We start from the raw sequence: 72,089 nt of genomic DNA, 5'->3' as shown, positions 1-72,089 counted from the left end.
ATGCCAGATGACAACAGCCTTCCTGGGAGGAAGCCACAGGAGAAATTTGCCTGTTCTTCGTTTCCAGTGTGCCTGAGGCTCACTTTCGGTTACTGGAACGAGCCGCACTTCATCATGTGCAAATGGGCAACCTCGTATGTCCCAGTGCATCCGCGCATCCAGGACAAAATACGTTGAGAGTATAGCAAACATTTGATAAGATCCACCACTGACCTATGGTCTTGCAGATTCTTTTGTGGCCTCATTCGGTAGTCAACCAAACTGCTGATCTCTGGTGAGGTGGCAGGGTGGGGAGGGGGGCGTCTGTCCCCTCAGCTCGCTCTCCATCTAGACCGAGGTGGCCTGAAGGTATAGTAACACTTGCTGAACAGAGGTGCAGGCAAAGCCCCGCAGGTGCTCCTCGGGGTAACCCGATGTCCCACAATGACCACACATCTTCCTGCAGACGCTGGGAACGAAAATAAGGGTCATTCCCACCTGCAAGCTCGCCCGCTGACAGGTGATGTCTCCAGAGGTTGGCCTGCCACCTCGTGTAGTACAATTAAAAGAAATGACAAAAAAAAAAAAAAAAAGTCTTGCCACCACCGCCCCCCGCCTTGAAAACCAGAAACCCAGACAGCATAAATAATGACAAGGAGTGTCTTTCAGGCACCAATGACAAGTAGGGAAGTTGTGCTCCCAACAAAGGAGGCACACAATGGCAGGCTCTCCGATGAATAGGGGTGGCGTCTATCTAACTTTGTGGAGTACGCCACAGACTGCCAAGTACCTGTGGGTGCTTAATAAGTGCCTTTGACGGATGATGAATGCCATCATTATTAAATCTGCCATTATATGTTTTAGTGAATGAACCTTCCTTATCAATCTTTATAACCACCGTTTCAATGGTATTAATTCAGTCGTTTCCTATACCAAGTGCCTTTCTGAATTCTAGTCCTGAAGCCTTGTCAAAAAACAATGCGTTTGATTTTTGCAATGTCACATGCCAGTATCAAAGGAAATTTAACTTATATGCTATCTGCTCAAATGGTTACCGCAGAATGTGGCTCCTGAAGAATATAAAAGAATTATTTTCTGGTTTCTGATCTACAGCAATACTTTCAGTGGAGACTCCTTTCAACATGCGGTTTGATATTAGCAGTACATGATTTTTGAGCACAAAGAGCCATTGTTTCTAGGAGTGGTTGCTCAGAACGTAAATACTTGGATGGTGCTTGTGAGCGGCAAGCATTTATTTCTTCTGAAGCTCCCCGCATCAACCGGGGTGAGCACAAAAGTACAAAACACAGATGCCTTTTCATCGGCACAAAACAGTGACCCCTCCAACTCTACCAGTCACTTGGAGCTCGAGCTTCCTCGTTAGCTTCAGAGTCAGGCTGAGGACCCTTCCCGGTCCAGCCCAAATAATTTCTTTCTCCCCGCAAACTCTACCATCTATTATTTCTAGCACTCATTTCTCTCTCTTTTTTTTTACTTTTTAAATTTAAATTCAATTTGCCAACATATAGCATATCACTCAGTGCTCACCCCATCAAGTGCCACCCCATTGCCTGTCACCCAGTCACCCCAACCCCCTGCCCACCTCCCCTTCCACTACCCCTTGTTCATTTTCCAGAGTTAGGAGTCTCTCATGGTTTGTCACCCTCACTGCTACTTTCACTCATTTTCTCTCCTTTCCCTTTATTCCCTTTCACTAATTTTTATATTCCCCAAATGAATGAGAACATATAATGTTTGTCCTTCTTTGATTGACTTACTTCACTCAGCATAATACCCTCCAGTTCCATCCACGCTGAAGCAAATGGTGGGGATTTATCTCTTCTGATGGCTGAGGAATATTCCATTGTGTACATAGACCACATCTTCTTTATCCATCCATCTGTCTATGGACATCGAGGCTCCTTCCACAGTGTGGCTACTGTGGACTTTGCCGCTAGAAACACTGGGGTGCAGGGGTCCCGGCGTTTCACTGCATCAGTATCTTTAGGGAAAATACCCAGTAGTGCAACTGCTGGGTCTAACACTCATTTCTCAATGTATGAAAACTCCTCAGTTCCTCTCTCCCTTGCTCCCTCCCTCCTCATCACCTCTTCATGTCTCTCTATGTCCCTACTTTCCTGGGGTTGGGGGGAGGAGGAGGAGGAGGAGGAGGAGGAGGAGGAGGAGGAGACCAACTGGGTAAGCACACTTCAGCCTCAGCATTCAACAATATGAATGGGAATAAGAGTAAATCCTCCCAGCAAAGCGCTCATTAGTGACAAAGTCTAATCCCACAGAAGGAGGCCCAAAGCAGGCTGAGCAGAGTGCCAGGGAATGGGGTGTGGGGAGCCGTTGGTTTGCGGGGGATCTTGAGGAGAAAGGGCATTTGGAAGGAGTGGCAGGAGAGGTGGTGGGGGAAGCCCACGGTGATGGAGAAGAAAGCCCAGTTAACAGTGTGGAGACAAATCAGTGCATGTCTATTCCAGAAAGAGCAAGAGCCCAGCTGGGCTCTGGTGAGCCATGGGACCGAAGGTGGGATCTGCTCAGGTGATGGGTCACATCCCATGCTAAGAGTCTGGCTGTTACTTGGTACAAACTTACACACTGTGTGACTCATAGTAGGTGCTTTGCTTGGAACACAGGCACCCAATGTGTGGCTCGGAGTAGGTAGGTACTCTCTATTCAAGACACTGGGGAGTCATGAGATATGTTTAAGCCCCACAGTGGCACAACAGACATTATGGGACCTGAAGCTTAAAGTAGCTGGTAGGGAGGTCTTTAGGAAAATGAATTTTTTAATTTAATTAATTGATTCATTTTTTTTGAGAGAGAGAGCATGTGAGCAGGGGGGTGGGGAGGGAGGGGCAGAGGGAGCAAGAGAGAGAGAGAGAGAGAGTCTTACAGGTAGACTCCTTGCCCAGTGGGCATGGAGCTGGATGTGGGGCTCGATCTCACTAGCCTGAGACCATGACCAGAGCTGAAATCTTAAGAGTCAGATGCTTAACCCACCGAGCTACCCAGGTGCCCCTAAGAAAATGAGTTTGAAAACATATGACCCCGGGAACATGTGGAAGGAGCCTGTGAGTGCCCCCGTCCCCTGGCTTACACTTCTTTGAGCTTCTTTGGCCCCCAGGAATGGCTAACCCTTCCCTGCTGTAAGAAAAGTCAGAGGAGAGGAGGAGGCACACTAGGACGGGGACCAGGTGGTTTCCCAGCACGTAGTTATTTCTCTCTTGTCCCGGCATGTCATGTGGCACACATGCTGGCTGTCACCCAACTCCGTTGTGAACTGGGCGGAAAGGTCTATACCCTCGTGAATCACTGCAGAGCTCTGCATAAGGGCTGCTCCAAGGAGGTGCCCTTCCAGTGCTGGGCCATGGAGGAGTGATGACAGTGGATATCCGGGATCTCCAGCTGCAAACTGCCCTCTCATTCTTTCTGGAAACAGGGCCTGAGCATGTAACTACGTGCCAAATGCTGGGAATACAGCACAAACTATGGTCAAGGGGATGGGAGGACATACAAAGGCCTCTCTCACTGCCCCTGGAAGCTCAGTGCTCATGAGAAAGACATGAGGCAATGGGGTAGGACTACTGAACATCCTCGATGCCCACTGTCAGCCAAAGTCATTTGAGTAACGTATCTCATTTAATCCCATTGATCCAGGAGTCAGACAATATTATTACCCACCTGGCACAAATGAGGTCACAGAGTTGGGGAGCGAGGGGAGGGTCAAAACATGAAGTCTGATGGCAGAGCCACTATTTGTAACCACGCACACACACACACACACACACACACACACACACACACCAGGCACCCAATATCTACCAGCAATATAAAAATCCAGTTGCAGCCGAGGGCAACAGTACCACAACACAGAGGTATGAGGGCATGCAGGGGGATGCAGCCAACTCTGGGGCGGGGGGTGGCAGGGAGGGCTGCAAAACGGAAGGCTTGAGCTGAGTGTTCAAGAAGCAATAGAAGCTCACCAGGCAGATGAAGAGGAAGGAAAAGCATTCCAGATAGAGGGAACAGCAAGTGCAAAAGGAGAAACCTAGAAACCCACCGCCTGTGGTTTCAGGCTCTGGCCAAGCCACATGTAGAGGTGTCACTTGTACCTGTGAGGGGGCATGCATGCGGGACCTTTGGGGGCCAGTCCCTCAAGGCCACAGTTAATGGGTCCAGCAGGGAGCCTTGGCTGTAAGGAAGTGCATGGGGCGGATGTCTCCTTTGAGCATAATTCTGCAAGAGCCCAAATGAGGCTAACGAAAGAGAAATTAAACACAATGCTGTGTCGTGGCACTTTGACATAAGTGTCAACTTAGAATTTCAAATAAAATTGGAAGATTCTTCTAATAATTATAGAAGATGGCAAATAAAGTCCCGGGGGCAAGCACATGTGGCAAGAAGTAACTAATCATATTTTGCAAAAAAAAAAAAAAGAAACAAGAAAAAGAAAAAGCATCGAGGTCTGACCCTTCTCGGGATAATATTGCGGAGAAGTCAGACCCGAGGAAAGGTTACCAGCGATTAATGTTAAATAGTAATCCATCCGCCACGCACCCGCTGCTCCATATTCATAGACGACCACCCATCCATATTCATAACCGTCCGAAGAGTTTTAAAGTAGCAAATGCAAGCTTGGAAGGTTTCAGCTGTAATAAAAGTGCTTCCGGTGACAAATGCCATAGGATCCCCCCATCCAACACCCTCAAATTGAAAATAAACTAATAAAGGATGATAGCAGGTGGTAGGGCTGGGACATGCCCAACCTTCCTTCAAACAGCAACCAGGGCCTCCTGCCACTGGGTACTGGCTGGGTGCCAGGCACCCCGCCCAAGGGCTTCCAAGTGTGGGCTCTAGGCTCAGAGGGCCTGGGTTGGAAATCCAGCTCCGCGGCTTAACTCAGAGGGCAAGCTATACCCACTCACCCTGACTCAGTTTCTCCTAACTCAAATGGCCATAAAAGGACGTACCTCAGAGGAGACCATCCACACAGCCACACCTTTGGTCCTGTGCCTGGAAGAGTGGCAGGGTGCTCCTGGGGGTTCTTGTCTGGTGCTTCCCACACATGATACAGGTGTCCTCGGCCCTGCTGTTGAGACCAGAAGAGGCACAGTAAGCTGCACGAAGTGGCTCAGCTGGCCAACAGCGGCAGGGGGGTCTTGCTCCTCCCGAGGGGCACCACGCTGGTCAGGCTGAGGCTTCGGAAGTTCTTGGGGAGCTGAGATAGGGGGACGTGCACCCCATTCCACCCTTGGGTGTCAGGAAAGCTTCCAAGGCCTCAGACTTCCTTGTAGAAACAGCTTCTGGGAAACACAGAACGGGGTTAAAACTGGTCCAAGAATAGAGTTGACTTTGAACATCCCCTCTGCTGGGGGTACAGTGGGGTTTGGGCTTTTCATTTTTGACCTAATTTTAGCTATTCAGTGATATCCCTTCGTTCTTGGACATTTATTGCACACCTACATATTCCTAATAGCTATCCCTCCCTGTGTCTCGTAACACCGGGTGATTTCCAGGTTTTCAAAATTCTCCCAGATGCATGAGGTCTGATGGCCTCACGACAACCCGGCAGCCAAGGTAAGGGTGTGGTGTTGTGGTGGTGGTGGTGGTGGTGGTTGTATTTTAATTTCACAGAAAAGGAAAGAGAGACAAGAAAAGTTAAGGAATTTGCTTAAAAAGTCACAGTGCAGTGAGAGAATATGGGTCCAGGATTTCTGACCTGAGGAAAGGTGAGACCCTCAATTCTGCTTGGGAGCCTGGCAGGGCATTCGGAGAAGATCCTCTGGAGAGACTGGTTGTGCTAGTGCCGGTCAAGCTGGAGTTGGGACACCTGGGTGGCTCAGTGGATGAGCATCTGCCTTCAGCCCAGGGCATGATCCTGGGGTCCTGGGATCGAGTCCCACATCGGGGTCCCCGCGTGGAGCCTGCTTCTCCCTCTGCCTGTGTCTCTGCCTCTCTGTGTCTCTCATGATTAAATTTAAAAAAGAGGTTGATCTAGAATAGATAACCTTAAAACTCTTTCTGTGTTACATTCTCTCAGGATCCCAAGGACCCACTGTGGGTTTGGCTCTGAGGCTTGACCTTGTGGACAAGTGGGAGGTGGTAGGGATAGAGGGATGGGCTCCTTGCTGGAACCACCGCAGGCTTCCTGCAACTGTAGAGCTCAGCGCAGGAAGGGGGGCTTGGTGGCACCCGCCTGGGTGGAGGTTGGAGGGCTGGAAATAAATACATACCAAAGACCTCAGAAGCAAAGACAGGGCTAGGATTCGTAGGAGGGCAGACTGAGGACCCAGGACACTGACCTTTCCCTCCAACTGGTGTTTGCCAGGGTGAAGAAGGTCCTGGCCCATCACTGGCTTCCATCCCCACCCACATCTCCCAGATTCAGACAAACAAGGGAGGATTTTATGCACTTCCCCCTAAAAACGAAACCCACCCCACTGCAGAGAGTGGGTGGAAAGGCAGGAAGCTGCGATGGCCCCTGAGATAAAGCAGAGGCGGTGCTGCTGGCAGATCTTGATCTGGAGACACTTGTCCCTTGCTGAAGAGCGCTCACCTGCGTCTGGGGCGGAAGGGCGGGCTCAGAAAGGAAGCCGGGAGAGGTGACAAGTTGTATTGAATTCAGCTCAGCGCGCGGGAGAATGAAAACACACCTTGCTCAGAAACAAAAACAAAACAAAACAAAACAAAAAAACAAAAACAAAAACAAAAGAAAAACAAAACAAAAAAAAAAAAGGAAAAGTGCTGTCCGGAGTCTCGGGTCACAGGGCGCCCCCGCCAGGTGCACAGGCCTGTAGTTCCAGGACAGCCTTGGGGTCCCCGCCTCCCCGCCCCACCTCAGGGACCCCAGGGCCCACCTGCAGGAGCCCCATCCCCATCCCCCACCCCCAGCAACTCCGGGGCTGGGATCAGGGAGGAGAAAGGATCCGGTCAAAATAGCCTGCTCTTTAGACAGAGAGGGCGCGCGAGAGAGCCAGCCATTCCCTGCTGGCAAGTTCTCCAATCCCCGCGGCTTGCAAGCCGCTCACCTGCGCTTCCCGGGCAGGTGCCTTCCATCCGGGCTGTGGGCGCAGGTCCCCGCGCGGCCCCTCGGATGTCTTCCCCCCGCCCCGCGACCCACAGGGTGCCCCAGGGTTTGCAAACCCCAGCGGGGGGTAGGGGGAGCTGCCCCTTGTCCGGGGGACCAGGCCCCTCTGGGGGCTCAGGCGCAGCCCCTGCAGGAGAGGCCGGGCTGGCAAGCAGGACAGCCTCGGGCTGTGGGCCCCGGGAATCCGGCGTTATTGCTCTCCCAGCCCACCCAGGGGGTCCCCGCGCTGCAAGGTGGACCTGGGTGAGCGCGCTTGTCCCCTCCGTCTCACCTGGCCCACAATCCTTCAGTTTTGTGCATTTGTTTATTATTATTATTATTATTATTATTATTATTATTCCTTAATGTATTGTTCTTGCGTGGTTAAGTTGCGCACAGCCACGAAATGAGATGAACACTCCTCCGCTCCAGGGTGGCTGCCCCTTGGGGCCCTTCGCCACACTAGCCCTCCCCCGGCTCCCTAGGAGCCCAGGAAACCATCGCAGCCTCTTTCCCTGGGCTTCTGGCTTTCGCCCAGTCTTCCTTTCTCTCCTCCGCTTCAAGGCTGCAAAGGCAGGGACTGTCCCTTCCCGCAGCATCAACAGCAACAGGTGGCTGGAAGCATGAGCTCCGAAAGCGGGTATCCACCCCGTCCCTATTCTCAGGTGCCACACTACCCTACCCTCCCAGGCACAAGGGTGGGGATGACCTCCTGGCTGTCACTGTGCACTGCTGGGCGTGCCCTGTGTCCTGGGGCGGGCGCCGGCTCCAGCAGACCAGGGCCAAGGCTTTCCAGCTTCCCTGAGCATTACCTTTAGAAGGGGTATGAGCCAGCGGGGGTCGCTGACATGACATAAACAGGCCACCTTGATGTGGTGCCTGGCTGGCTCAGTCAGTGGAGCACCCCACTCTTTATCTCGGGGTCCTGTGTTCAAGCCCCACCTTATTTATAGAGCTTGCTTTAAAAAAAAAGAAAAGCAGAAGACCACTTTGCTTTGCAAATAGATTCACAAAACTGTAAGAGCTTGAGGGTTGTGTTTTTTTTTTTTTTGAAAGTCTTAGGAATTATTTTTTAAAATTTGTGAGTGCTAAACAGGTACTTCCAATAATAAAGTCACCTTCTACACAAATAGTGCAATGGGATGAGATGGTCCGGCTGCCAAAGTCATTAAAAGATTTATAATAGGTTAATATCCATGGTGTATTTCAGGCAAATGACTACATATTGAGCTATAATATACCACGTGACCAGCAGTGCCTTTTCATCTTGACAGTGACAGTGGATCCTCATTGGGTGAGATCATCAAGTCTACTTTGAGACCTTCATTAATAAATATGAGGCCTGGAAGGACTGGCCCCTTCCTGATTTCCCAGGTCTCCTCCACCAGGCCTGGGGAAAGTGCTAGAAGCCAAAGTTTAAAATGGGTAAACCGAGGCCCAGAGAGGTATACAGTCAGTCTTGCCCAGGGCCGTTGAAGTGGGGTGTAACCCAGACAGACTTGACGGTTCTCTGGTTACACTCAGGAGTGCAGCATGGAAAGCACAGTACCCTACCTGTGAGGCAGTTCGATTCTCAGTCCCATTCTACAGATGAGAAAACTGAGAAGCAGGAAGCAGATGAGAAAACTGAGAAGCACCTGCACTACAGGTGCAGCTGCCTCTCTTTTGCCCCAGCTGCAGATCTGAGACATTCCCTCAGTTCTTCTCATCATCAGACAAGGGTGGGTTCAAGTTTGCTGTGACTCTGCCCAAACCTCCACCACTGTGGGATTTAGAGGTGGATTTTCTCAAACTTTAATGAAATGCCATGGGTGTTTTTTTTTTTTTTTCTTGTGGCTACCTCATCTCCATAAGTGCAAAACAGCTGCAGAAAAAGGCTCCTAGGAGATAGGAGTAAAGCAGGCAGGTATAGGGGTCCTGGCATCGAGCACACAGACACAGTCCTGGATCTGCTGAGTTTTATTATTTTAAGAGGTAGAAGTTCACAGCTTCTTGCATGGAAGCCTCTTCATTTTCTTGGAGCCAAGCATAAATGCCTCTAAAAACTTGGCCTGCCATTATCCTGTAGCTGTTAATTAAGCTTTGAAACTTTACATTATGTTTACAGTGCACTGTGTGAATTGCAAAATAAATTAGAACCCGCAGCAAAGAAATTGGAGTTTTCAATAAATGCAACAAAAATTAGGGAAGAGTCTCTTCTTAGCTAATACATTCACTCTGCTACTTCTTCTAAGGAAGAAATGGACTTTAGAAAAAGTACATTCTACTTCGGAAAAAAAAAAAAAAGAAATACCAAAGGGTTCGAGTTTTCCCTTTGTGTGGTAGTCTGGGTTGGATAACTCTGCACAGACAAGATAGTGAGGAAGAAAGGAGACAATAAGTGGAATGCATGAGAAAGGCACTCCTTCGCCACGTAGGAAACTAAACACAAGATGGTCTAAATCATTCATACGGTTAAAAGCAATAACAGAAAACAAAATTATAATACGGCTTAATGCAAGTTCTAAAGCAGATTCCAGGTAAATTTTATATTTGCACTTGATTTTTTAAGCAACCCGTACTAATTTCAGGAGGCCAAAAATAGGTTTAAAAGAAAGGCATAAACAAAACCCCACACAAGGATAAGCAGCTGATGTTTTGCAAACTTCTAGCCTAGGAGGCACTCTTAAAATACCTTCTTTAGAGTGGTATTACTCAATTTTTTAAATGAAATGTGTATGCTTTCTTCCTTCTGTAAATGTCATTTTTCGGGGGAAAAGGGGTTTTGGGAGGCCTTGAAACCTCACCCTAAAGATTATTGTTGCAAAGTGGAGCAGATATGTAAGCTTTTATGAACAGAAGAAGGAAAGCTTGTGTTTAAATCAGATAAACTCATTTAAAAAAAAATCCTGCCAAATCATTCACAGCAATTCAATTCTTAAAATTTTAAGAGATTAAAGAGCAGTCTTCAATCCAACTTCTTGAAATATTTGATAATTTGTTTTAAAATTAGGGATTTGACGTCTGCCTTCTCAAAACAGATGCAAAAATGATATAAATTTTAATCCATCCTGGCAGTCCCAGTATACTACTTCTCCGTGTCCTGTTATAAAAGCTGCGATCGAATCTAAAAATAGAGAAGAAAAGAAAGACTAAAAAAAAAAAAAAAAAGTTGAAGGAGTGTCTCTTAAAATGTATCTGGTTTAAATCTGCATTAATACAGTACGCTTCCTAGAATATCCACATATAAATGGTTGTTAACAATATAAATTACTTAATTCTGCCCCTCAAAAAATAATCCTATTGTGTTTCCTAATTTTAAAAACCTGGCATTTCAAAACCTTTCTAAGAATTCTAAGCAATATGATACATATAATGAAGAGCCATAGAAGAAGAGGCTTAACTGCGCAGAGACTTGGCACTTAGACCCTTGCCCTGTCCACCCCCCACCAAAATCATGAACATAATAGAGATGAAGATAGACCCAACCCGATGCTGGGCTTTGTGAAGAGCAAATAAAGAGATTACAATTCTTGCTCTTTCTTTTTTTTTTCTTCCCCCCTCCCTTCTTAAATTTCTTCCTTTTTTTTTTCCACCTGTCCCTTTCTCTTTCTTTTAAAAAAATTCTGATATATTTGAGAGATGGTGTGATGGAAGTTGAAAAGATGGGTGCTTGGAGCCAAGGGTCTTAAAGCCTTAGACCAACTCTTGGTTCCTAGCTAGCTAGGTGAGCATAGTCTAGGTGCCAAATGTCACTGAAGGCTTGGTTTCCTCATGTGAACATGGATGTGGACACGGACATGGATGTGGACGTGGACGTGGACGTGGATATTGATGTGGATACAGACGTGATTATGGACATGGATGTGAATGTGGACGTGGATGTGAATGGGGACATAGATGTGGATAAAATAAACTTAGAGGTATAGATGTAAGTATAGATTGAGATATAGGTGTGGGTGTGAATATAGACAATGGAAAAACACGGATGTGGAAATATGGACATAGATGTAGATACAGAAAAAGAAACCAAAAACAGGTTTCTCTCTCAAACAAGAGAGACACGGAAATAGAGATGTATGTAGATAATGTGGTGTTGGTAATAGTGGCATTTACCTTGCCTGCCTCAAAGACTCCGCGTTGAACAGATGAAAGAATGCACCCTATTGTTCTTTGTAAATTTAAAGCATGAGGAATATAAACAGCATCTCCACTTGGATGGTGCCTAGCGCTTTTTCAAAGAATTTAGCAATTCGAATGCTATGAAAGTAAGAGGGCTTGGGGGAAAAGTACCATGATTGGAGTTCACCCCTGCATTCATTCCTCCATACATTTATTCCCTCCACCATCACTTATGGGGTGCTTTGTAGGTAAGGAAGGGAGTTTATTTTTCTCAACTTGCTTTTAAGTATAATTTCTAATGACCAGCATCCCTTAAGCGCCTTCCCTCAGCCCCAGACACACTGTGTAGATCCACTTGTCCCACTTGTGTAGATCACAAGTGGCCATTGACTGCTTGTCATCTCAACACCAGAAGAGTAGATGGTATTTGTCTTTCTTGGCTGATAAGGAAACTGAGGCACAGAGAGCAGGCTAGCACAGAGAGACCCACAGCTAACCAGGGTGGAGTATATATACAAGCTCAATCCTCAGCAGCCTTTTTCCTCCATGACTTTTAAGGAAAAAAAAAAAAAAATAGAGCACAAAGATCAGGTGCCTTGATTTGCCTGCAGCCAGGCATGTCTCCAGACAGGGATAAATACCCAGTTAACAATTCCTACACTTGCAAAGGATATTTCACTGGCACAGATGAAGGGGGAAGGTCTTCAGGACAGGGATCTTCCTGCAGCTGCATTATTCTCATTATGAACACCCATGAGCACAGTCGAGGGGGAAATGGCCATGTGCACCCCAACTCACCTTGAAGCATCTGTGCACAACAGACTCATTTATCGTGTCAGGCAGGGTGGCTACATCATCTGCTCTGCCCTTCCAGTTGACAGAAGAAGAAATTGAGACGCGGAAACATTGAGTTGCCAGGCTCACACAGCAGGCAGATGGAGAAGCCCAGGCGTGGACCCGTGAGCCCTGGCCTCAGGTCGGAAGTCCATGCGGGCGCATTTTTCTAAGCATAAGCGAAACTTGGAAAGGTAAAGGAGGGACGGTTTTGCTTGGATTAGAATCATGAATCACCTAGCAGGGAGAAATCCTGCAGCCCAGGGCTTCTTGGCCTCTGATTTCACTGGCACCCTCCTTCAAGAATCGAAACAGCCACCCAAGCTCTGATTCCCTTGCTAATGCATTGAAGGGTGCACCTCTCCGTCCTAGGACATCCAGCAGCACCCACATGAATTTGCCTGCCCTGCTCTGTTTGTTGCCTGGGCTTGGTGGTTCCCAGTTCTTTCTGTCCCATGGATTATACATTTTCTGCAGGTCTCCTATGTCCTGCAGCGCATGTGATTACAGACCAACTCCAAGCATGTTCTTCGTCTCCACGCTGGCTACAACAATGTATGTGACCTTGTGACTCGATGCTTTTTGGTCCTTGACACATGCACAGCCTTGAGTAAAAAAAATCTTCCAAGTTTTCTCCATTAACAAGAAGAGGATGAGGAAAGACAATGCCCTAGCCCCTTATCATCATCGTCCTGATTGGTTTGCCCATGAAATTCTTTCCATCCCTAAGACCTTTGGGACCCACCCTCTGACACTTTGAATGTCAATGCTTATTTCAGTAAAACGAGTGACACAAGCTTTGGAATAGAAGTTAAGAAATGTAGGGTTTGGGACTCCTGGGTGGCTCCAGTGGTTGAGCGTCTGAGTTTGGCTTAGGTCGTGATCCCAGGGTCCCGTGATGGAATCCCACATCGGGCTCCCTGCAGGGAGCCTGCTTCTCCCTCTGCCTGTGTCTCTGCCTCTCTCTGTGTGTCTCTCATGAATAAATAAATAATTCTTTAAAAAAAAAATGTAGGTCCAGTCCAGTCTCTGAGGCATGCATATCCTCTCTCTCTTCATCTATGAAGTAGGAATATAAAAATCTGCCCTGCCCATATCACCGCAGTGGGGATGATGATGAAGAGGAAGGTGATGGTTAGCGTCTACTGCATGCCTATTTTGTGCTAACTCAATCTTTACACATTTCCATCCCATTCTCACCATTACCCTGTGAGGTACAACTTTATCGTGATCCCCAGCTCAGGGAAGTGGAGACAGAGGCCCAGAGAGGTCAAGTTACTTATCAGCAAGTTATTTATTGCTGATAAGTAAGGACAAAGCCTTGGATTTGATCCTAGGTCAGTTTCACCCTGAGACTTTTTGGGCTGATTTTGAAAGTGCATCCAAAAATGCTTTTTGCAAAGACTAGGATGGGGGTGGGGGGGAATGCCTCCAAGCCGTAGAAGCTATAAAACACCTTAAACTTTTTTTTATTGTTGTGCTAATTTATAGTGTTGTAGTGGGGTCTAGAGAGCTGACCCTAGTTTTGTCCCAAGTTACTAACCTGAGCCATGTGAGCTAGAAATCTCCGCGATCCCTTCCACCCCTGAAATTCTAACTTTTTGCAAAGCACAATGCTGCTATTTATGGATCTAACCCAGAGAGGAGGACAGGACGAAGGTTTGAGGGAAGCCCAGATGCTGATTTATGAAACATCACAGCTCCCCAACAGTGCCCACAGTGACCTTGGGCAAGGACATGGTGCCTCTCCCCTAAGCCCCTGGCCCTTCATCTCCAACGTGGGGATCTAAAGATGCCCATCACACCAACCTGACCGGATTGGATTAAGGACCCGGGGACATAGCAGAAGGATGAGGAGCAGCAGCTCTGAAAAGCAAGACATTCCTGTGTTCAGTGTTTGTTCTCAGCCTGCCCTTGGGCTTTTTCTGCACCTCCAGCGTCCTCCCCTGGTTGGTCTCCCCGAGTTTCCTTTAGAGGCCATACGCCTAAAAGGCAGGCGTTTATTTGGACTGTGGGCGGTTTTCAGGACCCATCATCCTCTCTGTTGATGAGTGTGGTTCTGTGGTTCCTTCCATGCCTGCTGCCCCCACCCCCAGGACCCTGCATCTTTCAGAACAGATCTAGAATTGGAAAGTCCAGAAAGGGAAGCACAGGTTTTCTTTCGGTGGCTTGTTGTGTATTTCTGATGACACTCCCACCGCGTTTCGGTGAAAAACAGCATTATCAGCCATCTGCACAGGGAGGGAAAAAACCCAACCTGAGTAGTCTATCACTTTTAGGTTTTAGGGTAATAGTGGCTTTTACCTTCTTACTTTGATTCATTACCTTTGCAAAAGCATAAATCTGTCATTTTGGCACTAACTTCTATCATATGCATATTAATAAGAATAATAATCACAACATCAGTGATTTGGGATTTTATAACTGAGTTATTTTCCTTAAGTGCCAGGGCAGAGTTGGCCAGAAAGTAGCACAAATATTCCAAAGGATCGTTCCTTGGAAATGCATTTCAGAACTTTATAAACATTGTTTTGGAGTAAAGCGTGAGAGTGCCTCACAGAACTTGCCTTTTCTAAACTCAGAATCGCCCCTGTTAATAAAACAGTACCACATCTTCCTTTTCTGGAAGCCTCTATGAAGGCCAGAATGATCTGCTGAGGTTGGAACCAAACCTTCTCCAAAAGTAATCAGCCACACCCGGAATAGGAGTCACATTTTAGCAAATACACCTATTTCCCTTTATTTAAAATATTTATAAGGTGCCTACAACATGCCCAATACTGGGCTAGGATTTAGGGACTTGAAGCTGCTGCATCTGGTGTGTCATGGTATGAAATCATCTCCAGAGTATTTCTCTATTAACGTTTGTTTTATAATATGTGCAAGAGTCTTTTTTTTTTTTCAGGGCAGTGAAACAATGTTTCATTAATGATGGAGACAAATTAGTGTGTGTGATCCCGGCAATTTTCACTTTAAACATCAGGCCTTCTCTTGCCGAACATTCTTACAGCAAGCTGATCGCAATTTGACATGCATACAATTTAGGAAGATTGATTCATTATACAATTTTTAAAATTCTGGAATTGCAATTGTCAAATAGCGATTGTTCAGCTAAGGGGTTTTGATGTTCTGAGAGTAGCCTTAGAAATCTAGCCGACTGCATACACTTGCAAAAATTTCAAAGCCAAGTAAGACATTTGGCCCTGAAATGTGATGTTTATCGTAAAGAGTTGGTATAAACTCAGCATGAAAGAGTTACATCAGATTCTGATCCTACTAGCCATTAATACCAAATAATACAAATTGATTTGTCTTTTCGGTGTGAAGGGGTTGTGAAGAAAGAGAATGTCAGGGAGAAAAGATGAACATTTGTTGAATGTCTGCTGTGTGCCAGAAATTGGGTGAGACGTTTTCATATTTATGAGCCACATAACAAGCAGATAACCCCATCCCTATGTAAGGATACAGAGGAGGGAAATATTAACTCAGAGATGTCAAGCTACTTGTTTGAGGTCACACAGCATTAAGGGGCTAAGTTAGCCCTCATATGTTAATCTATCTGACCCCAAAACCTATATTTAGCCTCCCTTCTTCACCCACGGTGCTTCTTATCACAAATCAACTTTATTTCATTTTTCTGATTACACAACAAACACACAAGCATCTTTAAATACTAGAGAAACAATAGTCAAAAAGAAAATTTCACCATTAATCCAAATGTCCATAACTATTAACATCTCTTTCCAGTCTTTTTTCTATGCATTATTATCATCATGATCATGCTGCATTGCAGAATGGGGAATGAGCCCACTCACAAAGCCTCAAGACAACTGCAAGTGTGCATTGTCTATAGATTTTAGTTAAAAAGTTCATATTTTTGAGTTAAAAAAATGTTTTTAAGTAAATCTACAGATCACACTGGATAGCAGAACTTCAGCCCACTTGAAGTCCTAATGCAGGTAGACTCCGAGGGCCAGAGCAGCTCTGTCCTCGTGGCCTGGGCCATGTGGCCTGGCTCATCCTATTCTATTTTTCCCTAAGCACCACCTACACCCCTAACTCTTCGCTGACAATCCTCTGCCTTTTCTCCCCCAAACACAATGGAAAGTTAATTGAATGTTTTATGCCTTTGCAATATCAAAGAAATGAAAAGAACGTAGGTTTCAACCATATTTCAATAATAAGTGCATTAATTTTTACCTTTTAACTGACACTTGTACTAATTTCCTTAAATGCTCTCTCTGGTTCTTTTTTGATCTGTCTGGCTTTGTTGGGCTGATGATGAAGGCTTACTTCAAATGCAAAAAGATTAGCTCTCTTTTCCTTAATAGCACAATTACAGATTGTGTGATGTCTCCATCATGAAAGAGAGCAGGGACAGACTTTTAAAGTCACACGAGTTTATTACAAAAGTGGCAGTAATAATTTTAATTACTTTACTCTACAAAAGATATCAAAATTGCCCTAATTGTCTAGTGGCATTTAGGAATTATTGTGGGTAAAATGGGAGAAAAGCATTTAGTAGGGTTTTCCCCCATTAATTAGACTTGGGTCATTGTTTTAATAAAGTACAGTGACACGTTTTTCCTTGAGCCCAAATGTCAGAGACCCCAGGTATACAACAGTCCTGGAGAATGCAGGATAAGTTTCTCTACATAATATTTGAAATGAACCAGAAACGATAACTCTAAGTACTATTTGTGGCTTACTATTTAAAGCCCAGGAAAAACAAAAAATAAAATCCTTTAATTTTGTCAAGCGCGTACAATGTTTAAATTCAGCAGTGACTACAGTTCAAAAGACCAGATGTTCTTGTGTATTTATATAATTATTTTGCACAATAGTTTACCACTGGCAAAAAAAAATTTTTTTTTCAAAGCATATTGTTGTATTTGGCATTTCTACGCTTGACAAAAAAAATCTAGAGACTGCATTATATTCAATTAATTCTAATTTTATTAAAGCTGAAAAGCAGAGAACCAAGTGAAGAGACAGTCGTATTAGTCTTACACTAAATTAAGTCCAAGAATAAGAAGCAACATTGATCTGAGAATAAAAAGCCTCAACTCTAATGCATTTAGGTTCACAGGGGAGAAGCTGAAGCAGTTTGACCCATTGTCAGTCTATTTTAAGATGAACATTTGTTAAATTCTAATGAAAAATGTTACACTTAAACTCTGGCAAAGAGACAATTAGTACTTCCCCCAACCCTGCCAAGACTCAGAAAAAAAAAAAAAAAAAAAAAAAAGCCCCAGAATTTAAAAGTTAGAGGAAAAAAAAAAAAAAAAAAACTATGAGAAATAAGCACTTTCAAAATAATCTTCTGGAGAATGCTATGTTGTGATAAAATTAGATGCTTCCCACAAAATTACCTAAATCTAAGGAGCTCCTGACTTATGCTGTTTATGGATGCTCAGGTAGGAAACGACACAGGTTCCTGTAAGGAAGGACTGTTCTGACAGCAGATTTATTAATTAAAGAAAAAATTAGGCTTTTTTTTTTTCAATAAAAGCTACTCACCTAAAAGGAATGATTCAGGAATATAATAGAATGAGTGTTCTAGAGTATAATGCAGTTAAAATACGAGTGAGGTTGTTAAATTTATATCTTTCTCACTCTTTGTTCACATGGATGATCAGTGTGAAAAATGTTCTGGGAGGAGGAGACCTGATGTAAATGAATATCACATCTTGAAAGAAAAGCAAAAACCTTTTCTCATTTCATATTATCCAGATTTAGTAGCCTATTTTTTTCCTTAGACCAAAAGTGAAAAAGAAAGAAAAATTTACTTTTGCTTAAGAGGCAAGAGAGCAAGGGCCTCAGAGCAGCTGTTGGCTTAAGAGAGACAGGAAAGGGTCTTCTGTGGCTCCTGGGGACACATGGTTCCATCAGAAGGAGCAGACGGGCAGGGGGTGCTGGTTTGGACTCCGGAGGAAGAGTCGCCTTTTGAGGGAGTTAGCATTCCGGCCCTCAGGCTGGTAAACTGGACCAAATCCCTACGTCGACTCCACGTCCTGTGTCCAGACAGACTCTTTCCCTTTGCCACTTTGGCTCTTCGGTGCTGATTTTACTTACTGTCACTATTTCCTGGTGATCGTTGAGGTCATAGGGCTTTGTGGATGCTCGCGGGTCATTGGGAATGTCACTCCGTGAAGCCTGGGACTGTGCCCTCTTTCCTCATCGCTCTATCCTAAATGCTGGACACACAGGAGGCCCAGTAAATGATCATCGGCTAAATCAATACATACAGGGCAGAGAGACAGGTGACAAAGGTATCATCCCATCTGGAAAAATGATTCTCCGACTACGCTGCCCATAAGATGAAGAGACATGCACCCCCTGAGCTAGGCAGGTGAAGACTATTCGCTTTGAAAGCCACTTCAGCATTTGGTGCCTGTAAGAACCACCTGGCCTTCCTCCCCGGCCTCGGGAAGCCTGGCATGGGTGCCCCAGGGGCAGTGCAAGCCTGGAAGCATTTTGATGAACCCGGACACTGCGAGGCTCACCCTTTGCTGGATTAATAGCAGAGACACGCCTGTTCACACGAGCACACTGTTCCGTTAGCAGTTTGCAAGTGGTGGGAAAAGATGGCTAGGCAGGCAACTCTGTCCTTTGCCAAAATCTCAAATGTGTGGCACCGCAAGAAAGACACCGTCAGGAGCAGTTGCTAATTTATTTTAAGTGCCCCCTGAGTTTTTAATTTATCTGGAAAAATAAATAGATAAATCCGAGGCGCTTCCTGCCAACCCAGCCCAGCACCGGGTCTGCCAGTGGCGGCGAAGGTTTGCGGGTGACAGTGACTGCAGCCAGAGAGAGGTGTCGGAGCGCTCAGCCAACAACGCAGGGTGGGCGAGCGTCAACTAGTCCTGGTTGCATTAGAATAGGATCTATCACATTTGTCTAGGGCTGACCTTTCCTTTTCCTAAATTGGCTGCCGACCCACATGCTAATTTTTTTTTTTTTTTCCTTTCCTCTTCAGATAGTCTGCAATTCCAAACAGTACCGCAGGCTTCTCCAAGCCCGGATTCAGTGGCAAGTCTGGAATGCAATCAGCCTAGTTTAGAAATTCATTATCCAAAGTGAGGAGCCCGGCGAATATTATAGTTTCATAAATATGCAGATTTTGTTTATTTAAACATTTTTTTATTACACTTTGTGTTTTCCTAAATTGGGTCATCATTTTAATATAATTGGAATCTGATGTGTGTCCTGTTTTCCTTAAAAGCCATCTGGTTCATTTTCAACGTTCAGAAACCAAATTATTTGCAGTAATATTGGGGCCTTGCTCATTGCTCCTTTTGAACCACCTCATGGTTTCGGGGTGTCGGACCAAGGAAGCCCAAGGCCATATTGAGAGGGACAGCCTCTCCTGGGCCACTACGATGAGAGCCGTGGCGTGAAACCCCGTGGTGGGCCCGAGCAAGCAGCATTCGGCTGAAGAATCTAAGTAAGCAGGGTCCACCGAGCATCGTCTTGGATGGAGGGCAAGTGACTAACAATTATCAACCAGTGAGATTCAGAACATAAAATGTACTTATTACCTTCTGTTCTCACCAGATCGCGAGCTCCCTGAGGGCAGGAGTCTTATGTTTCATCTTTCCAAAGATGAGATGCCTAATAGCTGCTGAAGATGTATTTGTGGATTGAGGGGGATTCCAGAACCCCAAATTATAAAAAAAAAAAAAGTAGCATGCGGCATTAGTTATCTATCCATTGCTGCATAACAAATTACTCCGAAGCTTAGTGACTGAAGCAATGCTCATTTATTATCCCAGAGTTCCAGTGGGACCAGGAATCCAGACATGGCTTAGCTGGGTCCCCTCCCACCAATGTACAGTCTCTATAAAAGCAGTCAAGGTGGGGCACCTGGGGGGCTCAGTGGTTGAGCATAGGTCTTCAGCTCAGGTCATGATCCTGGGGTCCTGGGATTGAACCCCGCATCAGGCTTCCTGCTCAGCGGGGAGTCTGTTTCTCCCTCTGCCCCTTCTCCAGCTCATGCTCGTTCTCTCTCTCTCTCTAATAAATAAAACCTTAAAAAAAAAAAAAAGCAGTCAAGGTGTCTGCCAGCTTTGTGGTCATCTCCAGGCTCAACCTGGGCAGGATCTGCTTCCAAGCTCCTGAGTCCTCGCAGATATGACACTGAAGGTCACCCTCAGTTCCTCTCTCTGTGGGCCTTTCCGTAGGGCAGCTCACCTCAAGGCAGCTGGCCTCACCTGAGCTAGCAAGGGGACGCCAAGGGACTGTGCATGCAAGGGGGGAGTCACAGCCCTCTGCAACCTAATCCCCTAATCTCATCCCATCCCCTTTGCTGTCCTGTACAGCAAAGAGAGTCCAGCCCACACTCAAGAGAGGAGATCACCCAAGAACATGAGTCACTGGGAGTCCGGCTGGGAGCTACCAGTCTTCCCCATGTGCGTGTATAAGGTCGTGCTATCGGTCAGGTTCACGTAGCCAATCCAATGAGATAGCCGAGCCTCGATTCAAGACAAGAAATTGAAATGAAATGACCAACTACTCAGTCTAAAGAACAGTTGTACCCCCTCCTACATGCTCAGGGGTATCATCGCCTTATTCATTTATTTAGGGATAGATTGAGGAAAAAGGTCAACATTTCTTCTGCAGCCCACCAGCAAGAAAATCTTTAAAAGTTGTATGTATAAACCATGTATCATTTCTTTGGCCAACAAATACATATTGAGCTCATCCTCAAGCAGAGCTGATTTCCGAGTCCATTAACTGCCCCCGGTTCTGGTCTAGGGTGACCCAGTTCTGCTTGCCGACCGGTCACCCGGCTGTGGGCGAGTGTCTTACTCTCCTTCTCCGTTTGCTAACTTGTAAATGAGGATAACAACGCACCTCCCTAAACAAAATACTGGAGGTCACGACCCACTGGTGAATCTGCAACCAGTTTAGTTCAGCAGACTTATCCCTGTGAAGGGCCAGACGGTATTTTGTCCAGGCTTTGCAGGTATAACGGTCTCTGTCACAACTCTGCTTCTGTGGCACAAAACCCACCATAGGTAATGTGTAAATAAATGAAGGTGGCTGTGTTCCAATAAAATCTTATTAACAAAAACAGGTGGCAGGCTGGATCTGGCCCAAGGGCCACAGTTTGCCAACCCCCTGGCTCAGTGGATTATAACTGGCATTTTTAAAAAAATTAAGTGGACTAGAAAACATCAGTGTGCATTGTACATAGGAAAGACGAGCGTGGTTTTTTCTGAAATTTTGGTTTCAGCCACGGTATAAATCTAGATTCAGCTATGGTTACCTTTGCACACACATCATTAACTGGGTTCAAATGCGACATGTATTTATTCCTGTAATTTGTGATTTAAAACAAGCAAACAAGAAAGCCCCTAAGTTAATTCGTGCGGTGTCCTTTGTACAACACCTGGCCCATCACGCAGGCCGAATAAATGTGAGCCGCATATAATTCCACGTCCTTCAGGAGGGCACCGTCAGAGAGGAGTCAATGACTGTGGGACCATCGACCCTCCAAGAAGCTAACCGTGAGCCAGTCCAGGGAGAGAGGTGGGAGGCTGGCGCACGTCTATGACAGTTAAGGGGAGTCCCCAGGGAGGATGGGGGTTCTCCAGACCAAGGAAGAGAGGAATTCCAAACTAGGCTTGGAAGATGGGGAGGATATGGATTTTCTTTAAAAGATTAATGCATTTATTTTAGAGACAGCATGGCAGGGGGTGGGGGTAGGGGGTAGGGGACAGCAGAGGGAGAGGGAGAGAGAATTCCCAGCAGGCCCCACGCCCAGCACGGAGCCTGACGTGGGACTCGATCTCACCACCCTGAGATGAGGATCCAAGACGACCAAGGGTTGGATGCTCAACCGACTTGAGCGACCCTATTATCCCCCGGGGGAAGGTATGGATTTCAGTCCTGAAGATGATGTCATAATTAGCTGGCCATCATCAGTTTAACTCTTTCGGAGAATTGTGCTTATCAAAGCGTTCATTCATTCATCGACAAATACCTATGGAGCAATTATCACTGTTCTCGACCTGGTGATACAGCAGCAGCTGCGACAATATCCCTGCCCCATGGATTTTATATTCTAGTGAGAGAGGCAGAAAATAAATGAACAAGCATATATACAGTATCAAATATCCATAGTTGCTATCAAATTGGGTGAGAACGGAGGGGTGGAGACCTGGGGGAGTGGATGTTTGAGAGAGATGCGACAAAGTGGGGGAGTGAGGCTGTGACTTTCTGGGGGAGAGTTCCAGGCAGGGAACAGCCAGTGTAAAGACTCGGACTGGAAACCGCAGGGCTCTTCCACCTAGTTCTGTGTGAAAACTCAAAGAAGGTGAGAAGGGAGACAGAACATGAGAGACTCCTAACTCTGGGAAACGAACTAGGGGGGTAGAAGGGGAGGAGGGCGGGGGGCGGAGGTGACTGGGTGATGGGCACTGAGGGGGGTACTTGATGGGATGAGCACTGGGTGTTATTCTATATGTTGGCAAATTGAACACCAATAAAAAAATAAATTTATATATATATATATATATATTTTTTTTTTTTTTTTTAAAGAAGGTGAGAAGGGCCTCTGGCTTCCAGAAGCCGCCAGCCCACCTCCTCGTGCTGCTCTGGCTCTCAGTCAGTGCTGCCCAGTTGCAAGGCAAGGATTTGTGCTCCTTGTCTGGCATGCTGGTTAAGCAGCCTCAAGAAAGGGAAGAAAATCTGATCAAAGTAAGAATCCTGCGTTTCATCCGCATCTACTCCAGCAACTATAATTGTAAATGATTACATAAGTAAACCCGGAAACCCTGACTATGGATTTTAGACCAAGACAGTCCTCCGCACGGAAGCCCAGCTGAGGATACCCCAGAAGTAGCTCTCACTGCAGCCCTGTGAACGTTGCAAATTTATGTGACTTCCTTTTTCTTTGTGCTTTTAGCAATGCTTTGGGGAAGGTTCTTTATTTCCTCAAAATAAAATAAGTGTGTGTCTTTCTAATTAGCACCTATAACATAAGTGTTGTTCACGTTTTCTCCCTCGTTCATTTCATTAGTAAACGACTGTGATTTAAGTTGAATGGTGTATTTTGAGAATTTCAGGGAGACATTAAGTTTGATTTGGAGTCTCTCCTTCTTGTTAGACTGCCTTCCCCCAACACCATGCTCAAACACACACACACACATACACATGCATGCACAAACATCATGGAGGCACACACCCAGGCCCCCGCTTGCACACGTAAGTATTCCCACAGGTGGGTCTGGTCCCGAAGCCTTTATGTGCCTCCATCTTAGTTACTGTAAGTGACATGCAGGTGAGAGTCACATAATTAATGTCCGAAAGGAAGCGCAGTGTTCGTCTATCAATAAGCCAGCTAGGATCCAGGTCCTACCATGTACCATGTGAGCCCTCCCGCTTTCAGGTAGTTCTAATCTAGCAAAGGAGTCCAGACTCAGAGGACCTATTGGACAGGATGTTCCCTGAGCTTCAGCAGTGACATGTCTTGGGAGGTATGTTAGCATGTGACACATGGACAACAGCACAGTATACCAGGGTGTCAAAGTTTTCATCTCCTGTTTATTGAGCATCTACTATATTAATAGGAAGTGCAAGCTCGCAGGCATTTGCTATTCATTATCTCACTTAACCTTGCCATTGCCCTGGAGTGGGGTGTTCTGATCCCATCCTGCAGATGGGGGGATGAGGACTTGAGGGTAGGTTGTTTGACCACTCATCATCTCAGGCTTATTAACTATACATACATGTAGGAGCTGATTTTGAATTCCAACCCCTAAACTTTTCCACGATGTGACCTTACCTTGGCAAGTTGCTTACCTTTGTTTATTCATCTGTAAAATTAGTATAACAAAAGTACCTTCCTGTGGCAGAGACTACTGGTTACCTATGTAATCTCCACCCTACTATTCATCCTTGCCAAGTGAACCCTGGGATTACCGAAGGCAATAATGTACCCAGCCTCTCTTGCAGACAGGGATGGCCAAAGGGATTTAGGTGGACATCATCAGATGGGGCTCTGAGGAGAATTTTTAAAGGGAGCCTATAGTCTAAGAGGTTCACCCTCTTGCCTTTGTCCTGGTTTCCCCTTCTGCTGCCTGGAATGCAGGCATGATAGCTGGGAATAGAGCAGCCGTCTTGCAGCCATGAGACAATCTTAAAGATGGAGGTAAGAGCTAAGGATGGCAGAGCAGAAAGTTGGAAAGATTCTGACCACCACTGCTGGGGATTGGAAAGATTCAATAGAGTCAATAACAGCTCTTTGGAGCTCATGTAACATGAAACAAAAATCACATCTAAAAGCTTTAGGACACTATCATTCTGGGTTATTAACAATTGAGCACACAGTTCCTAGCTTGTATAATACCTTATAGATTTGTTGAGATGATGCAAAAATAATGTACTTTTTCTTTCTGTTTTGTACTTGGGCTAATATGTACTCCACAAATTTGAGATATAATTATTGTCGTTACTTGATGCTTATATATGTATAAAGCCTATATGTAAAGAACCTCAAGAGAAAACCTCAAGTAATCATCTGCTCCACTTACTTGCAGCCCCATTTCACAAATGAAGCAGGCAAGATGCAGAGAAGTGGAGGGACCTGACCCAGGACCCACCACTGGAGAGCTTGCTGATAGGAGGATGGGTGTCGAGACCAGTGTCTCATCCTCAGGCACTGACTTTCTCATGATGCAGTTCCACCTCTCTTTCTCCCTGAACCAATAAAGAAAAAGAAGAAACATGACCATTTGGGGCACTTTTAGGTCAACAATGTGAATGGCCTGTTATGTTGCAGCACAATGACCTTCACCATGGCCATCAACCATAGCTTTTTCCTCCTTGAGGGTTTCAAGGGACCACAGAGGAGACTACAGGAGAGCTCATGAAGAGGGGTCCAGGGATGCTGGCTGCTTTACAGTTATGGCTTAGGTTATAGGGGGCATCAAATCTTGACCTTGGGTAAGGAACTAATGGCTGGGTTCCACAGCTTGTTATTCACGTGTGGCCTGCCATGAGGCGTGGGGTTGAAGTTGAAAGGCACAAGAGAATATGGGGGTGATTCTAGAGATGTAGCCAAGAGGCTGGCTGACAGAAGGGCAAGGGGAGGTGAAGGATGGGGGAAGAGCTCTGGGAACATGTAGGCTCATCAAAAGGAGACAATTACCCTGTCTGAAGTGAAAATCCAAAAGCAAAAACTCACAATGCCATTCATATCAGTAACTCCAAGCTTGCCCTTTAATTCAAACTTTTACACAAATACTCACCTGCGAACTAGTAGTTTGTGCAGGTGTACATTTACAAAGTGTTTCTTTCATATGATCTCACTGAGGCAGGATAACAATATTACTTCCATCTTGCAAATGAAACAAGTAGCTGTCAGAGATCCTAAATGATTTGCTCTAGGTCTCCCAGCTAGCAAGGGAGCCAGTGGGGATGTAATCTTGGGTCTCTTAACTCATCCCCTAGCATGGCCAGCACAGAAGATTTCCCCAGACAGTGGCTTGACACATGCCAACATCGAATATGGACAGATGTCTCCAGGCAGTGCCACAAGCTCTGACATGGGATAAGGGACAGAATGACATGAACGTGTAAGGTCATCAGGGGAGAGAAATGGAAGGGAGGCAAGATTTGAGTTCAGAGCTAGTGACTTATTGTTTGGGCTAGAATGTCCTACAGGCAACTCTAAGAAAATGGAAGAGAGGTTAAAATGTTTCTACATTGGTAATAAAGCTATGGGGATAAGGCCTTCTCCTTTCTGCCCAGCCAGACCTGGACCAATTCAGCCCACCCCGGCCTGATCATCCCAGCACATAATGTTCCCATTCCCTGAAGGGTAACTGCACTATGATACACACAGTATTTCTTCACTGTGGGCTGTCTTTTCCTGTTGTGCAAACTAATATTGGGTCTGTTATCGTTACACAAAGAAAGTACATAAACTTGAGTCTGCCATGTTGGAATTCCAACTTTGTCTCTCAACTTTTACCAAGAGCTTTCACGATGTTCCATCCGTAAAAATGGAGATTTTTAAAGTTTACTTATGGATTTTTTTGGTCATTAAATTAGAAAATAGTCAATTCTATCCACATCGAAGCAAATGGTGGGTGGATGGAACTGGAGGGTTTTATGCTGATTGAAGTAAGTCAATCGGAGAAGGACAATCATATGGTTTCACTCATATGGGGAATATAAGAAATAGTGAAACGGATTATAGGGTAAAGGAGAGAAAATGAGTGGGGAAAAAAATAGAGAGGGAGATATAACATGAGAGACTCCTAATTCTGGGAAACAAATAAGGGGTAGTGGAAAGGGAGGTGGACAGGGGATGAGGTGACTGGGTGACAGGCACTGAGGGGAGCACTTGATGGGATGGGCACTGGGTGTCATACTATATGTTGGCAAATCGAACTTCATTAAAAAATATATATTAAAAGAAGAGAAGAGAAAAGAAAATAAAGAAAATTAAAAAAGAAAAGAAAGGAAAAGAAAGAAAAGAAAAAAGAAAGAAAAGAAAAGAAGAAAAAAAAGAAAAGAAAAGAAAAAAAAGAAAAGAAAAGAAAATTGTCAGAAAGTCGCTAACACTGCACCTGATGTGGAGACAGGATTTGGAAGCTCCATTTTTTGGACCTCTCTCACGGGATGCTTATGAGGATAAGATATCATTTCCAACTAAGGGACTTGTTATTGAAGGAGGCATTCCGCAGTATTTATTGCCAATTCTCAAGATCTGACAAGTTATTTGTAATTTAATTCACTCATTTATTCATTCTTCAAAACAAACATGTTTTCCCTTAAAGATGCTAATCAAGCGTCTAAAAATGTTTGTGACATTTGGTTTGGTAATATCACACCTTGCACTCTAGCCCATTGAGCAGTTCTAAGTACAGAAATACCTGAAATAAGGTCCACTGAAGTATTACTTGTGGTGGCTGAAAACTGGAAACAATCGAAATGGCAAAAAGTTCAAGTACACTATGACAGGTTTGCACAATGAAATATTAGATTACCTGTTATAAATAAATAAAATCTTTTTTAAAAAAAGATTACCTGTTATAAATTTCATCGATACAGTCAGTGTTTATTTTATTTTTTTACAGTGTTTATAATGACATAGACAAACATGAAATTTATACATGTGTGTATGTACATATATATACACATATAAATAATCACAAAATAGAGAAAAAATTTAAGCACTTAAATATAACTAGGAATTGGTTAAAATAATTATGGTACAGACATAAGATAAAATACTGTGTGTCGTTTACAAGAATATTCAATACTCCAAGAGCGCCTGGGTGGCTCAGTCGGTTGAGCATCTGACTCTTGATTTCAGCTCAGGTCATGATCTCCGGTGCAGGACTGAGCCTGCCTGGGTCCATGCTCACTGGGGAGTCTGCTGGAGATTCTCTCTCTCCCTCCCCCTTTGTCCCTCCCTCCCACCCCCATTCACTCTCTCTCTAAAATAAATAAAATGTTTTTTAAAAAATAATACTTAATATTCCAGAAGACTGCATATGCTACACGAAGGAGAAATATTGGGTTACAAAGCAAGATGTACAATATGGTCCAAATATTTTTTAAAATATCCTTATTTTTATAGGAGCACAAAAAAAATAAAGCTCTAAACACCTGAAGGAGTGGCAAGCGGATGCTGAGATTAGATGTGGCTTTTGCCTCTTTTGTGTTTTTCGCAGTTGACAAACACTGTACCATCCACAGGCAGTTCCCCACAATCAGGACAGGAGACCAGCCTCCTACCTTACAGGTGGGCATGGATGCTGTGGGGCAGTGTTAGAGCCCGGAGCTCGCTGTCTTTATTAGAAGATGGGTTTGGCAAATGAAACTCCAATAAAAAAAAAAATGAAAAAAAAAGAGAGAGGGAGAGAAGAAGAAGGTGGCGTTTAGCAAATGCTGGAGAAATGCTCGGACCACCCAGCACCCCTGGGCCCGACCCACGGGGCCTCCTGTTTACCGTGGTGACCTCTTACTGCAGTAGTCATGTCATCGTCGGGCTCATCAGCTACATCGACCCTTTAAAATTTTCTGCAGATCAGATCAACTCACCACACGGTAGGCATCACATCATCCTGGAAAGATGGAAACCCTCTTTCCTGAAATCTAAAAAAAAAAAAAAATCAAGCCTTTTTCCTTTCATTATCTTCCGGTGCCTTCCGCAAGCACACTGCATTGTAACGTTTCTGTGCATCATCCCAGGAGCCCCGTGTCTCGGTTAAGGGGTTAGAGACCAGCGGAGAGGAATCGGGCGGGGAAGGGTTAAACATTTTATTATTCCTGCTGCATTTGTAGTAAATTGTGTAATAGTTTTCATGTCTTAATTACTTAAATTTTATATTGAGCTATAGTGATATTATCTCTCTTTTTGTCTCTACACAATTGTATTTTATAATAGCTTTTATTAGAACCTACATGAATGGAATTTAAAATGAACACATCATTTCTGCTACTTGGGCCGTATAGAAAAGAGAGCACTTCTCTGATATTTGGCATGAAAAGTACTTTCCTTTGTATTTTATGACACATAGCAAGTTATATTAGGTGGGGACATATTTTGAACAGAATGGTAACTAAGGGAGACTACAGAACCTCTTTCTTTTTTTTCTGCTTTTAGTAACTTCCTCCCTGAAGAGGGGTTTGGGGTATTCAGTACATCAAGAAATACACCCCCACAAAAGAGTTACCTAATTATAGTAAAATGCAAATGATATATATATATATTTTTTAAACTGAGGTTTTCTTTTAGAAAAATTGGACGTGGTCTACATATTAGAGAATTGTTGGAAAATTGGGTGTTAAATTACAATATCGAATTTCATCTGTTAATGTAGTAGTTATTTTTTTTTTAGATCCAATAGTGAATATTATGTGTAGCAAATTGCACAAATTGTGTCCCACTCTGGCTCCTTTTAAAAGGCTGTGATCTCTGCGACACGGAGTTTGCAAAATGAACCAATAACTTGCATTCAGAGAAATGTATTGAGGGCTTCAGTACAGAGGTGAAAACAGGTTTTGTTTCTTCTTTCCACCCTCCCCCCATTTTTTTTATGAAACCAAGTGTAGAGGAATCTGTAAATCAAAAAGTCTCTTGCATATAGAAGCTCAAATACAACAGGGGAAGAAACTCAACAAAGGATTCAGTGGGTACTTGAGAGAGATGGCAATAGAAATAAATGTGAAGAAATATTATAGATGCATATTTAATATTGTTGTGTTTATTGCTTCATTTATAAAAGTCAACCAGCTAGAAACTGTGAATGCATAAGCTCCTCACAGGATAGAAGTTAGAAACGGTGTAGGGTGTACCTCCACTCTTACCATTCCCAAGGCAATTAATTTAGAAAATCATTGCTTCCTTATAATGAATGCAGTTCTTCGGGCTGGAAGGAAAAAAATAATGTGAAAGCAATAGGCATTTTTTTCTTGGCCAGTGTCTGTTCCTGCCTTTCCAGTTACTATTCTCCCCAAAATAAATCTTCTTCCAGGGCCAGCGTGCATTACCTCCTCTGTGAAGCCCCTTGGGCTTCCTTGAAACATTTGCTCACTCCCTATTTTGGCTCTCGCTGTGCTTCAAATCTCAAGACAGGCTAACTGTAGACCCATTGTGGGCAGCCCTGCCCCTCCACTAAGTGGGGAGTCCTTTCCGGGGATGGACCTTGTCTGATTATGTTTGTATCCGCAACACCTTGTCCTCTTTCCTCTCATGCTGGATGCTTAAGAACGATGCTGGAAGTGTGCAGCTGAATTATCCCAACGCCACGTCCCCTGCTTGGTGCAGGGCTGGGTTTTGCAACCTTACCCGAAGACATGAGCACACTACCTCTGCCTTCAAGAGAGTTGACACTGTATTGATTAAATAAGCCATAAAATAATTAGATGTAAGGTGATGAAGTGCAAATTTGGGGTGACAGACTAGACTTTTTATATAATCATCAGAGGAGAAGCTCGAGGGATCGGAATCGGGGCGGGGGTATGGGGGGCAGCGTTCCAAGATGAGAATATTACTCCATAGGATCTGGCCCAGAATATATTTCTGGAGAAGGTGGTGCTATCTCATATGACACTCAGACGGTCACCATGTTTTACATGAAACCATATTTCACATAGAAGGAAAGCAAGGAGGGAGGGAGGGAGGGAGGGAGGGAGGTGGGAAGGGAGGGAGGGAAGGGAGAAGAAGGAAGGGGAAAAGAAGGGGGGCAAGATGCAAGAGCATCAGACTCTCAGGCTCTTGCCTCCTTTACAAGTATCTTTCCATGATTTTCCAATTACCAACTCTAGTCCATTTCCAGATGCGGATTCTTTTTAAGCTGCAAAGCAGCATCCCTCCCTTCACTGGAAGAGACTCTCTCTCCAAATCATTGCCAGCCTGGGTCTTTCTCCCTCTATCCTGCCCAGTCCCACCCTTCCTTCCCCGCTGTCCATAAATCGCTGATTCCTGCTCTGAGGTCTGGTTCCTCTCACTCACACCCTACCCTGATGCACCCCCCCCCAACATCAGTCCACTTTTATTTCTCTCTTCTTTTTATTAACATGTCCACACTGTTACTAAACATAAAGGGCTTCTTGAGGAACTAATTTCACCACATTTGTTTGGGTGTTATATGGATGTTCAGAATGGAGATCAAGAGGCACAAAAATAGATTTTGTTGATTTATGAGACCTGGCTGTCTTCAATTCCCCCATCAGTATGGGCAGGCATGAGGCAGTCAAGAAATGAAGCATCTGCTTCCCCCACGTTTCATTTGTGAACTTTAGCACCAGATGTAAATCATTCATAAAATCCCAAAGTGTTGGAAGGTATCCGTCCCTCGTTTTCACAAACATATACTCCACATACTGTAACCAATGCTCTCTCTCATTTGTTACAAATGGTAGGAGCAGAATTTTAATGACTACCAGAAATAAAATTTCAGCAGCAGGAAAAAAACAACAACAAAACAAAACGCAGGTAGTTCTGGAAAACCTAACATGTACTCATTGCTCGTCAGGGCTCTGGAAACAAAAAGGTGTCCCATTGGGTTATGATGATGCAACATCTCCACCTGTAAGAGACTTGAAAGGAGGTGGGATATATTGGCTCGTTGCTGTTCTTCTTGGTTCTTTTGGGGGGTGTCACATCTGTGTTAATAAAGGATATCTCAGAGGCTACTGGAAAGGGCATTTGCTTCTGGTTGGGGAGGGATCCCATCTTCTCCTTGGCCATACCCTCCACATTGCCATGACGTCATTCAGTCATCGAATTCCATTTATTGAAGATCTGAATAAGACATAGCTCTTCCTTTCAAGACGTTGGTAATCTTGGGGCAGAGGGGCCAAGGGGAGGGAAACATGTACAACAACAATGACACTATGGAGTGCGGTGATGAACTTCTCCCCGTTAGCCTGTCACGTGTTCCAGAAACAGCGAATCCACTTCCTGTGAAAGATCTGGATGGGAGAATCAGTTGAGGAGCCCTGGCATCTTCTGGCCAAGGAAAGGGCAGGTGACCCAAGCAAGCTCAGATCATCTGTGGACTGGAGTGATGGCATGAAAGAAAATACTCAATACTGATACATCCCAACAGTGCTGCTTTTTGCTCCTATGACCCTGGGATGCTCCCAGGCTCCGTCCTCTCAAATCCCAGTGGTCCAGCTTTTGCTCTCTGACTTTGGGCTGCACCCTGCCCTTAAAATCAACTCTTTCCCCCCAAAATCGAGAGTCACTTCCAGTTGTTTGCCATGAAGTTACTCTTACGGATCTCTCTGGAAAACATTGTGATTATTAAAGAATACACAGACTCCAAAGTGAGCGCAGAGAATCAGTGGCCTGGACATGGCAGGAAGCTATCAAAGAAAGCTTCATGGCAGAGGTGGCGTTCCAAAGATTGTTAGAGGAAGAATGAGAGCAATAGACTTCAAGCCCCTTTTACAAAATACAGACCAAAGTTGTGAGACTATGAGCTCCAGTTGTAATGTGCAGAGGGATGCAGATCCACCCTTCAATGTCTAGTGAATTCATTCTTTGTATGAGGCTTCTACAAAACACATATTCTTTCCTTCCATCCTCCCAACACTTCAGAGCATCCTGCACCTGGAGGCTCCCAAGTCCTAGCTCCTGGGACTCCACAAGCTGCTTCACTTGCCCTCTTTTCAGCAGGAAACCTCTTTTCTGATTCCTCCCCAAAAGAAGTTCTGTAATTCTTCAAATTTCTCTATAATAATTATGGGGGGTGGTGATGGGAAGTTCCTAGGTGGCTCATCCCTGATATTGTCCCTCTTACAGAGAATGGAATAAATGGCAAGTATATGAGAAGAATTTGGGATCTCTTGCTTTTAGGTCAGCTAGGAGGAGAGGACCCAAGAGATCCTGCGCTTAATAGCTGAATTGAAATTTTAATGAGAAATACTTATTTTATCTCTCTGAGAATTCATCCATTCATTCATCCGTGTATCCATTTGCTCATTTATGAATCAACTCATTCATTCTTGGTTATAGAGGATTAATGTTATAGAAATGTAATGAAAAGCATACTAAATGTTCCCTCTGAAATTCCAAAAAGGTGATATTCTAAGTAGAAAATACATTGGTCTGCGTGTCGTGAGATCTGGGTTCAGGTCTCAACACCGCAACTGACTAGCTATGAGAACGGGTCCCTATGCCTCTCCCTTCTTTAAACAGGAATGTGTAGTCTCTTCTCTGTCTGCACCAGAAGGTTGTCAGAAGGACTGAAGGAACTCACGGAGCCCCCAGTCCTTCGTTTTCTAACACAAACTCCCAGTTACATGAAACTTCTATCTGGGTTCTAGCCTCCAGCTATAAAGGAGACATGTGAGCTTATAAAAATCATTTCCACTGTTTATACCCTATTCCCCTCCTCTGGGATTTCAGGGTGAGGTTGAAATACCCAATTACAAGTATTCTTTGCAGCTCAAAATGTTTATGAGTATATAAAGTGACTTTTCACTGTATATTTCAAGAGGTATGATTCAAGACTTTGGTCCACCTAGCTAGATTATTTCACCTTTCTCATACTGGTGTTCCCCTCACCCCCCTGCACCTCTGCCCCACTTGAAACTTCTATGGTGCATGAAAGGCAGCAACAGACCCACCTGATCTTTTTTTCTTTTTAAAGATTTTATTTATTTATTCATGAGAGACACAGAGAGAGACAGAGACATAGGCAGAGGGAGAAGCAGGCTCCTCACAGGGAGCCCAATGGGGGACTCAACCCCAGGACCCCAGGATCACAACCTGAGCCGAAGGCGAACACGCAACTACTAAGCCACCAAGGTGCCCCCAGACCCACCTGTTCTATGGGCCTTTCACCTTGTGGATGCCCATGCCAGGCTAAAGAGATGATGGCCCTAGAAACACTCAATCCTCTTGTCCCATAGACTTCTTCTCCCTGCCTATAGAACCCTCTGTATGATTTTTATAAAACTCTTGATGTCTTACTTGCCTTTGTCTTCTTCCCTAAGACAGCCATGACCATCCACATCTACTTCCACATCTCGCTCACTCTCTGTTTGAAAATATTAGTAATAGCAGCTAATCCCCAAGGAGGGCTTACTCTGTGTCTGCCCCTCTGCTGGGAGCTGTGCGTGCCTTACCTCACAGAATTCCCTCAAGAACATTAGGATGAAGGTCCTAGCACTATGCATCTATAATTTAGGTCTCAGAGACATGAGGTGACGTGCTCAGGATTACCTGGCTGGTTGGTGGTAGAGTCTAGCAGAACCAAGCCGGGCCTAGAGTCTAATTCTTAACCATGGGGCCTGCTGCCATTCTAGAAAATATTTTCTCCTATTTTTCCCCTCTCTTATTGTTTCTATCCCATCCTTTTTATACACACACATGCTAGCATGCACAAACATACGTGTGTTCATAGGCACGTGGGTAGGTAAGAAAATGCAAGAGGATACCATTTGATCTCTCTTGAAACCTGATAAAGTCACTTGTCCTTCTCTTGGCCTTAACCCTCAATGCCAAAATCTTTAAGATTCCTGTATCTCCCTGAGACCTGAATTTTTAGGTTATTTTTCACGTTAAGAAAACTTACTCCACACATATGTGTTATAACTTCCATTTCTACTGTTCTGGTTTTTCCCTTAGAATGTGCAATAATTGATTTTATTCTCTATTATCCATACTTGTACGCTCACATTGGTTTACCTTTTTTCTTTGCTTCTTTCCAGAAGGAGTCTTGAATTTGTCATCTACATCACTAATTCAAATTTCTTTATGGTCAGTTTGCTGTTTTCTACCCTAAAATCAGTGTAGACTTTTTTTTTATCCTACCCCACCTCTATCCCATTACATATTTGCTTTTTTACTGCTCTATTTTTGCATCTCTGCCATCATGTCCACCTGCTTCCATTTTTCCTTAAGACTTTTTGCTCTTTTTCAAGAGCCCTTGTTTTCTTTAGCGTATGCAGAATTTTAAATATTTTTAAAGATTGGAAAACAAGAAGGAAAATTATCCTGGATGCCTTAAATCACCACAGATGAGCATCTATTCTATATCTTGCACCGATGCAGAAGCTCTGTCAAGGGTGTGTGTGCATATGTGTGCACGAGAAGATGTGTGCACGTGCGTGTGTTATAATGGGGAGAGATGGAGAAACCGACTTCCCAAAGGAGAGGAAACCACGAACTTGTACATCATGTCTGGGTAGCTGAGTTAGGTTTCCAGGTGGCTGTTTCCACCTCCATTACCACCCACGCCCCTCAGCGCCCACACTGTCTTCCTCCAGGATGATCTGGCTCTAGATTGAGTCGCTCTGCAGGAAGAGTGAGGACGCTAGGCAGCGGGGACTTCACAGGAAGTTTGGCAGACTGCCTCCCAAGCCACAGCACAGGGAGTTTAGATGTCAAAGTTTGAGAACTAAAAATACTAAGTGAATATGTAATGGGCAGATGCACGGGGGCCGATGCTCCCTGTGATTTGTTCTGTAACTCATCAGAACCTGCCAGGGGAAACTGGGTGCCCCCAATGCCAATCACCCATCAAGGCCCTGAGGCAGCATAGAACACACTTTCCATATTCAAGCCTTTCTTCTGATTCCTTAGGAAGGCTGGAGAAAAGCAGGCATATTGTCCTTTGGAAGCTCCAGTCCACTCAATGAAGGAGCCCAAGGCTCCCCCTTATTCCAGGGTCCACATGTAGCCCAGAGAAAGGGGTTTTGTCATTCGTTCTGGAGATGACTCAGGGAGCATTCTTCTGTTTTAGCTGATGCTCTGTGTAATCCAAGGAGACTAGTTTCTCCTTGTGATGAATCGCACAGTTAACCACAGAAATCTGGGCCTTCAGAAAAACATGGTTTAAAAAGAGATTATCTGTGTGTCGGGGGCTGGGGGGTGGAAGGTTCCTCCTCAGCCCCATTTCAACTATGCCTAAAATCCCTAGGCCAGTGTCCAGGTCCCTCTGACTTATTTGAGGAAATGCTCTTGGTTCATATGGCAATGGCCCCCCGTGGCAGGGCATTTTGGGGAGCCTGCGGGAAATACATAAGAGGGTGTGTTCAGGAAGGGACCTGATCTTAGGTGTTGGCCCTTTGCTCCTGCTGAGTATAATTTGTCAAGATGTTGACTTCACACATAGACCTCAGCTTTGGTGTAATCAGAATACTGGGGTGGATACTGTAGCTGCCTTTGTAGATCCCAGGATGCTCAAGGTTGGGACCTGGGGACCAACTAGTTCAACCCCTCCCTTTCTAGCCGATGAAAGCCTGACCCTCAAATTGCATAAAGTGCCCCACTTATGGGCTTCCTCCTTAACCCTTGTCACTACACCAGTCTTGTGTCATTGTAATCAACAGAATAATGTCCCCCAAAGATGTCCATATCCCAATCCTCAAAGCCTGTGACCACATCATCTTACATGGCAAAACAAGTTTACATATGTGACCAAGTTAAGATCTTGAGATAGCTAAGTGAGCCTCGACTATTCAGATGGATCTGCTGCTATACAACTGTCCTATAGGAGTGAGGCGGCAGGGAGGGGGAGAGGATGTGACAATGGAAGCAGAGGTTGTGGTCCTCGTGGCCCACAAGCCAGAGAATGCAGGTGCCTCCAGAAGCAGGAAAAGACAAGGAAACAGATTGTCCCTGGGAGTATCCAGAAAGGAACACAGCCCTGCCCACCCACTTTGGACTTGTGACCTCCAGTATAGCAAATTAATAAATTCCTGTTGTTTTAAGCCACTTGATTTGTGCTGATTTGTTACAGCAGCCACCAGAAACTAATACCACCCATTTCTCTTTCCCATTGGTCTCTTGCTTGAGACTGAAAGCATAGTTGATGACAAGAACCATGCCTCAGCCATCCCTGTGACCTAGCAAAGTCCTTGACACAGAGTAGATGCTCAGTTCACATGCCTGAGACCACATGGAGCCCTTCAAGGGAAATGGATGGCCCTAAAGCCAGGAAGGAGCAAAAGCAGAGCTGAGCCGTACCCAATCTCCTCTGCCGCTCTTTCTGCACATTCCAGCTGATGGCACATGCCCTGCTTCTTCAGGACATGCCCAGCCTCTCCGCTGAGCAGCCTGGCCTGCGACAGGAAAAGTCTTGGTCATGACTGGCTCAGTTCATCGATGCTCTCTGTACGTCAGACACTGAGCTAAGCCCTTTGTCTGATTTAACTTAAGCCTCATCACCAGCATGTATTATGATCTCTATTTTTTAATATGGGAACCAAGGCTCAGAGAGATAAAATAAATCCAAGAAATTAAAACACCCCAGTTCTGTCAGAATCACTAGTCCTTGCTGCTAACTTCTGTGCTGTGCTCACCCTCCTTGAAACTCTAGTCTTCACTCGGTCCTGTGGAGACGAATGCCTATGTCAGAGAATGTGGAGAACACACCCATTCACTCATTCATTCATTCATTCAAGAACTTTTATTGGGTATCAGTTTGGTCCTAGACCCTATTCTAGGCACCAGGAATGCAGTGGTGAACAGACTGAGTCTCCACCCCGAGAGACGAGAGGAAAGATAGCATACACAAATAAACCAATGTGCAACATAAAATAACATCAGGTAAAGGCTATGAAGCATGTTTTCAATTAAATGAGACCATGTTAGAGAAATGAGCACCCTGCCCAGTGCATAGTAGGTGCCTGAAAAATGTTTGCTGAATGCCTGCATGGCCATAAGGGCACCAAATTAATTCCTTCACTCGGAAATATCCGCTGTCCCCAAGTGCCATGCTGGATGGGTTTGGGGGGGGGCACTGTAGGGACCCTCGTCCTGAGATGTGGAGGGTGAGGCAACATCGTTGGTCTCCTGAGAATCCCGCCCTGATGGCAGTTAACTTGTGGTTGTCGCCGACAACAAAAGATCCACCAGTAATAACCATGCCCTGTACGGTAACAATGGCCCCCAGACTCTTCTTCCTGCCTCTGAGTCTCATCCTCCACTTTGTCCCAGGGGAGATTCTTTTTCTTAAGATTTTATTTACTCATGAGAGAAAGAGAGAGAGGCAGAGACACAGGCAGAGGGAGAAGTAGGCTCCATGCAGAGAGCCCAACGTGGGACTCGATTCCGGGTCTCCAGGATCACGCCCTGGATGGAAGGCAGCACAAAACCTCTGAACCACCAGGGCTGCCCCCAATGGGGATTCTTAGCCCTCAACACAGACCAAGTTCATCTCCTCCATTGTCCAAGGGGGAGCCTCACACTCTCAAGCCTACATGTGCAGGCACGTGAAGCACATCACGTGTAAAGGGCATTAGAGAAATGAGAACAAATGAAACGGATTTTTTTCCCCAAGAGAAATCGGTAGTTCTACTTTCAACATTCCCTGGAATTTTCTGATGTCAGTATTTTAAAACATCATCAACCATGGGATGCCTGGATGGCTCAGTAGTTGACCAGCTGCCTTTGGCTCAGGGCATGATCCTGGAGTCCCAGGATCAAGTCCCTCATCAAGCTCCCTGTATGGAGCCTGCTTCTCCCTCTGCCTATATCTCTGCCTCTCCGTCTCTCTCTCTCTCTCTCTCTCTCTCTCATAAATAAATAAATAATAAAACATCATCAACCAGACAACAATTTGCCCTATCTGAGGTGATGCACGCCCGAGCTTGCCACAGAGGTACCAACATGTGATGGACCACAGTCATGATAATGATGGTGAGTGTGGCATAGAGCACAAGCCCCTGTCTGCAGTATTTTGAGTACTTTACAAGCAGTTACATTCATGCTTCTCAAATCTAATGATCCCCATTTTCAAGATAAGGAAGCAGAGGCTCAGAGGAATGAGCTAGCTTTCTCAGGCCCTCACAGGTGATGTAGTTGGTCCAAATCCTGGCAGCTGGTGCCCATGGCAGGTGCCTAAGTGGGGTGCCATCCTATCTCTCAGACAGAGGCTGTGCACAGGTGAGTGGGGCTGCATGAAACAATGCTGAGGAAGCCACCAAACTTCATATACGTGCTCCCGACAGCCCTGGGTATTGGGACCAAGGCCAAAGATGAGGGGCATCCTGCAGGGACCCTGGTCTGGGGCCTGTGTGAGGCAAGCAAGGGCTTATCATGCCCCTATTGACTTTGCTTAATGCCTCACCCATTCGTTTTATTCAGAGCCCTGTATGTGTTTGAAAATATTCCTCTTCATTATTCATATTGTGCCACAAGAATGATATATTTGAAGAAATCATCATGAATAAAGTGGCCAATTTAGCAGGGAGATTTACTAGGAAAATACTCAGTAAAAAATAGTCAGCCACCACATTTTCTGAAAGAGAAAAAAAAAAGAACGCTGTTTGGGCCTTAATAGTTATAGAACAAGGCTCATAGCTGCGGGATCCTATTCAATAATGTTTCCTTTGACAATCCTCGGACAAAGAAAGAAAAATTTATTTTTAATAATGATAAAAGAGGAAATAAAGTGGCTTCGATTCTAATTAAACCTAGTTGCAGAAAAAGAAAGCATTCTCTTTTCCCCTATTGCTCTGAAATAGTTTCAGGGGAGGGCAAACACGTGTGTACATTAAAAATAGAATTGCTAATAATCCTGCAAGTAAGTGTTCTGGGTTTGGGAGGCCAGATGGCAGGGCGGTGAGAGCGAGAGTCAGAAGCCCTTCTTGGCTCACTCTTCACTGGCTCTGCAGTCGGGGGGGTGTGGGGGGAATCCAGCTAGCATGCCTGCACCCCCGTTTCCTCACCCCTACAGTGGGGTTATTATTATACCCAGCAGAGATGGCCAGCTGCTGTCCAAGGTACATGTACCCCGTCCATCGTGCACCATTGTCACTGCCTCCCTGTCATTGCCATTGCGTCAGTAAATCACCCCACTGAAAACAAATCGAAGCATTTGCTGAAGGCTGTGGTGTTCAGTATTCCCATTCTTGCCAATGTCCAGCCCCCGACAAGATATCACTCACCAAATGTGGAGTTGGGACATGGGATGAACACAGTCAGTCCATGGCAGCCCAGCTCAGCAGCCACCCCACACCATGTTCCCAGCCCACCTCCTGGGTGGCACCAGGGTGTAGTTCTGTGGCTGTTGCTCCTGAGTCTCTGTCATTTCCCCCTCAAGCTGTTAAGTGGTGGGGCTGCCTCCTATACAATCATGCTTTTGCCTTCCCCCCGCCACCCCAAGAGGTGGACCATCTCACTATGGCGAGCCCTGCAACGTAGAAGAAGCCTGAGTCCCCAGAACACGGCCAGAGGAAGCTGTCCCCAGACAGAAACACCCACCTTGAACTGAGACATGATTTGAAAATATCCTTTCAGTGTCTCTTTACTATTTGAGTGTCTAACATGATTCGAACTAATGAGCTGGCTTGTGAGGATGATCATCTTGATCTCAGGGAATCCTGTGGAAAGCACGTAGCTGGATGCCAGGCACATGGGGACACCAAATGTCCCTCTCTATTACCAGGAAGTCACCAGAGAGAGAATAATTAGAGTCATATATGATTATACAGACAGAAACCATCCACTTTTCTCAAATACAAATAAGCTGCTGCTAGCAGAAATCTACTAATTAATTAAGGACATTTATTGAACATCTACTACTTGCAAAGACAATTAAGTCATCTTTTCCTTCCACAAGGCACATACTTCCAGTGGGGAGGGAGTCCATGTGCATCCATGGCCATGTGAGGTAGGACAGGCGAGGACTCCAATGATGACAGCAATTCAGAATAACCACTCAGTAGCTTCTAGGCACAGAGAAGTCACTGCCTTACGTAAGCACCTACCCTAGGGCAGGTTTTGTGGTTATCCCCATTTTACAGATAAAGAACCTGAGCATCAGTAAATGTCAGAACTGGGATTTTAACCCCTGGCATTGTGAGTCTAGAGCCTGCGTTCCCAGGCACTGCGTGGTACTGCTCCCTGAACAGGGGATCATGGACAGCACAGGGGTTACCAAGGGATGAGGTGTCTTGGAGACGAACCCTGAAGGAGAGGTGGACCAGGCCACGTGCACCTGAGGGTCAGCATGGTCTGGACCACGGAAATTTGGAGAGAAAGTAGGCTCCTGACTGTGGAGGGCCCCAGATGTCTGGTTACAGAGTTTGGACTTGACTCCGAAAATCAAGGAACTTGAAAATAAATTCAAGACAACCAGACAGGGCTTGGATTATTCAGCTTCCCTGCAAACGACTCCCAGGCTTTAACTCCAAGTCGGAGCGATTTCTCTGATTAGCTCAGATTCCATACACTTAGCAGTTTCTCTCCAGGACTCAGATTTATTTAAGTTCACCATTAAAATGCAAGCTGGAATCTGCTTTAACATCTCCATAGCAATGAATGTCCTTAAAACCGGTGCCAATTTTAATGATTAAATTATCTTTATTTTATTTTTGGTCCTTATATCTCCACATTTCCCCACACTTTATTATACTTTGACTAATTCAATTGTACGTTGCCAACACCAGTGAGGTGAGAACCCTCCCCAAAGAGATCTATTCCAGCTGTGAAATATACGTAGTTAGGACATTTCTAAACACCGTAATTTGGGTGATGGTTATGGGGCTTCTTATCACAATAGTTTTAAATCACAATTTATAATCTGGAATTATACAGAAAAAAACTCTTCAGCCCAAGGAAGTCCTATGTTTACTATACGAGTGCAGGGAGTGGTGAATAAATGCCATTTCGAAGAAATGCTTTTTCTCCCCCCAGTGTTTTGCAAAATATTTAAGAGGAATTATGCTGTTTTGATTGCGGTTGTGGATGGGGGCAACCTCAAGGGCTACACATCACTGAGTGAGCCTAATGTTATCATTAACATAATGTAGATTGCAAAATATCAGCCACAGATGGGTCTGCACCAGGTTATCTACTGACAAAAACTTTCCCAACACTCAGGGTTTTGACCCACTCCCAAGGTCAGATGCTTGCCTCAGCGGAATCACACTGTTGGAAGCTCAGACACTTGGAAGCTATTTTTATTTTTATTTATTTATTTATTATTTTTTAAATTTTTTTAAATTTATTTATTCAGAGAGAGAGAGAGGCAGAGAAACAGGTGGAGGGTGAAGCAGGCACCATGCAGAGAGCCCGATGTGGGACTCGATCCCAGGTCTCCAGGATCACGCCCTGGGCTGCAGGCGGCGCTAAACCGCTGAGCCACCCGGGCTGCCCGGAAGATATTTTTAAACCTTGCTTTGGTCACCTGCTGAAAACTTTCTGTTCCGGCCATCCCAACTCCCATTCATTCCTTTGGGGAGAGGTATAGACATCACCTCCTCCAGGAAGCCTTCTACCACAGGGACGCACCTATCTGCTCTGGGTTCCTAGCATTCTTCCCAAACATAGCACTCTCACTGGGATCACTCTAGAGTGTGTATTTTTCACAGTGGGTTGTAGCTATCTACTGAGCTACCCATCTTTCCCTCCCACCTCTGGACCAGGACCTCACTGCTGGTTTGACACCCAGCTCAAGAAGTGCTGGATGGGATGGGTGACACTCCTCCTCAGAACTCTGGTTCCTGAGGGTCCCAGGTCCAGTGGTACTCCAGGCAAGCTGGCCGGGGAAGGAAGGGGGTTGGAGGCCACCAGGCTCCCTTGCTACTAAACTGCAAGTCATTTCTATGTCCTCTCCATTCTCCCTGCAGGGCTGGAGGCAGCCAGCCGCCCTGATAGGGGCCCAGCTCCACTGGAAATTTCTGATTTGTTCATTTGAAAGGCAATTCCCTTGGCATGAGCTGATCAGTTGAGGCCAGGCAGGAGCCTTGCACCTCCGCCTTCCCCCAAGGTGGGGAGGGAGGACACAGGAGAGATGAAGAGATCCACCCAAAGGCCTGCACAGCTCCTTTCTCTCCAAGGAGGCTTCTCCCAAGCCGGGCATGAGATGGAGGCTATGTTTTGCAATTGGAAAGAAAGGATGAGGATCTTTTCCTAAAATAAGCAAGCCTCCCTGAGAGAAGAAATAATACTTCTCTTAAACTAACTCTCTCGTTCAATTGTTTACTCCGTGATCTTTTACTAGAACTTCACTGCACATCCTTGGGAATAGACAAGAGAATCTGGCATAGATATAATGGACACCCTATCCTAAAGAGTCAAGGGAAAGATAAGAGGTGAAAAACAGAGCATAGGGCCACCACATACCTTGCCCAAAGTCATGGCTACTCATTGGCAGCTCTGGGATTCAAGCCCAACAAGCCAGGCTCTTCACTCCTCCTTCAGGTAAAACTGTCATCCATCACAATATGATGAGCTAATTGCGCCACTAAGGTATATGCAAACATAGATTCTGTAGGAGCACTTACAAAAAAAAGAAAAAAGATCAAATTATGTAGGTATGGGGAGATCAAGAAAAATTTCTCATAAAGAGAAGTCATTGTGTTGGGGTTTTGAAGGATCAATAGGAGTTGGCCTGGGCAAGCCATGGAGGAAAGGACATTTCATGTTTGAAGAATAGAGAAAAGTTTTGTATGACTGACATGTGGGGGGGTGGAAAGAGGCTAGAGAGTTAATCTGTAGTCAAACTGAGAAGGACTTTGTGTAAAATGATAAGAAACCAATGTTACTACCAAAATTAATAAGAAATGATAACAATGGTGTTTGGGGTTTTGCCTCATTTCCTTTCCTTCCCTACTTTGGAAAGCTGCAGGGAGACGGCAGGTCGTCAGATAACCCTGGCGGTGGACCCCAGGGGTGAGGAGGCAGCAGGCATGGCACACACCGAAGAGCCCACAGCTGAGATGGGGACACCTGGAAGGATACAGGCTCTGCTGCACAGTGCGGGCAGGGGTGGAGCAAAACATCTCAGATATAGAGACTTAGTCTCCCCAGTGTTTAATCAGGAAACCCCAGAAGCTCAGATAATCCATAACCTAGATTATGAATCCTGAAATAGCTCAGAGTGTTATTCTTCTACAAAGTTATTTTTAAAATGTACTCATCAGATGTATTTATACCCTGCATCTTTTATTAAAAAAAAAAAAAGGATTTGAGGTAGCTTAAACAGCCAACATGAAATAAGATTAATAAAATAGGAAAAGAAATAAGAAAATGTGGCTTTAACAAGCAAGGGTCAGCACAGTTTCTGGGAGTGATTTAGAATCAGTTCTGAGTTTCCTAGTGGCCAAAGCAAAGAGGGAAACTCAACGTTATATAACTTGGATTGTCTGAAATCAATGAATGATGCCAGCTCCCCAAGGGAGACAGACTCTTTCCTGGCTCTAAACCCTGAGTGAAATAGCACAAATGAGATGTTTCCCAGGAAAATACAGAAAGAGGATCCTATGGCTCTTAGCAACCTTGCATACAAGTTAAGAGACATGACATTTAAAACAAGGTACAGGAGAAAGGGGGTACGGATGGCATATGGGACTTCTTGGGGTGACCAGTTTTCACCCTACACTTTTCCATCCCTTCAATAACAGTTACTGAGGGCTGCCAAATGCTGGATTTTCTTTCAGGTCCTGGGAAGGTGGGGAAACAGATCACAGGACAAAAAAGAAACGTCGGAGAGGCATCACGGGGCCCGGTCGATGCTTGAGAAATGAATAGCTACTGCCATGCAGAAGTGAGCACAAAGGTACTGGAGTGTGCAAGGGCTTTGCATGCTCAGGGGGCGGGGGCCGGGGGCAACGTGGGCCCATCCCAATGCCCAGCTGTGACTGTGGAGGGGGCGGCACAGTCCTGGCTCCGATGCCAGCTCATTGTGGGACGCACCTTTGGCATGAGCTTCCCAACCTTCTCTGTGCCAACTTTACTCCTCTATGAAAAGACAGGACTGACCCTAGAATATCCACCTCTATCTCTTCCTGCAAGAAAATTCGGATTCCGCGTGCGTATCCTCAAGCCACATGGCAGGACTCCCTGTGCCCGTGATAAACCAACAGATCTTCTGCATTTAATAAGGACCCAGGGTGCTGCGCTCAGTCCAGTCGTCCTCCTCAAGCCTCGGAACCACCTCGGTGGGGTGTCTGCCTTCCTGTATCAGAGGTTTGTACCCAACAACCACATCCTTGGAGATAAATGGTCCAGGAATCAAAATATACATTTTACATGCTCACAGGGTGACTTAATATTGAATCTAACCCACATATAATTACGTTGTTCAACGCTGGGGTTGTTTTCCCACCACTAGGATAGCCATCTATCTTCCTAACGAGATAATTTCATCAGTTACCAATTAGGAGGTTGCCGGCTGTCCATTTAGGACTAAGTGACCTGCGGTGCAATCAGATGAACACAGCCGGCCTCCCTTAGCTCCCGACTCTGGTACAGGACTTCACCAGCCCATCGGGATTTTGCTTTGACTCTATAGTGTTGTGAAGGCATCAGTGCATTTTCTGGGCAAAGGAGTCATGGTTTTGGTGACACGGAGACAAAGACACAGTGTTGTTAGATTGGATGGGACAGAGCCAAGATGGAATTCAATGGGTGCTATGTGGGGCGCTCCTGCCACACAGCAGTCGCTCAGTAAATGATGCCCTGTTCTTGTCACACTGCCTGAGGGTTATGCGCCAGCTCAGATGTGGCTTCGGATCTCCCCTTCTTGTGTTTCCATAATTTAAAAAGACCCAGATTCAGATTCAGATCCCAGTGAGAACCTTCCTTCTGGTTTGTGGATGGCCGTCTTCTCTCTGTGTCCTCTGGGGGCAGAGAGAAGCTCTGGTATCTCTTCTCTTCTTGTGAGGGCACTAATCCCATCACAGGCCCCACCCTCACCATCTCATCTATCCCCAACCACCTCCCAAAGATCTCACTTCCTAATACTGTCACATTGGAGATTAGGGCCTCAACATATGAATTTGAGAGGATACAAACAAGCAGACATCAGCCCAGTGCCTTGGGCTGCTGGAAGAGGAAGGATGGGGTTACCCAGAACTGGCAGGGCCTCTTGCCATATAACTGGGTGCATAGAAGGATCCCAGATGGATTAAAACATTGACTGGCTGCTTAACCAATTAATCTATGTCTTCCTCTGGGTTCTTGCTTTAAATTAGTAGAAACCAGCTGATTTCTACCCAAAGGCAGAGAGAACTTACTGGCAAAATGTTGGGCAGACAGATCTGTTGGGAGGTGGTGGACCAGGCTTGGGTGGGACCCCAGGAGCAGACACCACATCAACAGCCATGCAAGACCCCCCAGTAGCCACCACGGGCTAAAGCCGCTTCTAGGGGGCTGTCCTGAGGGGCTGAGCCAAGGTCATGAGCCCACCCTCTGGCCGTACCATCCAGCCAGTGAGAGAAGGATCTGGATGCTTTGCTTTGAGCTTGAGATGGGAAGTGGCAGAGGGAAGTGGGGATCCAAAACTGAATCAACACAGAATCCAGAATTTCCCCCAAAGGAAGAGAAGTATAAATACAGAGGGCAGGAAGATGCAGCAGCCAGAAAATGAAAATGATTCTTGCACTCATCCCCTCCGACACTCCTTTGGTACTTCTGATTTCATGTACTTGGCATCCACCCTAAATAAAGCAGCTCCTGCAGTAAAAGGGTCATGGACTCCACTGAGAACATCCAGGATCACCACCATAGGTTAGCCCTGCACCCTTCAGCAGTTGAACCTGACTGGGTGAGACATCTGGTAAAGGGCCTGTCTGCCGTATGCTCTCACTTTGATATCTTTGGCCTCTCGTGCGTCGAATAGTGTGGCTTATCTCTACTTTTGCATATGAGCTTCTTCCTTTTACTTGATAATTTTTAATGCATATATTTTTTGCATAAAAGCCATTCTCCTAAATTTTGCACATAGTATTATATCATAACTGCTTTACTGAGTCATGGAAAGCCCTCTGCAACTCACTCATGCATTGATTCACTTTGGTTTGCTCATTCAGTCGACCAGTTGTCATGCATCTGGCAAACCTGTCCTGAACACCTGCTCCGGGCCAGCCTCCGCCAGGTGCCAGGACACAGCAATGCACAGGCTAGACCTCATGCCTTCAAGGAGCTGAGAGTCTAGTGAGGGAAGCAGATGCATCAACTGTGAACTTAGACCACAGGCTGACAGTGGCTGGGAGTGGACGTTGCCAGAGCACACCCTGAAAGCACATAGAGGGCATGCGAGCTCTGGGCTGGTGGGATGGAGGTGCGGTGGGATGGATCGGGAAGGGAAGAGCCTTGCTAGAGGAAAGCACCCCGGAAGGATAAGTAAGAGCTCAACAGGTGAGTCACTTCTATTGACTGGAATGTAATCTCCTGGTGATAGGGTTGGTGAGGGCAGGGCTGATGTGAGCAATATGGTCTTTTACAAAGATAATTCCACCATAGGCTGGGAGGCAATCCTGAGGCCTTGCCAGCTGCTTTACACAATGGGGATTAACTGGTCCGGGTGAAAATAAAACAAAACAAAGCAAAACAAAACATAAAAATAAAATAAAATAAAATAAAATAAAATAAAATAAAATAAAATAAAATAAAAAGTGGTCTGGGAGATACTTGCAGAAAACACATTTGATTAAAGTCTGAGGGGCTCCCGAATTCCTATACAAGAGGTTGGCCATCTCTGCAGAAGAGGGACCCACCAGACTAGCAATAAAGCCAAAGCATTTGGGGGACAGGGTGGGGGTAGAGATCTCCTAGGGAGGGCATGAAAGCCTCCAAGCCCTACCTTCCAATTAAGATAAATCAATATGCTCAGTGACCTAGGTCCCTAGCATCTGAATAGAGCCTAGCTATGATTGAGAACGGTGACACAGAGCATGTCTTTCCAACAGGGTTATGGGAAAAATGCAAGAGGCCCAGCTAATTTGAAGTTCAGAAGTGCAATAATTTTCTTTTGACGGTTGCTCCCAAATACCACCTTATCTATGTGTACTTGAACTTGAAATTCAATGGGGCGCCTGGGTGGCTCAGTGGTTGAGCATCTGCCTTTGGCTCAGGTCATGATCTCGGAGTCCTAGGATGGAGTCCCATGTCAGGCTCCCTGCGTGGGGCCTGCTTCTGCCTGTGTCTCTGCCTCTCTCTGTGTCTCTCATGAATAACTAAATAAAATCTTTAAAAAAAAAAAAATTTAACTGGTGACCTATATTTTTATTTGCCAAATTTGGCCACCCTACCTTCTGAGCTGTCTCCAGATGGAACGGCTCTGCATCCCACTATGCCACCTTGTGACTAGAAGGCTTGTCTTTCCACCCACAGGGTGTCTTTCCATCTCCAGCTCCATAGTCACCAACTTTGGACATTTTCTGGCTAAGGTGCCCCTGGGGAGCCACTTGCAAGGTGGCACATCCATGGAATGTGGGTCCTTCTGGGGGATTTCTTTCCCCTTGGCAGCACTGGAGAACAGGGCAAGAGGGCCTCCTCGCTCCAGAGACTGTTGGATTGACAGTGCCCAGAAAAAGGAAAACTAAAGGGAAAGAACTGACAAAAGGAATCTGGAGAGAGCCATACTGTTGGGAGGGAAAAGTTGTCCACGGCATGGAGAATGATCCAGAAACCAAGGCAGCAAGTGCTGCAGCCCCAACCCATTACCAAGCAGGAGATGAGCCCAAGCAATGGTGTGGGGCCTAGGAAATGCCACTGGCCCACCTCCCAGCTCCCACCCCACTGAAGCCAAGAAAACGACCCTTCCCACCTCCACTCTCACCACCCACCTGGTCCCTGCAGGGAGGAACTGACTCAGACTCTCCGCTCCCTCTCTGGGTGCAGAGGGGCAAGGCCGTGGTATCTCCCAGTGGAAGCAAACCTTACAGGGTTAAGTCAGTGAACGCAGCCAAATGTTCCTCCTCTCAGGGCCACGCCTAGCAGGGTCCCCGCCTCCTAGTAGATGCTCAGTAAATCTTTGCTCCATCGGAACCTGAAATGAGGAAGCCTGGGGCTCCGTTGTCTGTGGCGTCCTGATTATGGGGATAAATAAATGGGCTTTTCTGCAACGGCAGACACCATTCACTACTAAATTCACTTTGAAGCAGAGGGGGAGTAAAAGGCCCTCTGCATCCCATATCACCAGTGAGGAAAGAGATAAGGCTTATACTCAGAATGAATTCCGGCTTATATTTATGTAGAGAAGTAATCAGACCATCAAAGCAGAACAAGAAAGTGAAAGGGTGTTAAGACAAATGAATTTAAAAGCACACAATACCCCGGTCCTGATTTGCTTTCCCAGGCAGTGAAATATTTCAGAAGATTAAAAATGGTTATGTAACACCCAGAATCCACATTGTCAAAAAGATTTGTAACTCAATGTTTTCCTACCCAGGTACCAAATGAAAGAGTTTCATCTAGGTTTTGATCATGGCAATTTTTTTAAAGATATAAAATATATTGAAATATTTAAATTGCTTGTCAAATGTAAACTCGCCTGTGTCCTGACACTTTTAAAATATAACGTGGCTTCAGACATCACTTCTCCTGATAGGATTTTTTAAGTTGTTTTATAATGCATTAATAGTGAGGATCAGACTCCAAAGACTACTGTATTTGTAATATTCACTTTTTTTTTTCCCTCATCCCCTATAATTTCCAGAATGTAATTCTGCCCCCAGCTGGTTAAAACATCTCTGACATCAGAGAAAAATGAGAATCTTCTAAGCATGTCCCTTCATCAGGCCGTGCGGCTGGGAGGATCAGGACATTAGGTGTGCAAGAGTTAGCGGCTGCCTCCCGGAATGAGATTCCCCAACTCGGGAGGGTTTTGTTTATTTGTTTGTTTGTTTGTTTGTTTGAAGCAAGTCCACGGCATTTCTCTTTGCACGAGTGCAGAAACCTAGGAAAAGAAGAACGCATTTCAGGAAGATGCAGGGCTGCGAGTCCTGCTCAAGAGCTTGCCATTAATGAGGTATCGATTGCCTGGCTATGATAATTGTCACTGCAGATCAAGCATGTCAGAAAGTTAATAAAGATGACTATCAACACCGAGGCCGCGTCCGGAGGCACGCCGCGAACTCGGATTTGTTTTCTTAATGTGTGCGTTTTTGCCTTTTCCATTAAGTTTGCGAAAATTTATTCCGGCTTGGTCATGTCCTATGAGAGCTGCATGATGGGCCTCCCTAGTGTGGCCTGGGGCTCAGCAGGTGATCCTCCTCCCCCAGGCCAGTGGGGAGCATCTGGGTGGGGGCCAGAGGCCCCCAGTGCCCGGCAAAGCCAAGACCACACAGGGGAGTGTGGGGGGGTGTTTATACAGGCTGCACCTTTGACCCTCTTGCCCCCTCAGCCCCATTTGTGGGGGTGAGGAGGGGAGAAGGGAGAGGGGGTCATTATCTAGCACCTGTTCCAACAAGGGTCTATAGAAGAACCCAGGAAGGGACCTGAAGTCTCCGTTGACACCATCCCAGCTCAACATGACAGACTGGAGACCTAAGAAACGCTCAGAGGATTTGAGGCAGAATGGTTGCTTTAAAATTTTAACAGTAGAATCAGTGGATTATGTGGGAAAATCGTGGCACTCCTGTCCGCGTGCCATCCGGGCCGGGTGTAGAAGACATAGAGCTGGCTCTAGAAGGCCTTTGGAGGCCTTTGGACTTCTCGGGTCCCCTTTCACAAAGTCATGGTCAATATTAAAAAAAGATAACAGCGTGTGGAAAGTGCTGGCACATTCCCTAGCACGGAGCACACGCTCAGTGAATGTAAACGCTCCTTCCCCACCCAGGATTTAAGACAGGACATCGCAAGTGTCTTTTGCAAAAGGCCAGATAGAATGCGAGGCTTCGCAGGCCGCGAGGCAAAGTCAAAGATACCGTGTAAGTACTTATCGAACAAGAGAAGAAAAAATTTTCCTCCAACTTTTATTGATGAAATAAAAAAAAGTGTAATAATTGAGTCCATTTTTTCGGTAATACGGTTCTACACGTGAAAAGAATCTAATCTTTTTTGAGATAACATCTTATTTAACTGACATTCAAAGTTAGTTTCTCTCATCCTCGGATCGATTGCAAATGTTCATCACAAAACCCATTCTTCGCTCTCAAGCCACCAGCTGGATTTGACCACGAGCTGTGGTTTGCCGATGCCGGCTTAAGCCAAGCAGGCAAACTCAGACGGCCATCGCTCGCTCTTGCCCATCTCTTCCTGGGGTCTCTGATGTCTTGTGTTCCTGAACCAAAGGTTTGCCTTCCCTTCTTTTACCACCAAGACCCCACTCCTATGTCACCTCCCCTGGGAAGCCTTCCCTGATGCTGCCTTGCCCGCAGTAGATGATAGAATGAATGAATATGGTCCCTGCTCTTAACACAGCCTCCTGTGGTGGACCGGCAGGGAGACAGTGGGACCTCTGCAGGCAGGCCGGGGCTTTCTTATTCAGCTTAATCACTGGGGGTATCCCCAGCATCTGCAGAGCTAAGTGCGTGGAAAGAAGAAGGAGAGAGGAGCTAAGTCTGGATGAAGCCTGGGCTGGAATGAATCCTGCCTCCCTTCAGCAGTGGTGATCAATAGCAATAATAAGAGCTACATATAACACCCAGCGTTCATCACGTCACGTGCCCTCCTTAACGCCCATCACACCCAGTTACCGCCCACCTTCCCCAGGGACCGTGTTTGTTTCCTGGAGTTGAGAGTCTCTTACAGTTTGTCTCCCTCTGATTTCATCTTGTTTTATTTTTCCCTCCCTTCCCCTCTGATCTTCTGTCTTATTTCTCAAATTCCACAAATGAGTGAAATCATATGATAATTGTTTTTGGGGGATCCCTGGGTGGCTCAGCGGTTTAGCGCCTGCCTTCGGCTCAGGGCGTGATCCTTGAGTCCCGGGATCAAGTCCCGCATCGGGCTCCCTGCATGGAGCCTGCTTCTCCCTCTGCCTGTGTCTCTGTTTCTCTCTCTCTCTTTGTGTCTCTCATGAATAAATAAATAAAATCTTAAAATATATATATATATATATAATTGTCTTTCTCTCACTGACTTATTTTGCTTAGCATCATACCCTCTAGTTCTATCCACATTGTTGCAAATGGTCAGATTTCATCTGAGAATATTCCATTGTATATATCATCACATCTTCTTTATCCATCCATCTATCGATGAATCACTAAACCCTACCTCTGAAACTAATAATATACTATATGTTAATTAATTGAATTTAAATAAAAAAAGAAAAATTATAATAAGAGTTACAGTGTTTACTGCTAAGTACACACTTCGCCATATCTCCTCCTCTACTCCTTACGCATATATGGGGGGCGTGCTGTTATCTTTCCACTTCACAGGTGAGAAAAATTGAGGTCAGGTTGTTGGAGCAAGGTCACATGGTTACACCACATGTGTGGTGGAGCCAGGATTCAAGCCTCTGCCCGCCCCGCTGCCCCCCACAAGCCAAGCTCATCCATCTGATGACTGCAGCTGCTCCTGGTTCACAGGCAGCTCCTCACCTGGTGTCTGGTCCCAGCCCTACAGCCTGGGCAGTTTCCCAGAGATGACCACCTCACTGCCACTGTCCTTGTTGTTCTGCACAGTTAAGAGCTTGAATCCAGACTACAGGGAGCTCACGTCAAGTGCTGAAGATTGTCCAGATGCTGCTGGCTGCCCAGCAGAGGTCCTGCTGGCCAGAAGAGATTACACAGGTAGAGAAGACAGGGCTGGCAGTCTGGAGGCGGCCTCAGCAATCACATGGGGACACGGAGGCCCAGAGAGATGGGGCCTGCCCCTTCTATAGTGGTAGAAGCCAGCCTGGAACAAAGGACTGAGGTTTATTGGGTGCCAGCCCTATGCCAGGCAGTCTGCAGGAGAGGTGACCCAGGTTGGTTATGTCAGGCCCAAAAGCACTGGGTCTTATTAGAACATCTTCCAGAAAGGAAGCTAGTTAACTGCTGGTGAGTAGACATGGTCAACCAGCTGGGTCCCACTGGGCTCAACCGCATGCCCCTCGGGAGAAAGGTGGGTGTGGTATCCTAGGCCGTCTCTGGCTATAGGTGCGGGCCACAACATCACGGGCTTCTCCCCCAGCTCTGCCATTCAAAGCAATTTCCCCCAAGCAGAACAAGCAGGGTCAGGACACATAGACTCCTGTCCTGGCTTTGCCTTTCCTGTGACTTGGGCAGGCCACCTCGTCACTTACGGACCTGGTGCCCTCTTCAGTGAAACGGAGCCAAATGTGGCTCCCTGGCTCTCGAGCTGGTGTTCACACCCAGAGCTGTCTTGGTCATCTTGTTTCGTCTCCGCCATCACCCTCCCGAGTCACCTGCCAGCCCATAGTGCCCTACATGGTTCCAGACCTGGCCCCAGCCTCTCTTGCCCCTCCTGGGTTTTACTCACCCACTGCGTGGGGTGTGCGGGCTCCCTTAGAGTCCCGGCTGGGGTGGGACACAAGAGTGGACCAGGCACTGTCTCTGCCTTCAATGGGCTTGCCAGCCACAGAGGGGATGCATGTGTCTCCACATAGGTCTAATTTGGGGACATAATGATCGGCGGTGACACAGAGGGAGGTAGTGTCTTTAATTGGAAGAGAACAAGAGGGTATGAAGGCAGGCTTCCTGGAAAAGGCAGCACCTAGATGAGGCCTTGAAGGATGGGTAGAGTTGACTTGGAGATTTGGGTGAGGGGGGGAAACTTTGCGGGCCAAGGTGATGACCACAACAAAGGAGGCTGGAAAGAACCTGTTCTACAGATCTACAAACCGACCCCAGGAAGAGGTTCTCCACATGCCCTCCTTGCTGACCTCTCCCAGACGGGCTTCCACATGAGGATGATGTGAGATGCAGGTGCTTCACACCTGGATCTCCAGAGCTCAGCCCAAGCCTTTTGCTTCATCCTTCGTGCTTTATATAAGATCCATTTGACTGGATTGGGTGCCCTAAGGAAACAGCTCTGGGCCAGACAGTGAGCCAGAACACTCTATGACACTCCCTCCATCATCACACAGCTGTGTGGCTTTGGCCAGGTTGCCTGCCTCTCTGTCTCCATTTCCTCATCTGGGAAATCAGTGACTCTCATCTGTCCAAGTGACCCCACCCCTGGTCATCAGGAGCCAGCAACACGTACAAAGGAGCTTCTGGGAATATAAATTTTTAGATAAAACCAGAGACCTTATTATTATGATATAATTAATTATCATTAATTGGCTGCTCAGTCTGTGCCCAGCTGCATCTGATGCTGGAGGGCAGGGCAGGGGGCAGCAGGAAGGATGGAGGCATGGGGAGGGGGGGCCCTGCTGGGTACACACTTGGTGACCCATTGGCTCACTTGACCTTTCACCCTAGTTCTTATTTTACAGACAGACCGAAGCCCAGAGAGGTGATGTGCTCTGCTCAAGGTGGCACATTCCAGAAGTAGCAGAGATGGGATTTCATATTTGGTCTCTCTTCTCACTACATCATGTGTCCCTGGGGTGCAAGCTCCTAGAATGTGACTTTCCTTCTCCCTTATAGTGCTTGCAATGACTTTGGAAAGTCAAGATGTACCTTGTTCATTCATTGTCTCATTCACTCAATTATGGGTTCATTCATTCATTCATTCATTTGTTCACACACTCGATAATTGAACATCTTCTCCACACAGGGCTCTGTGCTAGGGGACGCAGGTTGATACCAGAAATGCATAACAGATGATAAATTCTTTGAGAAGGGCCATAGCTGATGGTGAAAACCAGCAGAAAAAAATGGAGTCTTGAAGGCAGAAATATCACTGTGTGCTGTCCCCAACCCAACTGCACTCAAGCTACACTGAATGGTCTTCGGACCCACTTCTTCCCTATTGCACAGTCTTCCCCCCGGTGACCTCGTTTAGTCCCATGGCCATGGATGCTGTCTCCTGATCTCTAAATACTGCCCCCATAGCAAATAAAACAAAAATAAGACACACTCAGTCTTTCCTTCTCAGCAGACGGCAGCTCTAAAGGCAAAAGCCTCGGTGTCACCTTCCAAGTGTCTCATCTTCTCCCCTATGCCCTGGGTCCAATTGCTTAGGGGACTTTGGCTCTGCTTTCAACGTAGATGCAGAATCTGACCCCCTCGCCCCTTCTCCTCTGCTACAGCCTTGCTTCTAGCTACTCTCAGTCCCCTTGGGCCCTGCAGCCACCCTCGCCCTGCAGACTAACTTCATTTGGCAGCCAGGCAATACCATTCCTCCCCTACCTGCCCTCCATCTCAGAGTCAACGCCAAATCATTATAGCAACCTCAAGACAGCCACGCTCTGGTCCCTTAATCTCACCAATGTCACCCCAATGCTCTGTTCTTTATCCTCTCCTCCCCAGCCACTCTGGCTTCTTTACTGTTCGTGAACATATTGAGCCAACACCTACCTCGGTCTTTGCAGTTGATATTTCCTCTGCACCTCTGTTGAACATCCACCCTCCATTTATCTGCGTGGCAACCTGCCTCATGTCCTCTGAGCTCTATACACATGTCACCTCTGCAGAGTAGCACCCGATAAAATATCACTTCCAAAAACACACTCCACGGTCATGATTCTCTTCACCCTACTTAATTTTTTCCCCGTGGCTCTCAGGACCCTTGTCGTATTATATCTATTGGTCAGTTACCCATCTTCTTCCCCTGGAATGAAATGTCCAAGAGACACGGAATTTCTCTGCTTGTTCACTGATCTTGATGCAGTACCTGGCATAGGGTGGGAACTCTATGAATATGTGTTGGAAGAAAGAGGGAAGGAAGGAAGGAAGGAAGGAAGGAAGGAAGGAAGGAAGGAAGGACAAACAGGCTGGTGTAGCAGTCAGGGTCCCAGCAGGAAACAGATTCAGCCCTGAAGATCCAAATGAAGACACTCATAGCAGAGGCAAGAGTGTTAAGAGAACAAATGAGGAACAGCATGGGCACTCAGAGCCAAGTAACCGCAGGGAGCTGTTAGCACCCCGAGGACTGAAGGGGCAAGGCTGGAAGAATGGAGGTAGCCTCTGCAGGAGTCACCAGGTGAGAACCAAACTGTGGAGGAGAGCTCTTGCCAGAGGTGCAGAAATGGAAGAAGAGGGAAGAAATTTCTAACCTCACCCTCTCGCCCACCTATCTTCTGGTGCCTTCCACTGTCTGACCCCTTTGGAAGTTAGCTTAACCAGAGAACATGGATGTGAGTGGAGACAAGGCCATGGTTCAGACAAAGGATGCAGCATGTGCAAAGGCCCTGAGGTAAGAATCAGTTTGGAGGAGTGGAAGGAACAAAGAGGCCAGTGGAGTCAGCATGCCAGGCCCAGGAGGGTCCAGAACCTGAGACGAGCCTGGAGCAGGATGCCAGAGCCAAACCATGCCAAGAGGGCCTTACGGGTATATGACCCTACCTCCTGCTTTACCTGGGACAGTCCTCAATGCCACCTGGAGTGGAACTCATAGAGATCCCTTCCTCGTCCTGCTTCACTCTCCCAAAGGGCCCAGGTTTGGACCATAGGCAGCTGGTCGGCCTCCTGCAGAGTGTGTGGAAGAGCTGGGTCCTCACCCGGCGAGCAAGGGGACCACAGAAGGGCTGTCAGCAGTGAGCACATTTGCCGCCCAGGTTCACGTTTATAAAGAGCAGCCAGGCTGCCATGTGGTGAACGAGTTTTAGGTACAGGATGACTTGAGATGCGACTGAAGCCATCGGGCCACCCTCCAAAGCAGGTATGATCACTGCACCAGCCTTCACACCCCCGTGAGCTCCAGGAGGAAGCCTGGCACCCCCCCTTGTCACCCGGCCCGCCTCTGCCACCTGCAGCTGCTGTCCTCGAGGGCACTGTGGCCTGAACCTCTCCCTGCAAATCCTCCCCCGCCCCCCCACCGCCCCTGCGTGTCGTGCCCACTGGCTGGACAGCCCTCCTCCCCTGTAGCAGAGCAACCTTCTCCAGGCTTCTCTGATGCACCCGGGTCCTCATGAAGGACCTGCTCACGTCATTCCACCTTTATGGGTTAGCAAGAACTGCAGGAGCAAGGGGGGCTTGTTCTTCACCAGGACATCTTAGGTATTTAGCCCTTGAGCCAGAGGGGAGAACAGATTGTAGGGATGAGAGGCAGAAGAGAAAGGGAGAGGGAGGTGGGAAGGAGAGAGAAGAAGTGAGAGAGGAAGGGGAAGGGAGGAAGGAAGGAGAGAAGGAAGGGGAGGGGAGACAGGGAGGAAAGAGAAAGGAAAGGAAGAGAAGTGGGGGAAGAAGGGAGGAGGGAGAGGGGAGAGAGAGGACGGAGGAGGGAGGAGGGAGGAGAGAGAGAGAGAGACAGATGAAGCTAAGCTATTCAGGCTCTTTCTTTGCAACTTGCCAGGAATGGTGAGGCTGACTGCTAAGACCTGTAACTTTTCCCTCCCCAGGGCTCTCTGTTAACACTTTCTCTTTGTTCTGATTTTTCCAACCGCCAAACTTTCCGCGTCCCACACGTGGAGTCAGACGCGAGCACACTCCGGTGCAAAAACTTCCACTTGCCATCTCGTTGTCTCAAGCATCCCGAGGTTGTATAGTAACCAAATGTCTTTGTTCTCGCGATGGAAGTACGCATCGAGAATCAAAGAAGCAGGAGAAGACGAACGTTCCAGGCTATTACTGTAACAATCCAATTACAATGCCTATCAAACTTAACTTCACAGGTTATAGCTCCTAATTGCCTGACAAAAATTGACACTTCAGTCGCAACAGCATAATATAATCAGAGTCCAAATTAAATTTGATCGTGGGCAGAAAACGATGGTATCATTCGAAGGCACGGAAACAGAGATCAACTAGCATGATACCAGGGATCAGAAATGAAAATTATTCATTAATGGCAATGCGTTTCTGATAATGGAAATGACACAGTTCAGACGGCTTCGTAAAAACACTATTAATTAAAAAGATGATAGACCTAACAAGCCGTAGAAACCAGAAGACTTTTTTGGGGTGTGCTCGTTAAGGTAAAGGATGACAGAGGTTGATGTAAGAACAGAAGTTGATGCACTTTGGAGAGGAGCATTTCGCCGGCGCCTGAGCCTGGTTTACTGGCCGTTGCTCTGTGAAGCGACTTCCTCCAGGGGCCCATGTTCCAGGACTATAAAAAAGAGAATCTGTGGCCATAATATGGCTTTGCAGTAAGTGCAAATAGTGCTGGCTATAAAGCAGAAGGGCCCAATTCATAAAAGAAATGCACAGGGGAGTTTTGCATACAGCAAAAAAAAAAAAAAAATCCAGCAAGAGACATTGTAGAGTACAATGTGTGTGTGTGTGAGTGTGTGCACACAGGCATGCTGTACTTCCCATCTTGCAAAGGCTGTGTGATTTCTAGTTGAGGGGGTTGAAATACACAGAAGGAAAACCAAACCTAAGCATAGATCAGGGTTTAGGGACAGAAATTTGAATTACCTGCTTTGGTTAAAAAAAAAAAAAAATTACAGGAAAAAACATACCCCGTCAAAAGGAGTTCTGTTTTTGCCATTCGATCACTCCATCAAAACGTACTAAATGCTTTCAGAGCGTCGGGTGTCCTGCTGGATCTAGAGGGACAGCACCAAACAGGTGGATACTGTGGCCGTTTGTCAGAAATACTCACTCAGGCCAGAGTGATGGGCACTGGCCGAGTTAGATGCGTGGTACGTCCTGGAAGACTTGCAGGGGGTATGTCACTGAATGACGGCGGGACTCAACAGTCAGGGAAGCCAGGAGGGCTTCTCAGAGGAAGCGACATTCAAGGTCAGGCCTGAAATGGGAGATGAGTGATGATTGGGGTAAGGATGAAGGAGTGAGTTCCAGCAAACGACAGGACCTTGGTTGCATCTGTGGGTCCCACAGAGTGATGAGGCTCCCCGGACGCCCACGGGGATACCAGAACTGGAAAGAGGAAAGAAACAGTTCGACTCGACTCCATGCTGCAAAGGCCTTACCTGGAGCGAGGCTCTCAGCTCTGGATCTCCTACTGTTAGAGACGATGACAGAAGATGACCCGCTCCCCACCCTGCTGGTTCCAGGCGTGGCCGTGTGACTCACTTTGAGGGATAAAATGTGAGTGGAATTGGCATCAATCGCTTCAGAACAGAAGATCAAGAGGCGACACACCGCTCCGTCGTGTCCTCTTTTCCCTTCATCATGAAGACTGGCAAAGCCCCTGTCGGCCTGAGTCCCAGGGTGAAGGTGGCAGAAAGAGCGACCTCCCCGATGGGTAGCGTGAATGACATGTCAGCCTTGTTTCCTGTAAAACACTGAGGCTTTCGGGTGAGCCCAGGCAGGGACAAGCCATCCTGACTGGTGCAGGAACCACCTGGGAGGCCATGGGAAAGGAACTGGGTAGGGATCCTGGTACCTTAGCAAAGTGGCTAAAGGAATTTGGAGCCTAGGGGAGAAAGGCCCAAATGGGTGATGCTTCAGGGAGAGATTCTGGTTCCAAGTAAAGGAGACCCTCCCAAGAGATTGACAAGCAGCCTTTGTCAAATGAGCTGTCCTAAGGGGCAGTGACCGCCCCATCCCTAGAGGAGAGCAAAAGTGTGATTGTGACTCATTGTGAAGTACCAGGTGGCGTGCAGGAAAATCCTGCATTTGACGGGCTTCTGAGGTCACTTGAAACCCTGAGATTAGGCCATTGTCTATGTAGGAAGCCAGGTGCCACCTGCCCGAGGACCTCCGGTGAACAAAGTGTAGAACCCTAGAGACCAGGCCGTTCGACCCAATTAGATTCAGCCGAGGCCAACATGGTTCAGTGACTACTCCACACTGAGCCGGACAACATGACCTAAGATGCCTGCATGCCTGCAAGGGAGTGCACAGGCTGTTCCAGCCTCAGTCTTCCTACCTAAGGGCTCCCCACTCCCTGTCTCCCTCTCTCCACCCATCCAGGCCTTTCCCCCTCCTCCTTCTCTCAATTTTTAAAAGGGTTAAGTAATGTATCACCAGGAGGCTGGATGAAGCTGTATCCCTCACTGGACAGAGAGAGGACGTTGAACTCTGCTGAATTTCCCAGAGTAAGGTCTCCAGGGGCTGATGGACCGGCCCAGGGTAGCCCCCAGCCAGACTGTGACCTGGTTCCCCCAGAGCCCCACGCGGCAGGCGTCTGAGTGTCTGGGCACTTACTAGCCGATTCCTGGTGAGTTGTTTGGAGACTGGGACCCACCCTGGGAGTGGGCTTTGGCAAAGTGCCTAATGGTGAGGCTCACGGCTCTGCACACGGGTCTGATGAGGGGCCGGCAGGCCTGTGGGAGGACGCTGATCCTCCACGTTCTGTAAATGCCTCCCCCCTTCGTGGCTGTGTGCAAAGTGTCTCCAAACAGACTCCTGGGCTCTCAGGAGCAGCTTCTGCAGGCAGCGAGCCCTGCTGGCCGTGACTCCAACACCTCCTGCCAGGCCAGAGGCAGGACCGGGGCTGGGAGCTAAGGTGGGTCCTCCCGGGAGTGCTCACACGGGACACTTCTCCCCATTTCACAGACAAGAAAACTGACTCTCAGTGAGAGGGAGGAATTGCCCCCAAAGTCATGCAGCTGAACGGTCAGAGAGCTCCCTCTCTTCCTCCCTCTCTCCCTTGGACTTGTGTTCACGGCCTCCGTGCCCTGCAAATCTACCTGCGCTCGTCCTGGCTTCTCTCTGACATTGTCTTCTTCCTGGGTGGCCACTGGGCCTGCAGTGCTCCCTCTTCTCCTCCCCCTGTTCCACGTCACCCAGAACAAAGGCAGTGTGGCCTCCTCGAATACCAGCAGAGCGAGCATGGAAAATAGCATCTCACTATTTCATCTGCATTGTTCGTGCCCGGTGGATAGTCTCCTCCCAGATCACTCAGGGACATGTTCACAAAGAGAAGGCTCGCTCCCCTGACTGGCCCAACAAGGGGAGAAACTGGAAACAAACAAGTGGCAGCCTCCAAAAAGAGCCTCCTGGTCCCTCAGAAGCCTGTGGCCCCAAGGTGCTGGGGCGGGGACATTCGAGATCGTCTTCTGTGCGCCGATGTCTGGGAGGCCTTGCTTGATTTCCATTGTGTGGGCTACACTCCTTGGCCCCAAAAGCCAGCGGGGAGGAACACCTGTGCTAGGAATGTAATGAGATCTTGACAGGAGAAGCCTCATTTTTGAGATGAAAAAAAAAAAAAATCACAAGACTATACACCCAAATCACGTGCTGCAGAGGGTATAACGTCAAGAGGCTTGCAACCAGAGTAATCAGATAAAAAAGGCAAGTGGGATGATACTTAACTTTGTTCCAGAGTTAAAATAAATACTAGAATGAGTTAAAGAGTTAAATGCACAAATGGAAACTTAAAACACACACACACACACACACATTCGGTAAATATTTATGTAACCAAGGGCAAGAAAAGTCTTATTTACCATTAATATCTATATAACTAAGGAAGAAGCCATGAGAAAAAAAAATAGCAAGGTAATCTACTCAGAAGATTTTTGAGATTCTAGACATCAAATACAAGAATAAGATTAAAGAGTAAGTCTCTAACCAGGACAAAATCTTACCAGAGATACGAGGAGTTAATAGTTAATAGTTAAAATAGAGCTAATAGTTAAATAGTTAAATATTTAAATAGTTAAATAGTTAATAGTTAAAAAGAGCTTTTATAAATAAATATAAAGATGATGTCCCCACCCCAACTGCCCATAGGAAAATGAGCAAATGACATGAACAGGCAATTTATGAAAGGAGAGATCTAAACTACAAGTAATCTTTGGGGAGAAAAATCAACATATTGTGTAATCTAAGGAATAAGAATAACACAATGAGATACCACATTTCAGCTATTCAAATCAGCAAGTTTGTTTTTTATTGTAACACTCAAGTTGGTGTACTGCTGAAATGTAAATGATAAACAGTGTAAACAGTCACACCACTTTGGGAGGCCAGTTTTTACTAAAACCTTGATTTTCACATACATGCTTGTGGTAAACAGAATTACCTCCCAAAGATACTGACATCCAAACCCCAGATGGAACCTGGGAATGTGTTGTATGGCCAAGGGGCACGAACATAGCAGATGGAATTAAGGTTGCTGACCAGATGCCTTTAAGATTATTTATTTCTAAATTTGTTTGAGAGAGAGAAGACTCTGGGATTATGACCTGAATGGAAGGCAGACACTTAACTAGCTGGGCCACCCAGGTGTCCTGCTGACCAGCTAACTTTAAAATAAAGAGATTATCATAGGACACCTGGATGGCTCAGTTGCTTAAGTGTCTGATTCTTTTAAACAAAAAAAAGATTTTATTTATTTATGCATGAGAGACACACAGAGAGAGGCAGAGACACAGGCAGAGGGAGAAGCAGGCTCCCTGCGGGGAGCCAGTGTGGGACTCAATCCCGGATCCCGTGATCACGCCCTGAGCCAAAGGCAGACGCTCAACTGCTGAACCACCCAGATGTCCCTAAATGTCTGATTCTTAATTTCCACTCAGGGTCCTGGGATCGAGCCCCAAGCTGGGCTCCATACTCAGCAGAGAATCTGCTTGAGATTCTCTTTCCCTCTGTCCCTCCCTTCTCCTCTCTCTCTAAAATAAGTAAATAGAATCTTTTTTCAAAAAAATAAAATAAAGAGAGCATCCTGGATTAGATTATGTGGTGGGCCCAGTGTGATCACAGGATCCTTGAATGTGGAAGCAGGAAGTAGAGGATCAGCGTGAGAGTGATGTGACGTGAGTTTTTAAGGCAGAGGAGGGGCCATGAGCCAAGAATACAGGCAGCTTCTAAAAATTGGAAAAGGTGTCCATTGAAAGATGAATGGATAAAGAAGATGTGGTTTATGTATACAATGGGATATGCCTCAGCCATTAGAAATGACAAATATCCACCATTTGCTTCGACGTGGATGGAACTGGAGGGTATTATGCTGAGTGAAATAAGTCAATCGGAGAAGGACAAACATTATATGTTCTCATTCATTTGGGGAATATAAATAATAGTGAAAGGGAATATAAGGGAAGGGAGAAGAAATGTGTGGGAAATATCAGAAAGGGAGACAGAACATAAAGACTCCTAACTCTGGGAAATGAACTAGGGGTGGTGGAAGGGGGGGAGGGCGGGGGGTGGGGGTGACTGGGTGACGGGCACTGAAGGGGGCACTTAGTGGGATGAGCACTGGGTGTTATTCTGTATGTTGGCAAATTGAACATCAATAAAAAATAAATTTATTATTAAAAAAATAAAAAATAAAAATTGGAAAAGGTGGTATGAATTCTCTCCTAGCACCTCAGGAAGGAACAAAGCCCTGCCACACCTTGATTTTAGCCCAAGGAGACCCACTGGAGATATCTGAACTCCCAAACTGAAGCAATCAATTTGTGTTTGTTTGTTTGTTTGTTTGTTTGTTTTTAAAGATTTTATTTATTTATTTATTCATGAGAAACAGAGAGAGAGAGAGGCAGAGACACAGGTAAAGGGAGAAACAGGCCCCATGCAGCGAGCCCGACACAGGACTTGATCCTTGGACTCTGGGATCCCGCCCTGGGCCGAAGGTGGCGCTAAACTACTGAGCCACCTGGGCTGCCCCAATTTGTGTTATTTTAAGGCACTAAACGTGTGCTAATTTGTTACAGCGGCCATAGAAAACTAATACAATCATACTCTTTCCCCCCCAAAAAAATTTATCTTCAAGGAATGTATGTTATTAGGAATATTCAGAAATGTAACCAAAGACGTATATTCAATGATGTCTACGATGGTGTTGACATAATAGTGAAATTTTGGAGTCGATTCTGTTGCACGTGACGTACCACCGCTGATAAGTCACACGCACCTACAATGTGGAGCACCATGCAACCATTTAAATCATTTTGTGAATGACAATTTATTTCCATGGGAAGATGTGATGCATTTGTTCAAAGGCTGTAAAATGGTCTATACAATAGCATACGGTCTTTGAAAAACTACACGTGTCTTTCACATATCTCTTTGTACCACTATATTAGCTGTGATTGCTGGATAATTCTAATTTTTCTTTTTGTGGTTGTCTCTAACGCAGCTTTGAAACAGTATTATGAAAGTGGGTTAGAACACATTCATATCATGAAGGAGCATGCTGCCGTGGGGGGAAAAAAATCAAATTGTAGAAGAATAGTTAACGACGCTGGAAACTATTGGTGACGTATTACTAATTGAGACCGTTTCTATGGAGGTAAGCACGTTCTGATTTATGTCGGGGTTAAAAGAAGAGTGTGCATTTGCACAGGGAGGAGATGGACGGGGAATATACCAAAATGTCGATAGTGTTGGCATGAGAGGTTTTTTATTCTCTTTATATGTTTTCCGGAATTAGGAGCAAAGAAGTTTGGCAAAGCACCCCAGGCCGGCCTCCTGGATGAAGGTCACCATGGCTTAGAGGTCACGGAGTCCTTACTGCGTCCGTGATGGAACTATTTTGGCCTTGGGAACCAGGGGCGCTGGCCTGCAGGCATGGAGGTGACCGGGACAGGGGGCACAAATTTGCACGGTGACAGTGTCTGCCTTCCGCATCAGGCAGCTGCTGGCTCTCCAGCACGTTCTTTCGTCCTCTAAGGTCTGGAGCTCCATGAGGGGGTGTGGGAGGGGAGTGCAGAAAATCCTATCTTGGAATCCTCAGTGTCCCCCTGGGCTGGTCAGCTTCCCCAGAAAAGAGCTGTCCAATGTCCCTGGGAAGGAGAGTCAGGGTCCTGGGGCTGCTGAGGAGAGGGCTGGGGCCTCTGGTGTTTCCTACCTAAAGTCCCATTTCCTCTTTTTCACACCTCGGTCCCCTTGGTCCCCAACCTCTGGACACTCCACTCTAGTCTTTCTCGGAGACTTGCACAAAGTGCCTCTCTCTACCCTCCTCAGAAATCAACCCGTCCTCCTCCATCAGACTTTCCGTTCTCCATCCCCCGTCCCCGTCCCATCCAGAGGTGGGGTGTCCCCTTCCTGAGGTCTTCCTGCAGCACCCCCAGAGCTCCACCCCCGACCACAGAGTGCTACCCTCTCTCGGCTTCACCAAAGTGTCCCTGGCCCCCATCTGCTCCCCAGCTCCGCAGGCGCTGCTGTGTCCTCTGCCCACCTTCTGTGTCCTTGTGGGTTGTGTCTATTCGTGGGTCTACTTGCTGTTTCTTGAATGGATCTGAGAAGAGAGAGAAGCTAACCGTGTGTGCTCCATTGCTATCTTTACCCAGAAGTCCACCTTCCGGGTTCCTGATGTATGTCCACTGCATTAAAATCAACGACAATTGGGGATCCCTGGGTGGCGCAGCGGTTCGGCGCCTGCCTTTGGCCCAGGGCACGATCCTGGAGACCCGGGATCGAATCCCACATCGGGCTCCCGGTGCATGGAGCCTGCTTCTCCCTCTGCCTGTGTCTCTGCCTCTCTCTCTCTGTGTGACTATCATAAATAAAATAAAATAAAATAAAATAAAATAAAATAAAATCAACGACAATGACATGGAATGTGCAGGCATTTTTATCATACCCACCTACTGATGAGAAAAAGAATCACAGCAGAGTCATGACACGTAGCCAGGAGCCTCGTCTGAAGTCCAGGATGCCGTGGGAAGGCCTCGATGGCGATCACCATGCACAGTTGCATGATGGAGGTGGGGGAGAGGAGCGGTCCCCGAGATGAGGCCCCCAAGGCCATGGGAGGAGTGTGGCTGTGGAGGACAGCCGGGTGGAGCCCACGGTGAGCAGACCTGGGGGCACTCACCATCCCTCTCTCCAGGCACCAGGAGCAAGCAGCTCTCAGAGGCGCATCGGACGTTCTCTGCGTCCACCTCCTTCTGTACCCAAGCCACCACCCTCCCCTGTCTGGGGACCAGGGCTCTGAGCTTGGGCCATTGTTTGCTGTGAATGGGCTGTAATGCCCCGGGCCCAGCCCCAGCCCAGGCAGGGCTCCAGCAGACCTCTCCCGGCTGAGGAGACAGATGGGCATCCAACCTGTGGCTGAACTGATAGAAGGTCACGCATGACGGACACAACTGTGGTAATGAGATTTCCTCAGCCCCATTGCATGGGGCTCCCCAGCCTGCCTGGACCCACGCTTATCTGGCTGTGCTTTGGGAGGTCAGATAAAGGCCCTTTTGTTAGTTCCCGAGGAGGTGGCATGGTGGCAAGTCCAGGAGGTGGGGCCACACCCAGCCAGGCCTCTTGTGCTCACCCTCGGGCTCTGAGAGAGAGGGTGGGGGTTGGGAGGAGAAAGAGAGGGACCTAGGTCAGCAGATGCCCAGGGGTTGACGTGATAATCAAGCACCAAAGGGATTTGGCAGTCCTAGAGCAAACATGAGAGATGCCAAGATCATTTGGCGTGAGCTAACTTTCAGGCCGGCCTGGAGACCCGCCAAGTAACCAGGGGCAACAAGAGCCTCAACCTCAGGTTTCAAATTTTTCCAGGAGGTGCAGTGTTCCAGTCAGAAGTGGAAATCTACGTGGGGAGCTCAGGCTGGTCCTCCCTCCCACAGGTAGCCCCTTCCCTCATCACCTGGGCAGGTGTCTACAAACCTCTCTCTGCAGGCCTTCCAGTGCCTTCCACTCAGTTCTGGGGAAGGATAGATGCAGAAGGTCATAGATGCAAGGCAGGCCAGGCCTAGCTGCTAGAATCTAGCCCAGAAATTGGATTCACAATGTGAACAGTGGGACTTCTTCCCCACAGGCCTAGGGAATGTTCTGGAAAGTGCGGTGGGCAAACCTGTCATTGTCATTGTCCTTCACAACCCACCCTTCCCAGCATGTCCCCCAGGGAATCCAAATAGCAGGACCAAGGATTTAAATCCTCTGAAACTCTCGCTAAAGCTGCAGGGCCTTGGGTCAGCTCACCTGCCCCGCAGCCACGTGCCTCTCTGCCTTTTGCACCCAACAGGTTAACCTGCAGCTTTGAAGAGTCACACATGATGTGGCCTCAATATGGAGAAAAGACGGTACAGAAGATGCCTGATTTGTTTAAATTTCAATTTCCGCTTTGCAATCCCCATTCCCCATCTGCGGGTGAAAATTTCTAACTCGATTAGAACTGGCTTCTTTGTCTTTCTAAAAAGAGACTCTGTTTCAAGGACCACGTGGGGAGCTAAAGGAAAGAAATATTTTGGATTTCAGCGAACTCATCTTTACTTCCATAAGGTGTGGGGTTTTTTTTTTTTTCAATTTAAATTCAATTAGCCAACATATAGTACAGCATTAGTTTCAGAAGTGGTGCCCAATAATCCATCAGTTGTGCGTAACCCCCGGTGCTCATGGCCTCACGTGGCCTCCTTACTGCTCATCACCCAGTCACCCCATCTCCTCGCCCCCTCCCCTCCAGCAACCCCGTTTGTTTCCTAGAGTTAAGAATCCCCCATGGTTTGCCTCCCTCTCTGATGACTTCCCATTCAGTTTTCCCTCCCTTCCCCTATGCTCCTCTGTTTTGTTTCTTAAATTCCACAGATGAGTGAAACCATATGATAATTATCTTTCTCTGACTGGCTTATTTTGCTCAGCATAATACCCTCCGGTTCCATCCATGTCGATGTAAACGGTAAGTATTCATCCTTTCTGATGGCTGAGGAATACTTCCAGAGGGTGTTTTATAAAAGCATTTGATTAAAAAGAAAGGAAAGACGAATATAATGATGGAGAATCTTAGTGCATTCGAGAACACACTGCGGCGTCAGCTCGGGCCGTCTTGCCAACCTGGACGACGTCTCTCCTGCACCATTCTCTGTTTGGCAAACTCCTATTCATCCCTTCAAACCCTAACTCCTGCTTCTGTGGAATATTACCTTGACCACACTGCCCTTTTTCATCTCTAGAAACAATTGAGTGCTTTTGATCTGATGCAGTCACGTAGCTCTTGGTCTGCAACCTCTGTCCTGTGACCTGTGTTTCTAACCCTAGTCTGTATTTTACCTGCCATGTGTGAAAATTCACGTCTAAAAATCTGCCGTCCTCTGTCACAAAGGCAGGGACTGAGCCTTCTACGGTTCACTGTGGTTGTGGAAAAGTGTTGGGAATTCAAACGCCATCCCTGGGAAGCCTTCGTAGACTACCTAGGAAGCGGGGGGATCTCCAGACCAGTGATCTAGACTCTCTCCAACCCACGACGGTATCCAGGGGCTCTCACTCCTTCCCTCGGCAAAGGCAATACTCAAAATGAAATCAGAATTCTTTATAGTCCACTTGCAAGACAAGTGAGGAGCTGCACCTATGTTCTTTCCTCCAGCAAATGGGCTGGAGAACCACTCTCATCTTATGCAGATGGCTCTGTGACATGTGGCACCCCTCTTGGCCTGCTCCACTGAGCCTGGACCCCAGCCAGAAAAGCCCAACTGGGGGTCCCGGGAGAGGTGCGCACTGCCGGCTCCGGAGCCAGAATTGCTTGGATTCAGATCTTGGGTCTGCGGCTCCCAAAGCTTAAATCGCTTAAGCTCTTGAAGCTTCATCTCCTCATCTGTGCAATGGGCACAATAACGACCAGCTGCAAGAAATAACTGAGATAAGGTATAAAGGGCTGGGAATAGAGTGGCTCCACATGGGAGCTTAACAATGCCACTTATTTTGATTTTTGTTCCATATATTATGAAAAATATCAGCGTACATCACATCCCCTCTCCTCCTCCAGCTCTTAGAGCAAAGCGAGAAAGTCCGGCAGGGGCCTAGGGAGGCTCGCCTTTCCCTGTGTGCTCCCAGGCTCTCTGCTGTTGCCTGCACATCCCAGGGCCTGTGGGGAGACGGTGGCCCCAGTTCAAGCAGGAGGAACCCCACACACACCCCGCCATCACCTACTCCTCTGCCACTTAGATCTTGACCTGCTCCCTTCCCTCTGGGGCTAGACACAGTGTAGAAACAACCCAGGCAAGAGAGAAAGTGCTTCAGATCGGCAATCATGGTTTTTTTTTTAAGATTTTATTTATTTATTCATGATAGACATAGAGAGAGAGAGAGAGAGGCAGAGACACAGGAAGACACAGGAGGAGGGAGAAGCAGGCTCCATGCCGGGAGCCCGACGCGGGACTCGATCCCAGGACTCCAGGATCACGCCCTGGGCCAAAGGCAGGCGCTAAACCGCTGAGCCACCCAGGGATCCTCCAGCAATCATGTTTTTTACACACCCCAGACATCGGCCTCATAGAAAGGAATATGGGGTCATGATTTCACAATATATGTAAATCAAACCGTCACATGCTCCGCCTTAAACTCACACTGTGATGCATGTTGATCCTCTCCAGGGTGGCCGGGAAAGGTGTGGCAAATTCTCCACCTTTACCTCTGTTCTGAAACAGTTTCTGCAACATGAGGTCTGTGACTTGGGGCTTGAATAAAAAGGGACTATATAACCATAAAACACAAAAAGGACTTTGGTTGAGAGAGAGGAGCCCTCCCCCACCTAGAGAGCCAAGCTCCATGCACCCCACAACTGCCATCGTGGGGCCGGGCGTGGATTGATGGGGTCTCCTCCATCTCTGAGTGCCCAGGCCCAGCCCAGCAGCTAGTGCACAGTGGGACTTGTGAAATAATTGAAAGCAGCTAAAGAAGGTACCGAAACGGGGATCCCTGGGTGGCACAGCGGTTTGGCGCCTGCCTTTGGCCCGGGGCACGATCCTGGAGACCCAGGATCGAATCCCACATCGGGCTCCCGGTGCATGGAGCCTGCTTCTCCCTCTGCCTGTGTCTCTGCCTCTCTCTCTATCTCTCTGTGACTATCATAAATAAATAAAAATTTAAAAAAATATTTAAAAAAAAAGGTACCGAAGTAAGTTCATCTGGGGATATGACTAACCGAAAGGCAGGAATAAGACAGCATTGATAACAGGTCTTTGATAACTGACCACACCCAAATTTCAAGTTTCGTTAGATGAGGGATACAGACGGCGAATTGTCTTTACTCTTTTTCTTAAAGATTTTATTGATTTATTCACAAGAGACCCAGAGAGAGAGGCAGAGACATGGGCAGAGGGAGAAGCAGGCTCCCTGCAGGGAGCCCAATGTGGGACTCCATCCCAGGACCCTGGGATCATGTCCTGAGTCAAAGGCAGACGCTCAACCACTGAGCCCCCTAAGTGTCCCAGAACCTCACTCTTCTTAATTGCCATTGAATCTATAAGCTGTCCTCAGGGGTGTACAGTTTGCTAGGCCCTTTGTTAGGACACAAATGGAAGCTTCAATAAGTAGAGGACGAGGTCCCCACCCCCAGTTCCTGCCCTGGAGCTGTCCTCCCACCTGTGAATGGAGAGGGTTAGACCAGCACGTGGAAGGCCTTTAATTGTTGTGGTTGCTGGTTTTTGTGAACAAGGCTTCCTGAATAGAGTCTGAGGATGGCAGGGGAAGACCCCCGAGAGGTGCCGTTAGTGCGACCGTCACGAGTCTGAATGTGTGAACCTTCCCAGGGACATCCACATTTCAAAGGCCTCAGAGGCTAAAAAAATTAATTTGTAAATTCCAGCTGGTGAGCTTCAGAGAGGCAGCCTCTGTCTCCCTCCCTCTCACTCCCCACTGTGCTCCCTCGAAGGCCTATAGTGCAGTAGACCAGTTAGACCACGAGGGCGAAGCCTACCCCATGCGTGCTGATTACTCAGACCAAGGGACCTGAGACCCTTAATCCCTGGTTCTCATGCCACTTTTGCTCTCTCCCAACCACATTCTTTTGGGTCCCATTTCCTCAGGAAGGATCCTAAATCTCTTCCTGCAGACCCGACCCCATCCACCTACCAAATGCAGTGATGCTCAGCTCACACACCAAGGGCCAAGCTGTGTGACCTTGGGTTAGTCACTTAACCTCTCTGAGTTAGTTTTCTTTTTCATCTGTAAAATGGGTATGATATTACCGTTACCTCAAAGGGGCTGTCTGGGAATTAAAATCGAAATCAGGCTCCAGGTCCATTACTAGAGAAGGAAAGCTGTCGATATCATATAATATCAATATCGTATGAAGTATATGGTGGCCTCTTGAAGAACTTGAAACCCAAATACAATGTGGCGAGAGGTCCAGTCTCTGCACAGAACAGCCTTTGAATAAACAGCAGACTGACCGCCAAAAATCGATATGACAAACTTAACTCTTTTCCAAAATCTCTTTGTTTAAATTCAATTCAATTAACATATACTACATTATTAGTTTCAGAGGTTAGAATTCAGTGATTCATCAGGTGCATGTAACCCTGTGTTCATCACATCACGTGCCCTCCTTAAGGCCCATCACCCAGTTACCCCATCTCCCCACTCTCCTCCCCTCCAGGGACCCTCAGTGTTTCCTAGAGTTCAGCATCTCTTATGGTTTGCCTCCCCCTCTGTTTTCATCTTATTTTCCCTTCCCTTCCCCTATGATCCTCTGTTTTGTTTCTTAAATTCCACATATGAGTGACATCATATGATAGTTGCCTTTCTCTGACTGACTCAATTTGGCTTAGCCTGATACCATCTAGTTCTATCCACGTGGTTGCAAAAGGCAAGATTTCATTCTTCTGGATGGCACAGTAATATTCCATTGTATGTATACCACATCTTCTTTATTCATTCACCTGTTGATGGACATCTGGGCTTTTTCTACAGTTTGGCAATTGTGGACATTGCCGCTATAAATTGAGGTACAGGTGCCCCTTCGAATCACTATGTTTGTGTCCTTTGGATAAATACCTAGTAGTGCAATTGCTGAGTCAGAGGGTAGGTCTCAGCGTCACTCATCATCAGGGAAATACAAATCAAAACCACAATGAGATACCACTTCACACTGGTCAGAATGGCTAAAATTAGCAACTTAGGAAACAACAGGTGTGGGTCAGGATGCAGAGAAAGGGGAACCCTCTTACACTGTTGGTGGGAATCCAAACCGGTGCAGCCACTCTGCAAAACAGTATAGAGGTTTCTAATCTCTTAAAGAACACTGAAGGAAATTTAGGTCATGCTCTGTAGCAAATCACCTTAAAAGTTTCATTTCCTCCTCACCCTGCTCTCAGGCTTCAGCCGATCCCGTAACTGCCCTAACAAGGCTTTCTCTTCCACTCATTTCTACTTAAGACCCCACAACACAGGATCTTTCTTCTGCCCTCCCCAGACTTTCTAGCTCTACCTTTCGTCCCTCTGGCAATCCACCTCAGTCCTATTTGAATAAAGTGTCTTTCCTGGCCTGTTAGGATCCTTCCAGCTCTGCTGATCTTTATTCATTCTACTGCCCAGCCTATAGGAGGCTTAAGACCAAGCAGGAGGATGTGAGTCTTACAGAGCAGGTCAGGGGTGCTAAAGGCTACAGATGCCCCTACATTAATCAGGCTTGTTCCCTATTTGAATCCCTTTTACAGAGACTCACAAGATAGAGGACATTCTTTGTTGCTAGCAAGGGCTCCAAGCTTCAAATGCTCACCTGGTTTCTTCTTGGAGAACGTCCTGGACCACATGCACTCCTGAAGGAATTTTCCCAGCCACTGAACAAAAAGGCTAGGAAGAGGCCAGAAAATCCCATATCAAAGTTCCCTGGCAGCCTTTTGGACCTTGCAACCTCCACTGGGAGAGAAGACAGAGAAAGAACTATGTCAACCACCCGCTTCTGGCCAACGGCTTTGCCCTGTCTGACCTTCCAATGAAGTAGGCATCTCCCAGACAAGACTGTCACTCAGTCACACGGGAGGAAGATCACGAGAGAAAAATGCAGATTCCCCCAAAGGAGGACACTGCCCGTGGAGTGCTAGAGAGTGCAGAGCTCTTTCCTCTGCCTCCATCCAAAGTTCTGTTACTGCTCGAGTGGCCTTGAGGGGTGTTTTCAACGTCTCTGTTTTGCTCATTGTGAAGGAACAAACCTCGAACTCCCTCAAGAAGAAAGAAAGAACATAATCTGACCCAGCCTCCTGCAGACATTTGCTAGATTGAGTCTTCGTACTTGAAACTGGCATAGAGTCCATGAAATCCCTGAACCTCAACTCAAGAGTGCAAGGACATGCCCCCTGAATCTAAGCAGAATGCTAACCCCCCTTCCTTCCAAGGAAGGCCCATCACTCAGCAAGGCTCTGCAAGA

This window comes from Vulpes vulpes, chromosome 6 (genome assembly GCF_048418805.1).
Source record: "Vulpes vulpes isolate BD-2025 chromosome 6, VulVul3, whole genome shotgun sequence".
Taxonomy (NCBI): domain Eukaryota; kingdom Metazoa; phylum Chordata; class Mammalia; order Carnivora; family Canidae; genus Vulpes; species Vulpes vulpes.
This window is presented reverse-complemented; position numbering follows the sequence as displayed.